The 72,089-nt window shown below is 38.8% G+C and overlaps 1 protein-coding gene and 1 long non-coding RNA gene across 2 annotated transcripts in view; one reads left to right on the top strand and one right to left on the bottom strand.

The window, feature by feature from the left end:
* Positions 1-882, bottom strand: part of LOC311288035 — a 3,812-nt gene extending 2,930 nt beyond the window's left edge. The window contains exons 1-2 of the long non-coding RNA XR_014626863.1: positions 817-882; positions 380-473 (exon numbers count right to left, since the gene is read on the bottom strand). This is a non-coding gene — a long non-coding RNA (uncharacterized lncRNA). The remainder of the gene's footprint in view (positions 1-379; positions 474-816) is intronic.
* A 62,320-nt stretch (positions 883-63,202) lies between these two features.
* LOC311287555 (uncharacterized protein) lies at positions 63,203-67,385 on the top strand. The gene is made up of 2 exons (XM_084404450.1): positions 63,203-63,376; positions 65,632-67,385. Exons 1-2 carry the CDS (start codon positions 63,366-63,368, stop codon positions 67,232-67,234), a joined length of 1,614 nt encoding a protein of 537 aa, XP_084260576.1. The 5' UTR covers positions 63,203-63,365; the 3' UTR covers positions 67,235-67,385.
* Positions 67,386-72,089: the final 4,704 nt, after the last annotated feature.

Raw genomic sequence — 72,089 nt, 5'->3', positions numbered from 1 at the left:
GAATGTCACATTCTTTGTTCTGTATTCCTGCAAGGATCTATGCATAAAATATTTTCACTGCTTGTACACTTGTGTCGATGACAACGCTATCTCACGACCAATTCGTACGAGTGTGTACGAGGCGGCTAATTCATACGATTGGACAACTCGTAACATATGTATGATTTAGCAAAAATCTTACAAATTCGTACGAGTGAGGTTGTATGAATTCGTACAATTATCCACCTCGTAAAAAATTCATACGATCAGGTCAACGACGTGACAATAAAGTAAAGGAAAACTCATCAATGTTAGAAAATTAAAGATTTTAATGTAATTAATCCATGATGCCAAGATAAAAGCCATAACTCATAAACTGCTAAATGAAATGGAGACTCACGCTGGACTGAAGGATGATGTCAAACACTGTGATCAGAGACACTGCTTGATAAGGTCACCAGTCTGTGTGTGTGTGTTCAGATCTGTCAAACACACTGAGAAAAACATCTACAATTCAAAAGTTATCAATCCTTATTTCACCTGTTGATTTAAAACCACACACTGACTGTACAGTTTCAAAATCATTAATCAGTTTTTGAAAAGATCAAATTAGTTTATCTTTTTTATTTAAAATGTTTATTTTGAACTAATCAATTAACTAAATGAAATCATGCACAAAATTTAGTCATATTTAGTCAGTTTTATTGAAGTCGCATAATTTCTAAAAACAACACTAGTGAAATAAATAAACAACTAAAAAATATATATCCATCTGTGTGTAATAGGAATATAATCATAATTTGCTATAAATAAAGAAGTATGAATATTCTTGCCCACCTGGAGTGAGTGAAGAGCGTCTGAAGAGGGATTCGCTCTGACTGAAATACTGCTCATATTTATATGCTTATGCTCCATTTATATTCCCAAGAGTTTCGTTTCAGTATGAGTTTACAAGGAACAAAAGACTTTCACATCTCTATAATGTTACTATTGCGAAACTATCAGGTTAATCTTGTGTTTACTTGTCTGGGTGATTTTCTGGAAACAGGATTTTTTTTTTCTCTTTCACAGTATGCCAAGTTTTCCCAGAAAAACTGCTTTTCCAGCAAACTCCTTCAGTGTGTCCTGAAATATCCTGGTAGTTTCTCTTATTGTATTGATGAATATCAGTGTGTCTGATCTGATCTGGTTTCGTTGTTGTTGCAGATCATTTTTCTTCAGTTGATCATTTTATTTATAATTTGGGTAACTTATTGTGATTTTAATGCAAAGCATTATAATATATTATAAACACTCAAGAAGCTGCATTCATTGCAGGCACATGGTCTAAATCTAAATGTTACGGGAAAAACATTGGAAAAACATGGACCAGACTTAGCATATCAAGCTGGCTAGTGATGGGACAAAAAAATATATATATTGAATAAATTAAATTATGTCAAGTAACCATATAGAATCCCTCGGAGAAGTAAATAACTTAATTTGATGAAGTTGTTATGGGAACAAATTTAGTTTGTGTTACTTTATTGATTCACATGGAACTGACGGATGATTAAATCATGTAAATCCAACACACCTTTTTTCAGTGAGTATCAGTGAGTAATGAACTTTTCAGATCCACAACTAAACATACGAAACTGTCAACTGATAAACAAAGGAAGACAGATATCGAGCACAATTTGGCGTTTGTGAAACCCGTTGAGAACTTCATCGAACCAAAGCGCACATGCATGTGTGTGTCATAGTTAGACATCTGTAACAGTGCATGAAGAAGGAGAAACTCAAAAGAGTTTTTGAAAGTAGATTTAAACAAGGAAACACATAGAAGATAACTTTAACATAAACGGTAAACCCTCACAGTCATGGCATTCACTGTAAAGAAAATCCCCTGCTCTCAGATGATGACCTAAAGTTGCCCTCTGTCCTTTAAGACTTCCAGGTTTCAAATCCTCTTGCACTTCTTTTAAAATGGGCATTCACTGACATCCAACTTTGTTTCGATCCGCACTTCACACCGTTCAACTCGCTCTTTTGTGCAGATTTAATGACCTGAGATGTTTTTGCTATGACAGACATGCAGTGGCCACTGGTCAGTGTGAGTTAAGGTAATATTAATAATAATAATAATAGTAACACTGTTTAGTGCAACAACTTGAAAGGGATGAAGATATTTATTATGGGGTGTAGAGTAGTTGTGTGCTTTCTGCTTACTTCCATCCCAGGATTTCCACTTGATATCTGACATGATTTGTTTGAAAGTGTTGCTTCTGTGGTCTTAAAAAAAACTTTAATTTCATCATCAACTGAAATGTTGCACATGTGTCAAATAACTCTCATTATAATATTAGTAGAGTATTAGTAGACTGTCTGTTTAAAGGGATACTTCAACTCTGGAAAGATGAATGTGTATTTAAAATGGGTCATTTATGTAGAAGAAATGTGAAATTATTTTTGAATTTGGAGCTTTCTAGACTGAGAAAATCCAGAAAATGTATTTTTAGCTTATGTGGATGAAAGACAACAACTCCCAGAATGCACTTGCTAGAAGGCCACTCCCAAGCCACGCCTACCGGTAAGAGCGCGCAGTTAAACAACAAGACTAGGCTACTAGTGAGTCATCGTGACGAGTGTGCCCGAGATTTCGAGATCGCCCAAAATGTCCAGAATTTGGCTTTTGCGTTCTACAGTTGCCATTATGTTTACTGTGGCGAGCAGGACGAGGCTGACGGAGGAGCGGGAATTTTCTTAGCAATGTTAAAACGCACATCAACCGATCACTTGTTTAGCGGCCATGTAAACACTACATTCAGATTCACCAATCGGAATGAATTCAGTTAGATTGAAACAAAAGGTGTGCATGTAAACAATGAATGGCGACTGTAGAAAGCAAAAGCCGAATCCCAGACATTTTCGACGGCCGGACATGTCCGGGAAAAAGAGGATGCTAACCCCTAGTACTCAGCTTTCTCCTACTACTCAGCCTTCTCCACAGAACAAGAGCCTGCTAAGCTTCCAAAGAAAGACGGCTGAACTATGTGTACGTTCTGTGAGTGAGATCCCACCCTCTATGGGCGGTTTGAAAACACGCGGATCAGCTCCTACTACCGGCTGTAGTCTTTAGCCTCTGGCCAAAAATTCCTCCGATGACACAAAATGACGATTTTTGCGTCATCTGAGGATTTTTTCCAGACAAAAAAATACATAAATCTCTCGTCTCAGGGGGATATGAGGGAGAAAAGCATGGTAATTCGAAAACACTATGGGTTTTTACTGATACAAAGCTTAATGCTAAATCCTGAAGTAACCCTTTAATATGTGATAACTCTTTATTTTGATGCTCCTCAAAAGACATTCACTGACTATAAGTAACTGCAACTACATGTCAACTTATTCTACTAACCCTAACAGTTTACTAATTCTCTACTAATACTCTACTAGTACTCTACTAGTACTCCTCTAATACTCTAATACTCTACTAGTACTCTACTAATACTCCAATACTATACTAATTCTCTACTAATACTCCTCTAATACTCTACTAGTGCTCTACTAATACTCCAATACTGTGCTAATACTCTACTGGTGCTCTACTAATACTCCAATACTGTGCTAATACTCTACTAATACTCTACTAATACTCTACTAGTACTCCTCTAATACTCTAATACTCTACTAGTACTCTACTAATACTCCAATACTATACTAATTCTCTACTAATACTCATCTAATACTCTACTAGTGCTCTACTAATACTCCAATACTGTGCTAATACTCTACTAATACTCTACTAGCACTCTACTAGTACTCCTCTAATACTCTACTAGTACTCTACTAATACTCCAATACTCTGCTAGTACTCTGCTAATACTCTGCTAGTACTCCGCTAATACTCTGCTAGTACTCTGCTAATACTCTGCTAGTACTCTGCTAGTACTCTGCTACTACTCTGCTAGTACTCTGCTAGTACTCCGCTAATACTCTACTAGTACTCTGCTGATACTCTACTAATACTCTACTAGCACTCTACTAGTACTCCTCTAATACTCTACTAGTACTCTACTAATACTCCAATACTCTGCTAGTACTCCGCTAATACTCTGCTAGTACTCCGCTAATACTCTGCTAGTACTCCGCTTATACTCTGCTAGTACTCTGCTGATACTCTGCTAGTACTCTGCTGATACTCTGCTAATACTTTACTAGTACTCTACTAGTACTCTACTAATACTCCAATACTCCTCTAATACTCTTCTAGTACTCTACTAATACTCCAATACTCTACTAGTACTCTACTGATAATCTACTAGTACTCCTCTAATACTCTACAAGAACTCTACTAATACTCTACTAATACTCCACTAATATTCTACTAATACTCCTCTAATACTCTACTAATACTCTGAGAGCTACTGTAGTAGACATATATTGTACATTTATCACGTTTCTGATATTCTGAATTGTATTGACCTTGTTAAAATAATCACCATTTTATAGATTCACCCGAGTCCCTGTGATTGAAATAAAATATTTTAATTTAGTTAACTTAGTTTTCTACCCAGTTATCTGCATTAGTGTGTTTTTTTAGTTGTATTTAATGTAAATGTATCTTAAAGCTGTTGATATCAGACTAATAAGCATGTTTCATCACAGCTGTTTAATGTCCACCAGATGAAGCTGGAGAGCAGGAGAGACGAACTCCACAGCTAACAGAACGCTTCCCAAACATTGTTCTGCTTATGGGAACATTACAATGTCCAGTTTTCTTAATGTTAGTGGAACGCTTTTTTTTAAGGTTAGAATGATATTCCTGAAACATTCTTAAAACTTATTTTTTTTATTAACAACTCAACATCAACTCAACAAACGTTACTGATTAATATCTCTAATATTTAATCTGTTTGATATGGTGAAGGTCTAATACAAGTCAGTTATTAAATCATGAATAAAAAAGACCAAAAGCATTTTCAGTAAACCATCCCGTACACCAAGAACAGTTACAAGATTGAATATTGTAAACAAAAATGTGCTAATTTTAGCTTAATTTATTTCAAAAACCTTCCCAGGCTCACTTATAAAAGATCACACAGTTTGGTGAATATGTTGGTGAGATCAGATGTACATTTATTTTGTAATAGATATTTTGGTCTTGACATCTACATCAACTGGGAAAGCATGATTATAGTTTTTATTGTACATTACATTACAAAACAGTAACATATACAACAAAAAGGGCAATTAAAATGAATGCCTGAATAATTTCACAAGAAATAAACAGAATCTAAACTCCAGAGTAAGTGGTTCATTAACAAAGACAAATAGAGTTTCTCCAAGGTCATACAGAACCAGAAAAATGACAATCAAACAGTTGCTCATCAAAAAATAAAATGAAATCTTTCAAAAACCTTTTATTGTTGGTAAAAATTTAATCACATATTACAAACGTAATGTAAAAAAAAAAGTACATTTGACCTCATTTTCGGCACTATTTTCTGATAAGAGAAAAGCTCTGCTGTAATGTGAGAGTTTCTAGCCCTGAAATCATCAGATCTACAGTAGACAATCCCAGAATATGTAAACTTCTACAATTCAGAATACAGAGTCAGAGTCTCCTCAAATTGATTCTTTGCTTTTTTCCATCTGAGGAATAATTTTTGATATGACTTCTTCTGCTTTTGAGATTTGTCCTGGGATTTTGTACTTATCAAGATCTAGTAATAGAGTATCGACTGTGACTTTTAGTTGCTTCATCTGCTTAAGATCTTTTATTCCGTTAAAAATTGTAATCATACGGTCAGTCTTTTCCTTGGTTGAATTCCAATCCGAACCCAGTGTGTCTGCAGTTCCTTTCACTGATCCTACCAATCTTCTCACTGTAGTTTCCTCTTTCACAGATTTAAGTTCATCCTTGATATTTTTCAGTTCCTTTATTTTATCAGTGAGAGTTTTATGATTTCTTTGAAATGTTGTGTTCAGTGCCTTAATGATTTGTTTCAATTCTTTTACAAGTTCCCTGAAATATATATAAAATAAAATAAAAATCATAAGCATACAGCACTGGATATTTGTTTTGTCTGTTTTATTGTTTAACAGCCAAATGGCACATATTATATTAAGCATTATGCACATTGTAATTGTCCTGCTGTACTTTTGCACTATAGCAAACTAACAACACTATAAAACTCCACAATAAAGGCTCCTTTGTTAACATTAGTTAATTCATTGGCTAATAGAGGCTGTGTTCTAGTTTGTATGTCCTTCTCTTGATAACTTCTCTCCGTCTCAGATGTACATCATTGCTAACGTTACACCAGTGTCCTTTACTGGCAGAACCTGCGCTAGTTCAACTCACTGAACTACAATAATTTGTTTTATGCATCGTTCATGCTTGGTGTGTTGAATAAAATATTATAAAAATGCACTGATAAAAGTTATGATAATAATAGCATGATCTATGTAAAAACAGCCGGCTTAAAGTATGTACAAGTATTATATTATTATCTCATAAGTTAATTCATATATAGAGTTGTGTGTGTGTAAATGAAATGTGAACACAATCATGTCCTGTTGTGGTTTAAGGAGCTGCTGAATACAGTATAAGTCATTTAAAAAATGTTGAAATTAACTAAGATGGATAAAATGCTGTAATAATAGATAATGTTAACAAATGAAACCTTGTTGTAAATGATGTACTCATATTAATAATAAAGTTAATAAATATAAAGTCAAAGCTTTGAACAAGAAATACTTACGGAGATATCTTTGGTGTACCTGTATCAGACAGTAAGCATTTTCACAGATTACTCTAATAATTCATAATTAACAATATATAGAAGTATTGTAGTATCCTGGAGTAACCACTAGGTGTCGTGTTTGTATTACAAGTGTTGTGTGTTCTGACCTGGAAACAACCATGTCCATGCAGATATCAATGGTCCCATAAAAAGTGCCATGTCTGTTGCTGTAACCGCTGCAAACAGAAATAAAGTGATAACTTTAACCCTTTCATGCATGAATTATGATATCCTCAGTCAGGATTTTTTTCCTATGTGTTTTTATTGCTCTTAGGGCATGAAAAACAAGAATTGATTTTTATTTTATTTTTTTACAAATTTTTCAAAGAGATCTTCAGATGTCCACTTGAGTGGACAGCATGCATTTGGTTTAAACTTAAGATATACTAGATTTAATATAAGACAATAATCAAACACATAAAGTATGTGAATTTAACGAACTAATCAATACAATTATATCAAATCATGTGAAAACTATAAAATATATACAAAAAATCTAAATGCAAAATATTGCAAAGGCTTCATACAACTTCATACAAGTTGCACTTGGCGTATCTTTGATATCAGAACATGAGGACATGATTCCATCAGATTTTTCTACAGTCTGTCAAGGTACAACTGTGGAAACCACTCAGATGCTCCTCCAGTGCACCAGAGTATGGAGATTTACCCTTATTAGCTGATAATTCTGATTATGTTCAAGATGGACATGCACATTTCTATCATAGCCCTCCTCTGAGAAAACCTAGCGATACGTTTTTTCAATCTCATCTGAAATGATCAGTGTTGGGGGTAACGCACTACAACTAACATGCATGACCCATTCAGATTACTTTTTTGATGTTACAAGTAAAGTAATGTGTTACAAGTAACATGCATTACCTAATCAGATTACTTTTTGATCTAACAGGTAATTAACTACAAGTAATGTGCATTACCTAATCAGATTACTTTTTTATGTAACAAGTAAAGAAACGCATTACAAGTAACATGCATTACATAATCAGATTACTTTGTGATGTTATGAGTAAAGAAATGCATTAAAATAATGCATATTACATAATCAGATTACTTTTTGATGTTATGAGTAAGGAAACGCATTACAAGGAAAATGCATTATGTAATCAGATTACTTTTTGATGTTATGAGTAAAGAAACACATTACAAGTAACATGCATTACAGATCAGATTACTTTTTGATGTTATGAGTAAAAAAACACATTACAATAACGTGCATTATGAAATCAGATTACTTTTTGATCTAACAAATAAAGTAATGCATTACAAGTGTCATACATATGTAATCACATGACTTTTTTCAATGTCAATGAAAATTACTTTCTAATAATACAAGTACATTTATTTACAGTAAAAAAAGTCACTGCAGATTAAGTTTTTAAGTTTTAAATTTCAAAAACAATATTCACATTATAATTATGAATTGTAGCTGAAATATAGCAGTTGATGCATGACGTCCACTACAGTGGACATGTGATTAATCAGAGTTTTCTCTCAATCTAAAATCAAAACTTGGAAAATTTTACTGTGATATGACTCATTAGATATTGCTTGATGCTGCAATATTTTTTTTACCTCCAAGAGTCTCCTAGATTCGAAGGAATGGGTGGATATTCTGGAGCAACTTGGCATGTCTGACTGACCCTTGGCCATCTTAGTTTGGAGGGGGGAAAAATCGAAACACAAAGGCTTGCCACTTGATTGCAATTTATAGGATGATGCACAAGGGTCCAATGAAGAGATTGATGTGCAACTTTGCCATAAAAACCCGTGCAAATTCAAGAAAATGCATTTTTAATAGCTGTCCACTGTAGTGACCACTATGCGTGAAAGGGTTAACTCAATGTATGTCATAGTCTGATTTATAGTGAAGATACTACAAGTATGTAATGATTTTGTGTATTTATTGAAGTTGAATGTCACATTCTTTGTTCTGTTTTCCTGCAAGGATCTATGCATAAAATATTTTCACTGCTTGTACACTTGTGTCGATGACAACGCTATCTCACGACCAGTTCATACGAGTGAGGTGTTTGTTCCTCTTCATGAAGAGTTTAGCTCCAACATCTGCCTGGAAGTGTTCATTGATTCTAATGACCTTGATTAGCTTGATTAGCTTGATTATCTGCTTCATGTGTTTAATTAGGGCTGGAGATAAAATCGGACCCCCCTGCCATAGTGCTTTTTATATTTTTTTTATATTGAAGCATTAATAGATTTTAGAAAAATAAATGAAATAAACATAATTTAATGATACTTTAATCATAGTTATAATAGTTTGTGTTCAGCAATTAAAAAAAAAAAAAAAAGTGAATCATATTGTGTTTAGTATATTAACATTCTTGAATGCGGCAACTGAATCGACTTGTTCTTGAGTAACATCATGCTTTCTTTTTCAGATTTCAGAGAAGCCAAAGGAAAAGAGGCAATAGTCTGATGTAGGACAGATTTATAAAAACCTGAACCGTTGGACCACCGGTAGTTATGACATCAGACTTCTGAAGCCAATTTTATTTTTAAAGGTTGAAATGCTTTTGTCCTATTTCTCCCCCTTTCTTTTTTAAAGAATTATCTTTTAATATATTTTTGCCATTGATTGAATGAAATAAATTGACTCAACTGCTGGAAAGGTGTCATTTATATTTGAAAAGGTTTTTGCCTAATTTTTAAATGGTCAGGAATTTGTTGACGCATCATTGAAGTGCAGTTGAAATATTAATGTTGTTTCAACACTAACTTGGTACATCAGACGGCAACATTGTTTGACATTCCTTCTCAGTGTTTCAACAAAATGTGTTTAGAATCAACATCACATCGTAACATTGATCAAACCATATTACCAAAGATTATTTCTGTTAATATCAGTTTTGATTCAGCATCGGTGATGTAGATTCAATCATAGTGTAATGTTGATTCAGTAGCATTACTATTGATTTTGTTTTCCACTAGTTTCAACATTAACTGAGGGTGCAAAAGTGATGGTGATTAAAATATCACTTTGCAATGCTGAATCAATACTATTACCGTTGATTTTTGGTTGAAATCTCAACATTGCTTCACCATTAACTGAGGGAGCAAAAGTGATGCAAAAACAACACTTTGTAATGTTGAAGCAATATTAACACCATTGATTTGTGGTTGAAATCGTACTCGGGTTACTAACGTAACCTCGGTTCTCTCTAGAGAGAGGAACGAGTACTGCGTAGAATACGCTAGGGGAAAATCCTTTTCCACGAGAATACTGAAGCCAAAAAATTATCCTTAATTTTGTATTAATGTAAAACGCGTTGCGGCAGCATACAGACATAGGCGAGGCAGCTCGCGCGCCTATTGGCTGATATGCTGGCAACTGCTTAAGCCTATCGAGCGAGACCTAGAGTGACGTCAGACCCAATGAGGGCGCTTCGCGCCCTCTGCGTCACGTCCCGCCGAAACGGGCGTGGCTTAGGTCTATAAATACCGCTCGCAGGCTTCATATCTCTGGTTTTTCATAGTCGAAGCAACTAGAGCGCGTGCATGCACGGCAGGATACGCAGTACTCGTTCCTCTCTCTAGAGAGAACCGAGGTTACGTTAGTAACCAAGTACGTTCTCTTACGAGAGATTCTCTCGTACTGCGTAGAATACGCTAGGGGAACCTACTGTAAAACGCTGTGCGTGCTGGGATCTGATACTATAGACTCAAGGGCGACAGCCCGGAGTTCATACAGTACACAATCACCCAGGGGACTCACAGGGAATCCTGGAAGAGGAGGGGTTTAGCCACTATCTTCCTTTATGGCAGCATAGAGCAAGGACTGCAATACTCAAATAGCTGCATAACTGACAGCGTCAGTTTATGAGATTTGGCCATACTAGACCGACAGTAGTCTGGCCTGTAGTGCGGGAACCTCTAGGTTGTAAAACCTTATAAATGTAGACGGAGAGGCCCAGCCTGCCGCCATACAAATATCTTGCAAGGCAATCCCACTTGACCAGGCCCACGATGAAGCCATGCTTCTCGTGGAATGCGCTTTGACACCCAGCGGGCACTGCATGCCCTTGATTGTGTAAGCTAGCGCTATTGCGTCCACTACCCATCTGGATAGGGTCTGTTTCGAAACGGCTAGTCCCTTAGAACGCCCGCTGAACGAAACAAAGAGCTGCTCCGTCTGTCAGAAAACAGACGAGCGAGACACATAAGCTCTTAACGCCCTGACTTTTTCTGGGTAGCCGTAAAAATGGCTTTTTTGTGCAGGCAAGCGGGCAATGGAACCGGCTTGTTGGCTGCTAAATACGCCGGACCAGTCACATTTCTTGGAACTGGACGAGCGGCAAGGTTTGGGTGCAGGCGAGGGGGTTGTACAACGCACTCGTTGGCTGCAAAATACACATCTGCAGTCGCCTCTTCAGGGAACTGACAGAGCGAGCATTGACGGCATAATTTTATTTGCCGGTAGACCCGGGATCGAACACAGGTCTCTCGTGCGGAAACCTGTGAATCTGCCACTGGCCCACAGGGGAAGACACATAGGATTTCAGTCAGCGCGAGTATTATCAGAGAGCGTCAACATGCTGGCGTCTGTTTGCAGGCGTGCGTGTAACAACAGGCTCGCTCACTGCAATAAAGACATTTCCAGTCGCCTGAATTTCAGAGGGGAATGAGAAATGTGTGAGAAATTGAGATCGGCCCGGCCGCAGCGGGACTAGAACACTCTTTTCTCCTTTCGCCAGTGACGCACGGGAACCATAGAAACGGTGTCTGGGTGCAGGCGAGCGGGTTGTACAACGCGCTCGTCGGCTGCAAAATGCACGTCTGCAGTCGCCTTCCAGGGAACTGACAGAACGAAGCATTGGCGGCATAATTTATCTGCCGTTAGACCGGGATTCGAACACCGGTCTCCCGTGCCCCGTGCGAAAAACCTAGGATTCCACCACTGAGCCACAGGGGGGAAACACAAAGGCTTTCAGATGCACGAGCATATAAAGAGCGTCAACATGTTTTCTTCGGCGTTTGCTTGCAGGCGTGCGTGTATTAAAAAACAGGCACGTTTGCTGCAGTATAGACATTTCCAGTCGCCTGGTCAGGGAACTGAGACATATACGACGAAAAGGGTACCCCTAAAACGTCCGTATGTGACTATTCGGGTTATGGGTAGGTTTAGGTATGCGTTAGGGTACCGCTAAGAGGCGCGGCTATGTGCTTATGTCTTCGTCTCATATGGACGTTTTAGGGGTACCCTTTTCGTCGTATATTGCCGTTTGGTCAAGACGCGTCAGTATGTGACGTTTTGGGGTGAGACCGGGCTGGCGAGCACACACAAGGCACAGTAGAAGAGAAAGGATATAACGCCGGATAGCGCAGCAGGAAGGCGATGAAGGCGGCGCGGCCAGCAGCTTCTCGACTCGTCCCGCTGAAGTGCTTCTTCAACAGCGCGGCTTCTTCTCGGATCCAGCGATGTGAGTTGCTTCGCTGAAGGATGAAAAATCAGAGATATAAGCCTGCGAGCGGTATTTATAGACCTAAGCCACGGCCGTTTCGGCGGGACGTGACGCAGAGGGCGCGAAGCTCATTGGGTCTGACGTCACTCTAGGTCTCGCTCGATAGGCTTAAGCAGTTGCCAGCAGACCAGCCAATAGGCGCGCGAGCTGCCTCGCCTATGTCTGTATGCTGCCGCAACGCGTTTTACATTAATACAAAATTAAGGATAATTTTTTGGCTTCAGTATTCTCGTGGAAAAGGATTTTCCCCTAGCGTATTCTACGCAGTTCGAGAGAATCTCTCGTAAGAGAACTGAACATTATTTCAATATTAACCAAAGGTGCAAGAGTGATGCTAAAGCAACATCACTTTCTAACGTCATTTCAATGTAATCAGCATTGACGCATCAACACTGACTCAACATTGTTTCAATGGTTACATGCTATCTGGGTTTAGCTTTAGAGTTTTAGGAAACAGCAATAGAAGTATGTTAAGGTAAGCAGAAAATGGAAACCTGGATGCTATTTTTTTTTCATGCTGCATGTCTGACACTCAAGTATGATGACCGTTATTTATTTTTAATTTACATTTACATTTATTCATTTAGCTGACGCTTTTATCCAAAGCGACTTACAATTGCTATATATGTCAGAGGTCGCACGCCTCTGGAGCAACTAGGGGTTAAGTGTCTTGCTCAGGGACACATTGGTGTCTCACAGTGGATTCGAACCCGGGTCTCTCACACCAAAGGCATGTGTCTTATCCATTGCGCCACCACCACCCCTAATGATTTTTTTAATGATTGACATTTTTAAAGACCCACTGAAGTGCCTTGAAACGCGCAGCATTGTTCAATGTGTTGTCAGGAAGACATGGCGGGGCATATCGAAAAGCCCCTCCCCTTTTTAAAAAATAATCAATAGTGTTTATATGACCTTTGAGATTTAATATGAAACTCTTAATCACTCCTGGTAACACTTCTCAGCGACCATGTGACTTTCTGTAAAGGGTGTAAAATGCAAAGTACTCACATAGGTTTACCTTCCTTTCTTTTCTTTTCTTTTTGTTTGCAAAACAAAAGCCAAGCCAGAAAGTGGAAAGGATGTTGATGGATCGTCACACAAAGCTTTTGCTTTCTTCTTAAATAAGTTTTGGTAAGAAACTTTCAGAATAATTCTTCAAGGAAGACTTAATACATTTCTAATGAACATGATTAATGTTGCATGTGTGCCCTCTGCAGTTTGAAAATTAAATCTGGCTTTTTAAAATCTGATTAATCATAAAAATAATCAACAAACAAATCAATTATCAAAATAATCATTGCTCATGCATTATAGAAATGAAGCAATAAAACAAAATGAAGTGTGCTATATATACAACACATTGCCTTGCCTTTAAAGGTGCTGTATGTAGGATCCAGCGGCCTCTAGCGGTGATGTTTCAGATTGCAACAACAGCGTTCGTGCTCGTGAAAAGCAATAAAGTTACAACTGTAGTCTTTCACATCAGATAACGTTAGCAACTGGTCGGCGTTAGCTGGCGAACTAATGATGTCTAACTTGAGTCAACTAAAGCACAAAATCACAATATATTTTACATGCTTTGAAGTATTGTTAGCTTACCTGTCCAAAAGATTCAAGCCAACTCAGGGTCTGTTTTTATACCTAAAACAAAGCGGAGGTCTCTCCATAATTCAAACGCTCTGCCAATGTTGATCCGTGTTTTCGTCCTGAGTCGATCCGATTGACGTTTGGCCTGACGAGCTTCAGCAGATACATTTTTTTTTTTTTTTTTTTTGGAGTTTGTGTTGGAGTCTGTGTTGTGCTGGAGGCAGGTCGTTTTTTGGTGTTATCAGACTCCATGTCGTTAGCTGCAGTGCCGTCGCAATAGACTGTAGCCGTTTCTCAATACCAAGTTCGCAGAGTCTGGACTTCTGTCCTTCCGAGTTTGGACTTGCCAAGTTCGACTCAGAAGAACGAACTCTCGAGGACGGGAGGACGCGAGTCCAGTCATTCTACAAATGGAACGTCATCGTACTTGACAGCGTCACTCAGCATGCAATAGACCTGCATGCTTTACTTGAATTAACTTTTTTTTTTTTATTAGATATATTAGTATTAAACTAATATGTACCTACTCTGACTATTTTCACTTTATATTTATAATTAAATTGAATATAATATTAAACAACTGCCTCTTTTTTTATTTGAAAAACTATTAAACATTAATATGTGGTTCAGGTAACATTACCTACTGTGATTATATTTACGTCGTTTAAAATAAAATAAAATATGTGGAAACAACTGCCTCGTTTCATTAAGAACAATCTAGCAATAAACCCACTCAGCTACAATTTAAATTAAAAAAAGCGGGAAAAACGGTTGAAAGGTGTAAATCAATTGTAAATCGATGTAAATCAAAATGGAACAGCTTAGGATTGCCATTGCAATTGCTATTCTTTATCAAGATGCTGAAGAGGAGGCTGCCGAACTGAGAAGACAAATCCGTCAAAGAAAAGCCGGGATGCAGCGGAGGATGGCGAAGAGACGTGCCATATTAGCATGTCTCTCCAGCTTTGTACGTTTCTTTCTTCATAAACTGCCCATATAATTATGTGGTCTTAGAAGTTAGGTATATCCAAATGAAAAGTAATAATACAAATGTATTATAATGTATCATATAGGCACCTTATATCAACAGACTACATAAAGTATTAACTCACAAAAAGTTATATGAAGTATTGAAGGGATGTCATGAGACTACATTAGATTTTTCAGTGTACCAAATAAACTGACAAGTACAATAGAGGTCTGACAGTTAATAACATTTAAATTAACTAGCTTACACTTCACACACCTTTTGTATTTGTGGTGCTCAAATAAGTTGATAAGTTTGTTTACCATCTTTATATAGTTATGTGCACATCATGTCACTGCATTAACACAAACCGGACATTTAATGTCTATAATAATCATATAGGCTACACCTTTTAGACTCTGGGAATAATGTTGTGCTAGTGCTTATCAATAAATGAATGAAACCGAAATTGAGTATAAACAAATACTTGAAGAAAAGAGCAAATGTTAGAGGGAAATTTAATTCTGGCAGATTTTTATTAATTTTAGACAATATCCTTAAAACAACTGAATAAAAAGCCTATAGTAATAAATACATTAAATATAGTAAAAACATTTTAAAAATCCAAAAATATAATAAATACATAATGCAACAACAGTATAGTAAAAACCTTTTTTTAAAGCAATACATATAACAAATACATAATACAACAAGTAAAAACATTCTTAATTTATATATTATCTATATATTTTAACAGGAACAAAGTCCCACTCGCAGGTATTCACAGATCAATGACCAGGTACCTATCCTGGTCAAGTTTTTTTCTGGAGAGGATTTAAAGCCAGCTTTCAGGCTCTCCAGGAACAGCATAAACATGCTGGTACAGATGCTGCCCCGTCAGAAAGCCCATGGATGGAGCCATGAAGTTGAAGTACTTGTTACGGTTTATTGGCTCGCCTGTGGAGCATCCTACAGGGTCACTTCTGATAACTTCAGCATGCCACTTTCAACAGTGTGTAGGACTGTTCACAATGTTGTGGAGGAGATGATGAGGTGGGGAGTGGCTTTGCTCGCCTTGCTGGCCATGAGGCATTCCGCTGTGCTGCTGGTGCCATCGACGGGTGCCACATCAGGATTGTTCCTCCTGCAATGCCACAAAAAAGATGCTACATAAATAGAAAGATCTTTCCTTCCATCATTCTACAGGGCACCTGTGATGCCAAAGGCACATTTATAGATGTGTATATTGGCAATCCAGGCTCTGTACACGATGCCCTTGTGCTGCGCAGATCACCAATGTACCAGCAGGCTCTGTATCCACCAGCTGGATACTGTCTTTTGGGAGATGGTGGATACCCTTGCCTGCAGCATCCTATTGCAATCATGACCCCGTACCGCCAGCCTGTCGCAAGTAAGAACACTTTATCTCACACACACACACACACACACACACGATAAACCAAATTGTTACTGTCATGAATTTGCAATACACCACACATTTTCTACATGATTTTTGATTAACAGGCCAAGTTGAAGCCCGATACAACAGGCATCATGCACAAGCACGGAACATCATCGAGCGCACCTTTGGGATGTTAAAAACTCGCTGGCGTGCAATTTTCTTGCGGGCCCTGGAGATCAGGCCACTGTTCGCCCCAAAGGTGATTGGTGCCTGTTGTATCCTCCACAACATCTGTGTGATGGGAGGTGATCTCTTGGAGGAGGAGGAAGCGGAGGAGGAGGAGAGCCAAGGACAAGAAGACAGCAGTGGGTGAGAGGGACCTATCAGGGAACCATCTCCGAGGACGTCTGGCTGCTCAGCTTTCTTCTCCCGAGGAACTGCCTGTGTGTCTAACTGAACATGACTACATCTAGACAGTAAACCTTTCCAGATGTTGTCATGTTCATTAAAAGAGGAACATAAACAGTTAAAACATTAACTATGACATTAATTAGAAAGATAGATATGAATAAATGTGCAAGTAGATGGATATAAAGATAGATAAATGTATACGTTTTCTTAATGTTGGTATGTTCTCCATGAGATTTAACTGCATGATTGTAAATAATTGTTTACAACTATAGACGTTGGATTTTATATTATTTTATTAGGGGTTCAAGCACGAAGTGCTGAAACCCTATTGTAATTGTACTGATTTTTAGGGGTTCAAGCACGAAGTGCTGAAACCCTATTGTTATTGTTAATTTTCCCATGATGCAACATTCAGACATAAAACTGATCGGGCAGACCAAACCGTAAGTCGTAGAGACTTGAAACTTTGGGGGCTGATAGTACTCACACCGCCTACAGCGTCACCAAGGCCCGCCCCGATCGGCCTGACGGGGGCGCTACAGCGGTCAAAAGTACGAAACGGCTCATAACTCATCAACCGTGAGGCGTAGGCTCAAGTGTCTTATATCGTTGGATTCCTTGGCTCGAGGCGGACCAGGTGCATGCCTCGGATTTGCTCGTCACCCTGGGAAAATTTTCGGGTATTTGGGGTTTTTCACAAAACCTACTTTCGCGAACTAGTCCTAGGTTTTTGGCCCGACCGGAACCAAACCAGTGCAGCAAGATTCTCTGGAGTCCGAATGTCAATAATTATCAAAAAAAAAGTGAAAATTTGGGCTCACGGTCCCTAAGGGCCGCCAAAACGTTTGAAGTGGGAGGAGCCCATTTTGCTTAATTGGCTATAACTCGTGAACGGAACGAGATTTTTGCACCAAACTCAGCACGCGTATGTACGAGCTCATTCTGTGGTCGCGTGAAAAAGGACGTGGCGACTGGCCACTTGGTGGCGCTATAACTGTTAAAAGGGTGTCAAAATGATGCATTTCTATGGCAAATCCCATGAAATGGCTGAAAGCGGCCATCTTGCTGTCTGATTTGCATACAACCTCACAAAATCGGGCATGCGCATGCGTCACGTGATCCTAAAGAAGCTTGGAAACTTTCACGGACGTCGGGCCATTGGTGGGGCGCTTTAACTGTCATAAAGGTGAGAAGGCCTCTGTATTATCCTATGCAAAATGACATTTAAATGACTGAAAAATGGGGGAAAAAAGAGCAGCACTTCACCAAATTAGCTGAGCACATGCGCCATATTATTCTAAAGAAGCGTGCAAACTTTTATGGAGATCGGGCCATCAGTGGAGGTGTCACAGTTTAAAAGGTAAAAAAAAAATTCACCACATTTCCATGATAAATGAGCTAAAAGGGCAAAAAACATACTTTTTCCTCTCCGAGGCACACGTTAAAAGGCTTGATAAAGTTTTTGGAACGCAGCAGCGCAAGCGGCAAGTGCCTAGACCCTATAGTTTTTTTTTTAGAGGCCTTTTTGTGGCCCTTTTTTAGCCACTTATTAGGGGTTCAAGCACGAAGTGCTGAAACCCTATTGTTATTGTTAATTTTCCCATGATGCAACATTCAGACATAAAACTGATCGGGCAGACCAAACCGTAAGTCGTAGAGACTTGAAACTTTGGGGGCTGATAGTACTCACACCGCCTACAGCGTCACCAAGGCCCGCCCCGATCGGCCTGACGGGGGCGCTACAGCGGTCAAAAGTACGAAACGGCTCATAACTCATCAACCGTGAGGCGTAGGCTCAAGTGTCTTATATCGTTGGATTCCTTGGCTCGAGGCGGACCAGGTGCATGCCTCGGATTTGCTCGCCACCCTGGGAAAATTTTCGGGTATTTGGGGTTTTTCACAAAACCTACTTTCGCGAACTAGTCCTAGGTTTTTGGCCCGACCGGAACCAAACCAGTGCAGCAAGATTCTCTGGAGTCCGAATGTCAATAATTATCAAAAAAAAGTGAAAATTTGGGCTCACGGTCCCTAAGGGCCGCCAAAACGTTTGAAGTGGGAGGAGCCCATTTTGCTTAATTGGCTATAACTCGTGAACGTAACGCGATTTTTGCACCAAACTCAGCACACGTATGTACGAGCTCATTCTGTGGTCGCGTGAAAAAGGACGTGGCGACTGGCCACTTGGTGGCGCTATAACTGTTAAAAGGGTGTCAAAATGATGCATTTCTATGGCAAATCCCATGAAATGGCTGAAAGCGGCCATCTTGCTGTCTGATTTGCATACAACCTCACAAAATCGGGCATGCGCATGCGTCACGTGATCCTAAAGAAGCTTGGAAACTTTCACGGACGTCGGGCCATTGGTGGGGCGCTTTAACTGTCATAAAGGTGAGAAGGCCTCTGTATTATCCTATGCAAAATGACATTTAAATGACTGAAAAATGGGGGAAAAAAGAGCAGCACTTCACCAAATTAGCTGAGCACATGCGCCATATTATTCTAAAGAAGCGTGCAAACTTTTATGGAGATCGGGCCATCAGTGGAGGTGTCACAGTTTAAAAGGTAAAAAAAAAATTCACCACATTTCCATGATAAATGAGCTAAAAGGGCAAAAAACATACTTTTTCCTCTCCGAGGCACACGTTAAAAGGCTTGATAAAGTTTTTGGAACGCAGCAGCGCAAGCGGCAAGTGCCTAGACCCTATAGTTTTTTTTTTAGAGGCCTTTTTGTGGCCCTTTTTTAGCCACTTATTAGGGGTTCAAGCACGAAGTGCTGAAACCCTATTGTTATTGTTAATTTTCCCATGATGCAACATTCAGACATAAAACTGATCGGGCAGACCAAACCGTAAGTCGTAGAGACTTGAAACTTTGGGGGCTGATAGTACTCACACCGCCTACAGCGTCACCAAGGCCCGCCCCGATCGGCCTGACGGGGGCGCTACAGCGGTCAAAAGTACGAAACGGCTCATAACTCATCAACCGTGAGGCGTAGGCTCAAGTGTCTTATATCGTTGGATTCCTTGGCTCGAGGCGGACCAGGTGCATGCCTCGGATTTGCTCGTCACCCTGGGAAAATTTTCGGGTATTTGGGGTTTTTCACAAAACCTACTTTCGCGAACTAGTCCTAGGTTTTTGGCCCGACCGGAACCAAACCAGTGCAGCAAGATTCTCTGGAGTCCGAATGTCAATAATTATCAAAAAAAAAGTGAAAATTTGGGCTCACGGTCCCTAAGGGCCGCCAAAACGTTTGAAGTGGGAGGAGCCCATTTTGCTTAATTGGCTATAACTCGTGAACGGAACGAGATTTTTGCACCAAACTCAGCACGCGTATGTACGAGCTCATTCTGTGGTCGCGTGAAAAAGGACGTGGCGACTGGCCACTTGGTGGCGCTATAACTGTTAAAAGGGTGTCAAAATGATGCATTTCTATGGCAAATCCCATGAAATGGCTGAAAGCGGCCATCTTGCTGTCTGATTTGCATACAACCTCACAAAATCGGGCATGCGCATGCGTCACGTGATCCTAAAGAAGCTTGGAAACTTTCACGGACGTCGGGCCATTGGTGGGGCGCTTTAACTGTCATAAAGGTGAGAAGGCCTCTGTATTATCCTATGCAAAATGACATTTAAATGACTGAAAAATGGGGGAAAAAAGAGCAGCACTTCACCAAATTAGCTGAGCACATGCGCCATATTATTCTAAAGAAGCGTGCAAACTTTTATGGAGATCGGGCCATCAGTGGAGGTGTCACAGTTTAAAAGGTAAAAAAAAAATTCACCACATTTCCATGATAAATGAGCTAAAAGGGCAAAAAACATACTTTTTCCTCTCCGAGGCACACGTTAAAAGGCTTGATAAAGTTTTTGGAACGCAGCAGCGCAAGCGGCAAGTGCCTAGACCCTATAGTTTTTTTTTTAGAGGCCTTTTTGTGGCCCTTTTTTAGCCACTTATTAGGGGTTCAAGCACGAAGTGCTGAAACCCTATTGTTATTGTTAATTTTCCCATGATGCAACATTCAGACATAAAACTGATCGGGCAGACCAAACCGTAAGTCGTAGAGACTTGAAACTTTGGGGGCTGATAGTACTCACACCGCCTACAGCGTCACCAAGGCCCGCCCCGATCGGCCTGACGGGGGCGCTACAGCGGTCAAAAGTACGAAACGGCTCATAACTCATCAACCGTGAGGCGTAGGCTCAAGTGTCTTATATCGTTGGATTCCTTGGCTCGAGGCGGACCAGGTGCATGCCTCGGATTTGCTCGCCACCCTGGGAAAATTTTCGGGTATTTGGGGTTTTTCACAAAACCTACTTTCGCGAACTAGTCCTAGGTTTTTGGCCCGACCGGAACCAAACCAGTGCAGCAAGATTCTCTGGAGTCCGAATGTCAATAATTATCAAAAAAAAGTGAAAATTTGGGCTCACGGTCCCTAAGGGCCGCCAAAACGTTTGAAGTGGGAGGAGCCCATTTTGCTTAATTGGCTATAACTCGTGAACGTAACGCGATTTTTGCACCAAACTCAGCACACGTATGTACGAGCTCATTCTGTGGTCGCGTGAAAAAGGACGTGGCGACTGGCCACTTGGTGGCGCTATAACTGTTAAAAGGGTGTCAAAATGATGCATTTCTATGGCAAATCCCATGAAATGGCTGAAAGCGGCCATCTTGCTGTCTGATTTGCATACAACCTCACAAAATCGGGCATGCGCATGCGTCACGTGATCCTAAAGAAGCTTGGAAACTTTCACGGACGTCGGGCCATTGGTGGGGCGCTTTAACTGTCATAAAGGTGAGAAGGCCTCTGTATTATCCTATGCAAAATGACATTTAAATGACTGAAAAATGGGGGAAAAAAGAGCAGCACTTCACCAAATTAGCTGAGCACATGCGCCATATTATTCTAAAGAAGCGTGCAAACTTTTATGGAGATCGGGCCATCAGTGGAGGTGTCACAGTTTAAAAGGTAAAAAAAAAATTCACCACATTTCCATGATAAATGAGCTAAAAGGGCAAAAAACATACTTTTTCCTCTCCGAGGCACACGTTAAAAGGCTTGATAAAGTTTTTGGAACGCAGCAGCGCAAGCGGCAAGTGCCTAGACCCTATAGTTTTTTTTTTAGAGGCCTTTTTGTGGCCCTTTTTTAGCCACTTATTAGGGGTTCAAGCACGAAGTGCTGAAACCCTATTGTTATTGTTAATTTTCCCATGATGCAACATTCAGACATAAAACTGATCGGGCAGACCAAACCGTAAGTCGTAGAGACTTGAAACTTTGGGGGCTGATAGTACTCACACCGCCTACAGCGTCACCAAGGCCCGCCCCGATCGGCCTGACGGGGGCGCTACAGCGGTCAAAAGTACGAAACGGCTCATAACTCATCAACCGTGAGGCGTAGGCTCAAGTGTCTTATATCGTTGGATTCCTTGGCTCGAGGCGGACCAGGTGCATGCCTCGGATTTGCTCGTCACCCTGGGAAAATTTTCGGGTATTTGGGGTTTTTCACAAAACCTACTTTCGCGAACTAGTCCTAGGTTTTTGGCCCGACCGGAACCAAACCAGTGCAGCAAGATTCTCTGGAGTCCGAATGTCAATAATTATCAAAAAAAAAGTGAAAATTTGGGCTCACGGTCCCTAAGGGCCGCCAAAACGTTTGAAGTGGGAGGAGCCCATTTTGCTTAATTGGCTATAACTCGTGAACGGAACGAGATTTTTGCACCAAACTCAGCACGCGTATGTACGAGCTCATTCTGTGGTCGCGTGAAAAAGGACGTGGCGACTGGCCACTTGGTGGCGCTATAACTGTTAAAAGGGTGTCAAAATGATGCATTTCTATGGCAAATCCCATGAAATGGCTGAAAGCGGCCATCTTGCTGTCTGATTTGCATACAACCTCACAAAATCGGGCATGCGCATGCGTCACGTGATCCTAAAGAAGCTTGGAAACTTTCACGGACGTCGGGCCATTGGTGGGGCGCTTTAACTGTCATAAAGGTGAGAAGGCCTCTCTATTATCCTATGCAAAATGACATTTAAATGACTGAAAAATGGGGGAAAAAAGAGCAGCACTTCACCAAATTAGCTGAGCACATGCGCCATATTATTCTAAAGAAGCGTGCAAACTTTTATGGAGATCGGGCCATCAGTGGAGGTGTCACAGTTTAAAAGGTAAAAAAAAAATTCACCACATTTCCATGATAAATGAGCTAAAAGGGCAAAAAACATACTTTTTCCTCTCCGAGGCACACGTTAAAAGGCTTGATAAAGTTTTTGGAACGCAGCAGCGCAAGCGGCAAGTGCCTAGACCCTATAGTTTTTTTTTTAGAGGCCTTTTTGTGGCCCTTTTTTAGCCACTTATTAGGGGTTCAAGCACGAAGTGCTGAAACCCTATTGTTATTGTTAATTTTCCCATGATGCAACATTCAGACATAAAACTGATCGGGCAGACCAAACCGTAAGTCGTAGAGACTTGAAACTTTGGGGGCTGATAGTACTCACACCGCCTACAGCGTCACCAAGGCCCGCCCCGATCGGCCTGACGGGGGCGCTACAGCGGTCAAAAGTACGAAACGGCTCATAACTCATCAACCGTGAGGCGTAGGCTCAAGTGTCTTATATCGTTGGATTCCTTGGCTCGAGGCGGACCAGGTGCATGCCTCGGATTTGCTCGTCACCCTGGGAAAATTTTCGGGTATTTGGGGTTTTTCACAAAACCTACTTTCGCGAACTAGTCCTAGGTTTTTGGCCCGACCGGAACCAAACCAGTGCAGCAAGATTCTCTGGAGTCCGAATGTCAATAATTATCAAAAAAAAAGTGAAAATTTGGGCTCACGGTCCCTAAGGGCCGCCAAAACGTTTGAAGTGGGAGGAGCCCATTTTGCTTAATTGGCTATAACTCGTGAACGGAACGAGATTTTTGCACCAAACTCAGCACGCGTATGTACGAGCTCATTCTGTGGTCGCGTGAAAAAGGACGTGGCGACTGGCCACTTGGTGGCGCTATAACTGTTAAAAGGGTGTCAAAATGATGCATTTCTATGGCAAATCCCATGAAATGGCTGAAAGCGGCCATCTTGCTGTCTGATTTGCATACAACCTCACAAAATCGGGCATGCGCATGCGTCACGTGATCCTAAAGAAGCTTGGAAACTTTCACGGACGTCGGGCCATTGGTGGGGCGCTTTAACTGTCATAAAGGTGAGAAGGCCTCTGTATTATCCTATGCAAAATGACATTTAAATGACTGAAAAATGGGGGAAAAAAGAGCAGCACTTCACCAAATTAGCTGAGCACATGCGCCATATTATTCTAAAGAAGCGTGCAAACTTTTATGGAGATCGGGCCATCAGTGGAGGTGTCACAGTTTAAAAGGTAAAAAAAAAATTCACCACATTTCCATGATAAATGAGCTAAAAGGGCAAAAAACATACTTTTTCCTCTCCGAGGCACACGTTAAAAGGCTTGATAAAGTTTTTGGAACGCAGCAGCGCAAGCGGCAAGTGCCTAGACCCTATAGTTTTTTTTTTAGAGGCCTTTTTGTGGCCCTTTTTTAGCCACTTATTAGGGGTTCAAGCACGAAGTGCTGAAACCCTATTGTTATTGTTAATTTTCCCATGATGCAACATTCAGACATAAAACTGATCGGGCAGACCAAACCGTAAGTCGTAGAGACTTGAAACTTTGGGGGCTGATAGTACTCACACCGCCTACAGCGTCACCAAGGCCCGCCCCGATCGGCCTGACGGGGGCGCTACAGCGGTCAAAAGTACGAAACGGCTCATAACTCATCAACCGTGAGGCGTAGGCTCAAGTGTCTTATATCGTTGGATTCCTTGGCTCGAGGCGGACCAGGTGCATGCCTCGGATTTGCTCGTCACCCGGGAAAATTTTCGGGTATTTGGGGTTTTTCACAAAACCTACTTTCGCGAACTAGTCCTAGGTTTTTGGCCCGACCGGAACCAAACCAGTGCAGCAAGATTCTCTGGAGTCCGAATGTCAATAATTATCAAAAAAAAAGTGAAAATTTGGGCTCACGGTCCCTAAGGGCCGCCAAAACGTTTGAAGTGGGAGGAGCCCATTTTGCTTAATTGGCTATAACTCGTGAACGGAACGAGATTTTTGCACCAAACTCAGCACGCGTATGTACGAGCTCATTCTGTGGTCGCGTGAAAAAGGACGTGGCGACTGGCCACTTGGTGGCGCTATAACTGTTAAAAGGGTGTCAAAATGATGCATTTCTATGGCAAATCCCATGAAATGGCTGAAAGCGGCCATCTTGCTGTCTGATTTGCATACAACCTCACAAAATCGGGCATGCGCATGCGTCACGTGATCCTAAAGAAGCTTGGAAACTTTCACGGACGTCGGGCCATTGGTGGGGCGCTTTAACTGTCATAAAGGTGAGAAGGCCTCTGTATTATCCTATGCAAAATGACATTTAAATGACTGAAAAATGGGGGAAAAAAGAGCAGCACTTCACCAAATTAGCTGAGCACATGCGCCATATTATTCTAAAGAAGCGTGCAAACTTTTATGGAGATCGGGCCATCAGTGGAGGTGTCACAGTTTAAAAGGTAAAAAAAAAATTCACCACATTTCCATGATAAATGAGCTAAAAGGGCAAAAAACATACTTTTTCCTCTCCGAGGCACACGTTAAAAGGCTTGATAAAGTTTTTGGAACGCAGCAGCGCAAGCGGCAAGTGCCTAGACCCTATAGTTTTTTTTTTAGAGGCCTTTTTGTGGCCCTTTTTTAGCCACTTATTAGGGGTTCAAGCACGAAGTGCTGAAACCCTATTGTTATTGTTAATTTTCCCATGATGCAACATTCAGACATAAAACTGATCGGGCAGACCAAACCGTAAGTCGTAGAGACTTGAAACTTTGGGGGCTGATAGTACTCACACCGCCTACAGCGTCACCAAGGCCCGCCCCGATCGGCCTGACGGGGGCGCTACAGCGGTCAAAAGTACGAAACGGCTCATAACTCATCAACCGTGAGGCGTAGGCTCAAGTGTCTTATATCGTTGGATTCCTTGGCTCGAGGCGGACCAGGTGCATGCCTCGGATTTGCTCGTCACCCTGGGAAAATTTTCGGGTATTTGGGGTTTTTCACAAAACCTACTTTCGCGAACTAGTCCTAGGTTTTTGGCCCGACCGGAACCAAACCAGTGCAGCAAGATTCTCTGGAGTCCGAATGTCAATAATTATCAAAAAAAAAGTGAAAATTTGGGCTCACGGTCCCTAAGGGCCGCCAAAACGTTTGAAGTGGGAGGAGCCCATTTTGCTTAATTGGCTATAACTCGTGAACGGAACGAGATTTTTGCACCAAACTCAGCACGCGTATGTACGAGCTCATTCTGTGGTCGCGTGAAAAAGGACGTGGCGACTGGCCACTTGGTGGCGCTATAACTGTTAAAAGGGTGTCAAAATGATGCATTTCTATGGCAAATCCCATGAAATGGCTGAAAGCGGCCATCTTGCTGTCTGATTTGCATACAACCTCACAAAATCGGGCATGCGCATGCGTCACGTGATCCTAAAGAAGCTTGGAAACTTTCACGGACGTCGGGCCATTGGTGGGGCGCTTTAACTGTCATAAAGGTGAGAAGGCCTCTGTATTATCCTATGCAAAATGACATTTAAATGACTGAAAAATGGGGGAAAAAAGAGCAGCACTTCACCAAATTAGCTGAGCACATGCGCCATATTATTCTAAAGAAGCGTGCAAACTTTTATGGAGATCGGGCCATCAGTGGAGGTGTCACAGTTTAAAAGGTAAAAAAAAAATTCACCACATTTCCATGATAAATGAGCTAAAAGGGCAAAAAACATACTTTTTCCTCTCCGAGGCACACGTTAAAAGGCTTGATAAAGTTTTTGGAACGCAGCAGCGCAAGCGGCAAGTGCCTAGACCCTATAGTTTTTTTTTTAGAGGCCTTTTTGTGGCCCTTTTTTAGCCACTTATTAGGGGTTCAAGCACGAAGTGCTGAAACCCTATTGTTATTGTTAATTTTCCCATGATGCAACATTCAGACATAAAACTGATCGGGCAGACCAAACCGTAAGTCGTAGAGACTTGAAACTTTGGGGGCTGATAGTACTCACACCGCCTACAGCGTCACCAAGGCCCGCCCCGATCGGCCTGACGGGGGCGCTACAGCGGTCAAAAGTACGAAACGGCTCATAACTCATCAACCGTGAGGCGTAGGCTCAAGTGTCTTATATCGTTGGATTCCTTGGCTCGAGGCGGACCAGGTGCATGCCTCGGATTTGCTCGTCACCCTGGGAAAATTTTCGGGTATTTGGGGTTTTTCACAAAACCTACTTTCGCGAACTAGTCCTAGGTTTTTGGCCCGACCGGAACCAAACCAGTGCAGCAAGATTCTCTGGAGTCCGAATGTCAATAATTATCAAAAAAAAAGTGAAAATTTGGGCTCACGGTCCCTAAGGGCCGCCAAAACGTTTGAAGTGGGAGGAGCCCATTTTGCTTAATTGGCTATAACTCGTGAACGGAACGAGATTTTTGCACCAAACTCAGCACGCGTATGTACGAGCTCATTCTGTGGTCGCGTGAAAAAGGACGTGGCGACTGGCCACTTGGTGGCGCTATAACTGTTAAAAGGGTGTCAAAATGATGCATTTCTATGGCAAATCCCATGAAATGGCTGAAAGCGGCCATCTTGCTGTCTGATTTGCATACAACCTCACAAAATCGGGCATGCGCATGCGTCACGTGATCCTAAAGAAGCTTGGAAACTTTCACGGACGTCGGGCCATTGGTGGGGCGCTTTAACTGTCATAAAGGTGAGAAGGCCTCTGTATTATCCTATGCAAAATGACATTTAAATGACTGAAAAATGGGGGAAAAAAGAGCAGCACTTCACCAAATTAGCTGAGCACATGCGCCATATTATTCTAAAGAAGCGTGCAAACTTTTATGGAGATCGGGCCATCAGTGGAGGTGTCACAGTTTAAAAGGTAAAAAAAAAATTCACCACATTTCCATGATAAATGAGCTAAAAGGGCAAAAAACATACTTTTTCCTCTCCGAGGCACACGTTAAAAGGCTTGATAAAGTTTTTGGAACGCAGCAGCGCAAGCGGCAAGTGCCTAGACCCTATAGTTTTTTTTTTAGAGGCCTTTTTGTGGCCCTTTTTTAGCCACTTATTAGGGGTTCAAGCACGAAGTGCTGAAACCCTATTGTTATTGTTAATTTTCCCATGATGCAACATTCAGACATAAAACTGATCGGGCAGACCAAACCGTAAGTCGTAGAGACTTGAAACTTTGGGGGCTGATAGTACTCACACCGCCTACAGCGTCACCAAGGCCCGCCCCGATCGGCCTGACGGGGGCGCTACAGCGGTCAAAAGTACGAAACGGCTCATAACTCATCAACCGTGAGGCGTAGGCTCAAGTGTCTTATATCGTTGGATTCCTTGGCTCGAGGCGGACCAGGTGCATGCCTCGGATTTGCTCGCCACCCTGGGAAAATTTTCGGGTATTTGGGGTTTTTCACAAAACCTACTTTCGCGAACTAGTCCTAGGTTTTTGGCCCGACCGGAACCAAACCAGTGCAGCAAGATTCTCTGGAGTCCGAATGTCAATAATTATCAAAAAAAAGTGAAAATTTGGGCTCACGGTCCCTAAGGGCCGCCAAAACGTTTGAAGTGGGAGGAGCCCATTTTGCTTAATTGGCTATAACTCGTGAACGTAACGCGATTTTTGCACCAAACTCAGCACACGTATGTACGAGCTCATTCTGTGGTCGCGTGAAAAAGGACGTGGCGACTGGCCACTTGGTGGCGCTATAACTGTTAAAAGGGTGTCAAAATGATGCATTTCTATGGCAAATCCCATGAAATGGCTGAAAGCGGCCATCTTGCTGTCTGATTTGCATACAACCTCACAAAATCGGGCATGCGCATGCGTCACGTGATCCTAAAGAAGCTTGGAAACTTTCACGGACGTCGGGCCATTGGTGGGGCGCTTTAACTGTCATAAAGGTGAGAAGGCCTCTGTATTATCCTATGCAAAATGACATTTAAATGACTGAAAAATGGGGGAAAAAAGAGCAGCACTTCACCAAATTAGCTGAGCACATGCGCCATATTATTCTAAAGAAGCGTGCAAACTTTTATGGAGATCGGGCCATCAGTGGAGGTGTCACAGTTTAAAAGGTAAAAAAAAAATTCACCACATTTCCATGATAAATGAGCTAAAAGGGCAAAAAACATACTTTTTCCTCTCCGAGGCACGCGTTAAAAGGCTTGATAAAGTTTTTGGAACGCAGCAGCGCAAGCGGCAAGTGCCTAGACCCTATAGTTTTTTTTTTAGAGGCCTTTTTGTGGCCCTTTTTTAGCCACTTATTAGGGGTTCAAGCACAAAGTGCTGAAACCCTATTGTTATTGTTAATTTTCCCATGATGCAACATTCAGACATAAAACTGATCGGGCAGACCAAACCGTAAGTCGTAGAGACTTGAAACTTTGGGGGCTGATAGTACTCACACCGCCTACAGCGTCACCAAGGCCCGCCCCGATCGGCCTGACGGGGGCGCTACAGCGGTCAAAAGTACGAAACGGCTCATAACTCATCAACCGTGAGGCGTAGGCTCAAGTGTCTTATATCGTTGGATTCCTTGGCTCGAGGCGGACCAGGTGCATGCCTCGGATTTGCTCGCCACCCTGGGAAAATTTTCGGGTATTTGGGGTTTTTCACAAAACCTACTTTCGCGAACTAGTCCTAGGTTTTTGGCCCGACCGGAACCAAACCAGTGCAGCAAGATTCTCTGGAGTCCGAATGTCAATAATTATCAAAAAAAAGTGAAAATTTGGGCTCACGGTCCCTAAGGGCCGCCAAAACGTTTGAAGTGGGAGGAGCCCATTTTGCTTAATTGGCTATAACTCGTGAACGTAACGCGATTTTTGCACCAAACTCAGCACACGTATGTACGAGCTCATTCTGTGGTCGCGTGAAAAAGGACGTGGCGACTGGCCACTTGGTGGCGCTATAACTGTTAAAAGGGTGTCAAAATGATGCATTTCTATGGCAAATCCCATGAAATGGCTGAAAGCGGCCATCTTGCTGTCTGATTTGCATACAACCTCACAAAATCGGGCATGCGCATGCGTCACGTGATCCTAAAGAAGCTTGGAAACTTTCACGGACGTCGGGCCATTGGTGGGGCGCTTTAACTGTCATAAAGGTGAGAAGGCCTCTGTATTATCCTATGCAAAATGACATTTAAATGACTGAAAAATGGGGGAAAAAAGAGCAGCACTTCACCAAATTAGCTGAGCACATGCGCCATATTATTCTAAAGAAGCGTGCAAACTTTTATGGAGATCGGGCCATCAGTGGAGGTGTCACAGTTTAAAAGGTAAAAAAAAAATTCACCACATTTCCATGATAAATGAGCTAAAAGGGCAAAAAACATACTTTTTCCTCTCCGAGGCACACGTTAAAAGGCTTGATAAAGTTTTTGGAACGCAGCAGCGCAAGCGGCAAGTGCCTAGACCCTATAGTTTTTTTTTTAGAGGCCTTTTTGTGGCCCTTTTTTAGCCACTTATTAGGGGTTCAAGCACGAAGTGCTGAAACCCTATTGTTATTGTTAATTTTCCCATGATGCAACATTCAGACATAAAACTGATCGGGCAGACCAAACCGTAAGTCGTAGAGACTTGAAACTTTGGGGGCTGATAGTACTCACACCGCCTACAGCGTCACCAAGGCCCGCCCCGATCGGCCTGACGGGGGCGCTACAGCGGTCAAAAGTACGAAACGGCTCATAACTCATCAACCGTGAGGCGTAGGCTCAAGTGTCTTATATCGTTGGATTCCTTGGCTCGAGGCGGACCAGGTGCATGCCTCGGATTTGCTCGTCACCCTGGGAAAATTTTCGGGTATTTGGGGTTTTTCACAAAACCTACTTTCGCGAACTAGTCCTAGGTTTTTGGCCCGACCGGAACCAAACCAGTGCAGCAAGATTCTCTGGAGTCCGAATGTCAATAATTATCAAAAAAAAGTGAAAATTTGGGCTCACGGTCCCTAAGGGCCGCCAAAACGTTTGAAGTGGGAGGAGCCCATTTTGCTTAATTGGCTATAACTCGTGAACGTAACGCGATTTTTGCACCAAACTCAGCACGCGTATGTACGAGCTCATTCTGTGGTCGCGTGAAAAAGGACGTGGCGACTGGCCACTTGGTGGCGCTATAACTGTTAAAAGGGTGTCAAAATGATGCATTTCTATGGCAAATCCCATGAAATGGCTGAAAGCGGCCATCTTGCTGTCTGATTTGCATACAACCTCACAAAATCGGGCATGCGCATGCGTCACGTGATCCTAAAGAAGCTTGGAAACTTTCACGGACGTCGGGCCATTGGTGGGGCGCTTTAACTGTCATAAAGGTGAGAAGGCCTCTGTATTATCCTATGCAAAATGACATTTAAATGACTGAAAAATGGGGGAAAAAAGAGCAGCACTTCACCAAATTAGCTGAGCACATGCGCCATATTATTCTAAAGAAGCGTGCAAACTTTTATGGAGATCGGGCCATCAGTGGAGGTGTCACAGTTTAAAAGGTAAAAAAAAAATTCACCACATTTCCATGATAAATGAGCTAAAAGGGCAAAAAACATACTTTTTCCTCTCCGAGGCACACGTTAAAAGGCTTGATAAAGTTTTTGGAACGCAGCAGCGCAAGCGGCAAGTGCCTAGACCCTATAGTTTTTTTTTTAGAGGCCTTTTTGTGGCCCTTTTTTAGCCACTTATTAGGGGTTCAAGCACGAAGTGCTGAAACCCTATTGTTATTGTTAATTTTCCCATGATGCAACATTCAGACATAAAACTGATCGGGCAGACCAAACCGTAAGTCGTAGAGACTTGAAACTTTGGGGGCTGATAGTACTCACACCGCCTACAGCGTCACCAAGGCCCGCCCCGATCGGCCTGACGGGGGCGCTACAGCGGTCAAAAGTACGAAACGGCTCATAACTCATCAACCGTGAGGCGTAGGCTCAAGTGTCTTATATCGTTGGATTCCTTGGCTCGAGGCGGACCAGGTGCATGCCTCGGATTTGCTCGTCACCCTGGGAAAATTTTCGGGTATTTGGGGTTTTTCACAAAACCTACTTTCGCGAACTAGTCCTAGGTTTTTGGCCCGACCGGAACCAAACCAGTGCAGCAAGATTCTTCAGGCGCCAATTTCGAGTAAATTGCATTTTTTTGAAAAACCTATTTTTGCGAACTTCTTCTAGGTTTTTGGTCCGATCAGAACCAAACCACTGCAAGAATATTCTCTGGAGTCTGACAATCAATAATCATCCAAAAAATTCAAAATTTCAATTAACAATCGATAAGGGGAACCAAAATATTTGATGGCACCAGGGCCACTTTTACTAAAACAGTTATAAATTGTGAACGGAAAGAGATTTTTTTGCTAAACTTGGGATACGTCTTCCTGAGCTCAGTCTGAGATCACTTGAAAAAAAATCGCAACCATTGGCCACTAGGTGGCACTATAAAACGGTTATAACTTGTGAACGGAAAGAGATATTTTCGCAAAACTTGGGACACATGTTCATGAGCTCATTCTGAGGTCACGTGAAAAAAAATCATGACAATTGGCCACTTGGTGGCGCTATAAAATGGTTATAACTTGTGAGCGGAAAGAGATATTTTCGCTAAACTTGGGACACATGTTCATAAGCTCAATCTGAGTTGACATGAAAAAAATCGTGACAATTGGCCACATGGTGGTGCTATAACAGTGAAAAAAATCATGAAAATAGCTATAAGCGCACCCAACCGTTAGTCTACTGAAAATTGGCACGCAGTGTCTTTGTCCAGGGTGCCATGATAGTCTATGAGAACATTGGTGTATCTCAAAACTCAGTATACGTCATTGGCACAATGCCTTGAAGGAGCCTTAGAAGTTTCAAGAAAGTGTTTTTTCACAGGAGTGACCTCCTAAGACTCCTGAATCCTTGCCGATTCCAACAATACCAAACATGCCAGGTTTCGCCTTATGGTTTTTGTAAGTGTCATTTAGAGCTTTAAAAAATTGTGGTTATCTTCAAAGCCGTTAGTCCGATCGAGACAACAACAAAAAAACTAAGGAAATTTGAAAACATTGGTAAATAGCTAAACAATAATGCCAAAATGTCAAAATTATGATAGGAACAAAAAAAACTAAAAAAAAAATCCAATCATTATCACCCATGGATCATTTTTATGCTCTCATAAATAGAAGTGTCTAAACTTCAATAAAAAAAATTATATTTACAACAAATTTGACAGACATTCCAAAACTCTGGAATAGTCTTCCTGATACTGTTCGTTGCTCAGACTCGCTCTCCCAGTTTAAAACTAGATTAAAGTCGCATCTCTTTGGCCAGGCATTCATATAATCCCACAGTTCAAACTACAATCCGGCCTCTAGCTCATAAATGCCAGAGGAGAACTGGCCCCCGACTGAGCCTGGGTTCTCCCAAGGTTTTTTTCTCCATTAGGTCACCTGATGGAGTTTTAGGATACCATTAGGTCACTTGATGGAGTTTTTCGGTTCCTTGCCACTGTTGCCTTTGGCTTGCTCAGTTGGGGATATTTTGGGGATGTTTGATTTGGTTTTATCAATCAGTGAATTCCTCTTGAAACAAGCTTTGTTGTATTGTTTTGATTTGATGCTGTGAAGCTGCTTTGATGCAATCTGTATTGTGAGAAGCGCTATACAAATAAACTTGACTTGACTTGACTTGACATGTATGGGCACCTTTCAAGGACACCTAATAAAAGTGGTGGAGATCAGGCAAGACGTGGTGGTGCTATAACTGTCAAAAAAACGTTCCTAAGTAAATTGCCTGTATTGGCTGTAAATGGTATTTTCCATCAATGATATAAGTTTATTAGTTTATTTGGATCCCCATTAGCCACTACCTAGGCAGTGTCTACTCTTCCTGGGGTCCCAACAAGTAAAAAATACAAAACTACATTTAATCAACAACAATAAAAAGTCAAGTCAATGAAACACACTAACCCAAAATTTATTCCAAATATCGAAATCAACAATTTACTATATATTGTGCCATTAAATGTTCCTTTAAATATTTTTTTAAAACTAATTTATCTTGTAAAAATGTTCCTTTAAATATTTTTTTTTAAACAAATTTTTCTTGTAAAAATGGGTGATATCAATGGTAGGCTAAATGATTCCATATTTTCATTCCTCTATACATTACAGTCCGTTCTTTTCCAGTGGTTTACGAAACAGAAAAAAAAAAAAAACATCCCTTTTATTCATGCCTGGTGTAAAAATTATGCCTAGTACTATTATACAAAAGTTGAGAGTACAGGACATTAGGAACTTTAGACACAGAGATATTTCTTATAAAATAAAGCAGAGAGACAATCCTTGAGAGACCAGTGCATTCTTAGTATATTATCTCTTCTATAACAGTTTAAATTGAGTCGTGTCGCTCTGTTCTGGACAAATTATATTTTTCAATCAGTTCTTTTTTTTTTCCTTTACTTGATGCACTCGATTACACCACTGGGCAATAACACACGATTCATCCAATCACTGATTGTGCTGCTGTGACTGACACCTCTGAGAGCCAACAGAAGCGGCATATTCATAAGGCCCGCCCACAGGTCGCGCAGGCGCTGCCACTGTCAGCATAAACAGAGAATCAGATGAGAACAGATCAAATGAGACACGGAGCATTTCTCCAGAAACTCCTTGCACTAAATGATAATCATAATCTATCGAGAACTGTGATTGTGTGCACTTGTAAACTTTGGATGCTTCAGCCTGGAGTGTTGTCGTCAGAGAGAGGTGAAGTGGAAATCGGAGTAAAGATTTAGTGGATCCCAGAGCGGTAATCTTTATTGAATAGTCTTTTTTTAATTGAATATGTGATGCAATCTCGTTTTGGTGAGTGACATTTTTTTATCATATGTTATCTTATGAAAGATATGTCAATTTCAGAAATGATTTGATATGAGCTGAGTGTAGGCCGCACAGCGCGAGCTGAACTAATTAGCCGTAGGCTAAAGCTATCACGTATAACAATGAGCATTGTGTCATGAGTTGAGACAATGGGTCTTATTCATGAAACACGAGCAGAACGAATTTTTGTGTAAATCGTGTGTAAAGTGGTTCTGACGTAAATTTTCGGATTCATTAAAATGTTCGTATTTTCCAAACGTTAGTTGGTACGAAAGAAATCTACACCTGCTCCCAGCCACGCGTAAATAGTGCGCTTAACATCCGAACGTTTTGCTCATTAATAAGGCTGCATTTTAATTCACCTTAATCGGGTACATATTTTACGGAAGAGGATTAGGGCCAGGCAATAATAAAAAAAATAAAACCATCTCGAGATTAAAGTCATTATAATGCGAGATTAAACTCGTTAACTTTCGAGAAAAAAAGTCGAAATACAATCTTGAGAATAAACTCATTAAATATTGAGAATAAAGTCGTTGTGTTTCGAGAAAAAACTCGTTAAATTTCGAGAAAAAAGTCGAAATACAATATTGAGAATAAACTCATTACATTTCGAGAATAAAGTCGTTGTGTTTCGAGAAAAAAACTCGTTAAATTTCGAGAAAAAACTCGTAATGAGTTTATTCTCAAGATTGTATTTCGAGTTTTTTCTCGAAACACAACGACTTTATTCTCGAAATGTAATGAGTTTATTCTCAAGATTGTATTTCATTTCGAGAATAAAGTCGTTGTGTTTCGAGAAAAAACTCGTTAAATTTCGAGAAAAAAGTCGAAATACAATCTTGAGAATAAACTCATTAAATTTCGAGAATAAAGTCGTTGTGTTTCGAGAAAAAAAGTCAAAATGAAATGTAGAGAATAACGCATTGGATCAGTGCTCATTATAGCCTACTGATAGAGGACATGGCAGAGTTGGATCACTTAGTCAAGCTATATTTTAGACTTTCTTTCAGTAACAAAGAATAGAACATTCTTAGGTCGGCTAGGTCTTTTTAGAAGAAAAAATCAGTCCAATTTGCGCGATGTACTCGCTTTTGTCCAACATGAAATTCAACGAGGTTTCGTGGTTTCCCAGGATACCATAAGACGCATTATTAAACTTGTTGATCCTCAAGGTGTGGAATTTCGACGAAGGAGAGTACACTTGCGCTGGCCCAAATGCACTCTGGCATATAGACAGCTATGATAAACTAAAACCGTACGGCATTGCCATTAATGGCTGTATAGATGGTTACAGTCGTTACATTCTGTGGATGGAGGCGTACACAACCAACAACGATTAATAATGCGTCTTATGGTATCCTGGGAAACCACAAAACCTCGATGAGGCTAGGCTATGCAATGAACACTGATCGAATGCGTTATTCTCTACATTTAATTTCGACTTTTTTTTCTCGAAACACAACGACTTTATTTTCGAAATTTAATGAGTTTATTCTCAAGATTGTATTTCGAGTTTTTTTCTCGAAATTTAACGATTTTTTTCTCGAAACACAACGACTTTATTCTCGATATTTAATGAGTTTATTCTCAAGATTGTATTTCGACTTTTTTTCTCGAAATTTAACGAGTTTAATCTTGAATTATAATGACTTTAATCTCGATATTTAATGACTTTATTCTCAGGATTGTATTTCGACTTTTTTTCTCGAAATTTAACGAGTTTAATCTCGAATTATAATGACTTTAATCTCGAGATGGTTTTATTTTTTTATTATTGCTTGGCCCTAATCCTCTTCCGTATATTTACACAGCATTTTGAAAAAATATTAGGTAACACTTTACAATACGGGTGCACTAATCTGCATTAATTCATATTTAACTAATGCACAGATAATCATGTGTTAATGTATGACTCATGTAGAACTAAACCATTAATTAATGATTACTGCATCAGCAACTAATAAAGATTCTAAATGATTAATAGATTAAGTAATATATGAATTGTTATTAATTAAATGTGTCTATGTATTAATTAATTAATAACTTATTTTATTAACTAAAAGTGTAAATGAATGCGTTAATTACCACAGTTGGTCAAAGCAATGTACTTCAACTTCCAGTTGTCTGCTTTAATTAATCATTAACTAATGATTTGCAAATGCATCATTATGTTATGACTTTACTTGTTGAGGCACATGACTATTAACTAATTGTTAAGTAATATGCCATTTATGGGTTTTGACAGTTTGCACATGCAGTGAATGTAATGTTGGTGAATGTGTGTGAAGGATGGGTAAGTTGGGCTACACACAAATATCAGCACACCAGAATCTGAACTCCTGAAGCTGTTACACTGTGTTTAAACTGGACGAGACCAGCTGTCTACACCTGGACATGACAGACCATCACAAGTCCATTTGTCCTTCATAACAGAACTAGCACAAGAGCTCAGAGTACGTCAGTAATAGAGTGTGGCATCGGTTTACTGACTGGGTTTTGTCGTGTAGTGTCTCGACGCATCCAGTGTAGTATCACTGACTATAATGGACGTTCTATTGTCTTTGTCCAGTCTAGACAGTGTTATGAAATAGCAGAGCTCAACCGCATGTGCTCAGTGTATGTTAACCTGACATAGTCCTGTGCCATGAACAACAAAGTTCATCGGACTCAGTGAAATCTTGGTTGTACATGGTTGGAAATTGAAATCCATGGCTTAGTGTGGATGTCCAAACCAAAATGGCATATTACTTAACAATTAGTTAATAGTCATGTGCCTCAACAAGTAAAGTCATAACATAATGATACATTTGCAAATCATTAGTTAATGATTAATTAAAGCAGACAACTGGAAGTTGAAGTACATTGCCTTGACCAATTGTGGTAATTAACGCATTGATTTAGACTTTTAGTTAATAAAATAAGTTATTAATGAATTAATACATTATGACACATTTAATTAATAACAATTCATATATTACTTTATATTAATCATTTAGAATCTTCATGATGCAGTAATCATTAATTAATGGTTTAGTTCTTCATGAGTCATACATTAACACATGATTATCTGTGCATTAGTTAAGCATGAATTAATGGTTATTAGTGCACCCGTATTGTAAAGTGTTACCAAATATTATATATAGTAATTACATACGGTTTTTCTTTTTACTTTTATTACGACAGCCAGTAATTACGAGAGCCATCTGCAAACGGAACAAAAGTCTGCAAGTTTTTTTTATTTTATTTTTTTATTCAAGCTGTTTATTCTTTTACAAGTCCGCAAGTCACAAATAATGCAGTCAAGCTTCATGTCAAACCATTTTCTTTTCACTTCTGGGACTGTTCGATTAGCCTAACAGATGAAACTCCATTAACTGCATCTATGCTGCCAAGCTTCCTTTTTTTTAGGCCTGATACGCCACTGTGTACGCTTGAAAACAAAATGTGGCGTTTTGAATGAACTTCTGATAATAAACTTCAATTTCTGCATCTGAGAAATTTCTCTTCTTAATTCGTTTTTGAGAAGACAAGTTGAAATCCTTCGTTTGGTGTCATAATATGATGCCCATATAGCCTATAGTTTTCAGTCGGTTTTAATGGGTGGGATTTATGGTAATTTAGAGAATGAGCGTGCACACGCGTCCCATTTACAACTGATTGGAATTCATTAACACACACACACACATTTCACTATCACATCTGACGTTTACGAAGTATTTCTGAATCAGGAGAAGAATTTTCGGGAATGTCGCCTTTACCACTTTAAATCACTCACATATTTACTTGTATATTTACGAATGTTTCATGAATGAGACCCATTGAGTGATTAATGAGTGTCTGTGTTAAATAACTGTCGAAAAGTTCGATTAATGTGTCATTTGAACTGCGCATGTATATGATTTGTTACTGAAATGTTGAATCAGAAATTAATTATTGTACGTTTGCCTTGTGTTTTCCAAGGCTGCGTTTTCTTGTTCTCTGTTTTTTTCCTATGTGAACGTGATCGGCAAGTGTATCCTGTTTTGTGCCATAAATAATCCTGTGGAGGTGAATCGCCTGCCTATTGAATACAATTAAATATGCACAAATGGCTAGCTGACCAGTGCCCATGGACCGGTTTCCACTTTGAACCATAATTTGAAACCATCAACTGGTAGGATAATTACAATTTTCTTTTGTTTTTCGGACTCACAGGACTTTTAATTTGTGAAATAAATTTTTTTTTTTTTACATCTGAAATGGAGAGACTTGAACTGATCGAGAGAAGTCTGAACAACTCTTTAAACTGAATCATTTGATTCACGAACTCTGGTCAGCTACGTCGTTATTCATGTTGTTGAACATACTATTTTACTATACAAAGATAAGGTGGTTAATTGGAAGGAATGATGAATCACATTGTCTTTTGAGTCAGATCCGATATCGGATTACTAGTATTTCTTTCGTCAACAAAAATTATAACTAAATATTGTCGTCAACGAACCACGTGACGAAAACGAGACGCAACGTAAATGCTGGTCATGTGACAATAACTATAATTAAATGTATAATGCAATATTGTTGACGAATAAAAACGAGACTAAATGTGGTTTACAAAATAAAAACTATGTTAAAATGTCTCTTCATTTTCGTTGACCAAAACGAGATGAAATGTTATGACGCTATTTCGTCTTGTTTAGTCACATTATTATTATTATTATTATTTTGCAGTATTTCTGTTTCCCGTGTCTCACTTCAGGGGCTGCATCAGGGCGCACTGCGCAGACGACGTCACTTCCTCAAGCCTCACTAGCGGCATTATTTAGAAGATGCAGCTGCGGTGAGTTAACGTAAACGACAACAAACAAAGTTAAGTCTGACGCCCGTTTCACACATAGGGCCCGATTTTAACGATCTGAAACGCAAGTATCAAGCGCGAAACGCAAGTAACTTTGTGGCCGGGTCTTGGGCGCTGTTGCTATTATACCGGCGGGATAAATGACTCTTGCGCTCAACGCAAATCTAAAATGGGTTGGTCTGAAGTAGCTTCATTATTCATAGGTGTGGTTTGGGCGTAACGTGAAATAAACCAATCAGAGCGTCATCTCACATTCCCTTTAAGAGCAGACACGCTTATTCTATAGCGGATTCCTATTATAACGGTGGATTTGCCAGACGCGCGCCAGGAGCGGTTCACAGCCGAGGAGACCGACGTTCTCGTCAGGGCCGTAAAACACAGAGAAGTGACATTGGGGATGGAGAAACACACCCAAATTAACTTCGGTTAAACAGGCGTATGATAATTTGGGTAAATGTGTAAACTAGAAGTATGCTTTTATAATTATCTATCTATCTATCTATCTATCTATCTATCTATCTATCTATCTATCTATCTATCTATCTATCGTAATGTATGATTTGCAAAAATGAAAACGGCTGCTTCTGTGTGAGAGAATCAAAGTGTATGCGCGTTGTGCACACGCTACATTGATTATGGCCAAGCATGCGCCCTTAAAATATCATAAGAATAACATGTGCAACGCGCCACTGACTTTAAACTAGATTTTTTCAGTTAGTGGCGGAATTGTTTTCTAAACGTGCAAAATAACATGAGGGAACGTTTGCGCCGGAACACGCCGCCTCTTTGCGCTGAACCGCCCCCGGGAGCGCAAGTGTATTTCTTAGTTAACCGACGTGCGTCTGTGGAGGGAAAAGTCCGCTGTGCGCGGGTGCAAAATAGGAATGATACATGCGTCGGTGTACAAAGTCAATTGCGCTGGGTGCAAGATAGGGCCCATACTCCGTGTGCAGTGCATATGCGGTGCAGGAGCAGCACTCGCTATAGTGCTTTCACATATGCTGCGTTTGCAGTGCGTAACTGATCCACGGCTGAACCACAAACACATACTCACTATTTTTATTTCAAATCCAGAAGTTATCAAATACTTTTATTTAAAAAAAGTTTTGTCAGCATTACGATTCTCTTTGTACACACATACTCTTTAATGGTCGTAATTCACATTTAAGCACAATTTAAACAATGTATTCAATGCACTACTTCTATCTAGATTTATTAGCAAGTGGTAAAATATTTAGCCATATAGTTATATTAAAATGACAAATATTTTAAATTAAAACTTAAAATTGACAAAAACAACTGACTCTCATGCCTTTTCTTTTGCATTTAAATTAATACAGTAAATCTTGGATGTCAGAAAGAACTTGTTTTTCAACCTCCACGAATGAGACGAGTGTTACTTTTCTGTTCACTATTTTAGCTATTTTTCCATAGTGATACACTATATTGACTGGGTTAAATAGAATAGCATTTCTAAAAAGAGACTAAAATACAATTTTCATTGACTAAAACTAGACTAAGGGCGCTTTCACACTTGGTTCGATTGCCTGTTCCTAACCCGAGTTCGATTGCTCCCCCCCTGCCCCCGATGGACTTTTGTTCACATATTATTTGTATCCGAACCGCAGTATGCTTGTGTCATCAAGTTGCAGCTGGTGCGTAATCGTGTTGCTTGGTAACCGCTATGAATGAAAAGGCGTCAAAATGGATAGAATTGCTCGCTTCACATTTGTTCTTTTTTTTTTTTTAACCTTTGGTTTTGTTTTCAAAGAAAAGATCCAGAAAGAGAAACACATTTGTGTTTGTCTGCCGCAAAAGTACTAAAATCGTTCCAAAGACAGCGGGCTGTCCGCCGAAGACAATTTTTGCGGAGGCAGCCAGAAATCATCTCTCTGCTTGCAGTGCGTCAATCCCGCTTTTCATCAAGTTAAGTGTATACATGACGAGAATAATTCCTGTTAGTGATCCAGAGCGCGATCCATTTGGACGCCGACAAACTTTATTGCTGCGGATAAAACAATAAACCTCCGCAGAAGCATTCCAGAGGTACTCCGCGAGGAACAAAACATGTTCCAAACATAAAACAGGCTATAACCACCTGACCGTTAGTCCAATTGACTTGAAAATTGGTATGCAGTGTCTTGGTCCAAGGTGCCATGTATGTCTATGAGGACGTTGGCGTATCTCGAAAAACATGGCCGCCATCGACCAATGAAATTTGAGCACCTATTAGACAAGATTAACGGAGGCCAATCGGAACGAAACTCGATGGGCATGTTCGACTCATGGCCCTAGAGGTCTGTAAGAGTTTTGAAAGAAATCAGCCACTAGTTGGCGCTAATGAGTTTTATGGCTCTGTAATAACGTGGTGTAAAACTTAACAACTTTTGATGCTTTTGTGCTTAAAGTCCTTAAAGGCCTTAACTGCTTGAACCCCGATAAATGCTGCTTGCAGCTTTAATTATTATTATTATTATTATTATTATTATTATTTTTCTTCTGCCGTAAAACTCATCGTGCAGCCCAAACCGTAAGAGCTGGAGCTTTGAAACTTTGCCAGATGGTAGTACAAAAATCGAGGAGAGGTTCAGAGAATATGACCCCAATTGGCCCATAGGTGGCGCTATAGCAACCAAAAGCGCGAAACTGCTCATAACTCCTAGACCGTATGACGTAGACTCAAGTGTCTTATATCATTGGAAAGCTGGAAACCTGAAGGTCAAAACGTATATCTCCGATTTCAATTCCTGTATGCAAATTGTCCGCCATTTTGAATTTAGTTAAAAACCTACTTTTGCGAACTAGTCCTAGGTTTTTTGTCCAATTGGATCCAAAACAGTGCAGAAATGTTCTCTGGAGTCTGAATATCAATAATTATCGAAAAAAAGTCGAAATTTCGATTCCTGATCGCCAGGGGGTGATAAATTAATGTTGTGGGAGGAGCCTATTTTACTAAAATGGCTATAACTCGAGAATGAAATTAGATATCTTCACCAAACTTGGTGCACATGTGTATGAGTTCAATCTGGGGTCACAGTAAAAAAATCGCGACGATTGATCACTAGGTGGCGCTATAACATGAAAAAAACATGAAAACGGCTATGACCACGTGACCGTTAGTCCGATTGACTTGAAAATTGGTATGCAGTGTCTTGGTCCAAGGTGCCATGTATGTCTATGAGGACATTGGCGTATCTCGAAAAACATGGCCGCCATCGACCAATGAAATTTGAGCACCTATTAGACAAGGTTAACGGAGGCCGATCGGAACGAAACTCGATGGGCATGTTCGACTCATGGCCCTAGAGGTCTGTAAGAGTTTTGAAAGAAATCGGCCACTAGTTGGCGCTAACGAGTTTTATGGCTCTGTAATCACGTGGTGTTACACTTATCGTCACAAAATGCATATCATCTGATAGATCTGCTCATGCTGAACAACTTTGCCTCAAGAACTAATGCTGTCAATTAAACCGTTTATTAAATATTCGTAATTATGTTAAAAACCTACTTTTGCAAACTAGTCCTAGGTTTTTCGCCCGATCGAAACCAGACCAGTCTAGGACAATTCTCTGGACACTCTAGATCAATAATTATCAAAAAAAAGTTGAACTTTTGCATGTAGATGGCTGTAATAGGGTCATTTAGAAAAGGGGCGTGGCAAAAAAACACTAAAAAGCCTATAAATCCTAAATGAAAACTCAGAACTTCACAAAAATTGGTGAGCATATGTGACATAACATCATTAACAAGCATGCCAATTTTTATGGAGATCGGACCATAGGTGGCGCTATAACTGCTAAAAAGCTTTAAAACCATATATTTCCTATGGTATTTCCTGTAAATGGTCTTTTCCATCTATTATGTCAGTAGTTACATGCTTGCTAAATAAAACTTAATCACTTTTGATGCTTTTGTGCTTAAAGGCCTTAACTGCTTGAACCCCGATAAATGCTGCTTGCAGCTTTAATATTATTTGTGTTTTTGTTGTAAATATAAAGAATACACTGTTGCTACAACAATGATTTGCCAGGGTTGAAATTGAAACATTAATTTTTTTTTATTCAAATCATTTATCATTAAATAAAACATTAAATTAGAATTTATTAACAAGTTTTTCAAACAGAGACAGGTATGTCTCTGCTCTGGCTGTTGCTGCCCTCTCTCTCTCCTCTTCTCTCGCCACTGCTTCTCTCTCCCTCTCCTCTTCCCTCTCTGCCTGTTGTTTTAGAAACTCAAGAAGAGTCTGGCTGTCCCGACGCCTCTTTCTTGACTGCTGGCTGCTCCTGGCTTCCAGAGAAGGGGTAGAAGCTGGTGTGCTGACTGAGCCACCTGTAGTGGCAGTCAGGTTTGATGCAACAACCACGGGCAGAGTGATTGAGTGCTGCCCCTGGAGTGCAGCATCCATTGCAGTGTACCACTGCCAGGTGGCAGCAGTCACACTACCGGCCTCTACCCCTTTTCCTGTGGGTGGGTCCCTAAGCTCCTGAAATAAAGCAAAATGCTGTCATGTTCTCACCTCACGTTGTTCCACACTTTTAGACATTTTTTATTTTTATTTTTTGCTCTACACAAAGGAAGATATTCTTAAAGAATTTTTGTAACTTAACAGTTTGAGGCACCAAAAATTTACACAAGTCAGTGGTGCCCCAGAACTGTTAGGTTACAAATATTCTTCGTTTGTGTAAAGCAAAAAATAAATAAATAAATAAATAAATAGTGTATACAGGTGTGAAACAAGTTAAAACAACTTAAATTTGTGGGTGAATGACAGAATGTTAACTATTCTTTTTACAGTCTCAGAGTAAACAATGTAGCAGCTAAACAGAGTAAACTACATTTTACAAGATAAAATGTAAGGGCCAATGCATCTATGTTAGGTTTCATATATAACCGGAAAGTCTTAACACACATCTTGGTAAGTCTCTTTCAGTAACAGAAAGTAGAGAAACAGGCAGATTACCTTGTATTTGTCTTTTAGGTTGCTCCATTTTTTTTTGGCCTGTTTGGCAGTTATGGCCAAACCATATGTGGAAACAAAATGACTATAGGCAAAACAAAACCATAAAGATTGACATGATTCCACTTCAATAACGTATTAATTTTTATGGATGAAGACTGTGCAAATCTAGCTCCAAACCTTCAGACATACAGGGAATTATACAAGCACTCAAAATCAATACTCACTCCCATCCACTTTTGGAGGAATTGCGCCTCCCGGTGAAAAGGCTTTCGTTGGCCGCCCGCCACTCTATCAAAGCCCGAGTTTCCTCAGCAGTCCCTTGATAAATAAATAATGCTTAATTTAATTTAATGAAAAATAATACAATTCTAAAATAATTTGTTAGAAAATTGAAATAAAGACAAGCAAACTATTTGGTTAAAACGACAAGAGCACTGCAGAATAAGGTTTGAGTTTGATAAGTAAGTTAGGCTAGTTAGGAAACTTTTCCCTCAAGCAAAACAATTGCCCATTAACGTTAGATATAGGCTACCCTTAAGCACAATAGATCAAAAAATGTTTATCCACTACAGAAACAACACAGGCAGCACCATATTTTACATAACGTTATACTTTTTAGGAGGACTTGCCGAGGGTTAACGTTACTTACACCAGCGCTGGATTGCCTGGATTTTTCAACTCGTAACAGTTAATGAAATCGTCTGAGCAAATTTTCAAATAGTTGCTAACCTTAAAATTCGACGGTAGCTTTTAAGTTTAAACAACATTCTGGCATCAAAACTCTTAGAACTACATTTCGTGATACAACAACAATAGTATTTTGAAATGTATTACTTACAGTTGTGAGTTTTCTCCTCCGCCATTGATGCGAACTTGGTTCGAACTGAATTCTGGGTTATGGGCCCGTATCAAGTCCGCACAAGTCACCTCTGGATGCATCCTCGGTAAAAGGGGCGGATCAAGAACACATCCGGGGATTTGAACTGAACTTGGCTAGATGTGAACTTTGAATTGGAACAGTACTAGGGCAGCGACTGATGACGTTTTACAAGTCCACAAGAACACAAGTACAGACAAGTACGCATATTGAGAAACGGCTTGTATATATAAAACGGAGAGGCTCGGGAGCGCGCATGCACGTCACATCCGGTGGATTTCGCAGAAAATCCGACCCGGAGACTTCACATAAAAATAGGAATACTGGCCTTCAGAGGTAATAGCAAAACGCGAAAAGTGGATCATTGTAATGTGTGATTACAACCCCTTCACAGACGGGCAATAAAAAAAGGATTCATTTTATAAAAAAAGTTACATACAGCACCTTTAAGATCTCCAAAGATGTTTTACATTTTTATTTTTATGTGTGTAGTCGGTTAACATGAGTTTGTCAAATAACAAGATCATAGATTAAAATAAGAAACTAAAATAGTTACATTTAAAATTGAAATAATACTTTATATATAAACCATAAAATGTAATAATTGTATGGTTTTAAGAGCTGAATGTTCTTTAGGGATCCTGCTCTTTTTAACCAATGAATCTACACTCGTGATTTAATGGATAAGGATGTTTACAACATTTTAGCACACAATTTCTAAGTGATAAAATATTTTAGAGATTGACATAACTATAATATAATATAGCATTTTAAGATTTCATTAATTCTTTTTTTCTTTTCTTTTTTTACGTTTTGAAATCACACTTTCAAAATTAGGCTTCCTCATAAATACAGTAGTTGACAACACGGTCTCACACCTATTCGTCACACACTGCCGTTTGGTCATTTCCCCCTGACACCCATAAGCCGACGTTGAGGGGACCAACTCTTCGTCGCTTGACACCAAAGAGGGTCATCCGATAGATTTAAATGCAAATCCCTCATCTTTGGATTTTGACGGAATTGGGTTAGCAACTGGGTCGCAATGGCGAACCCCCTTCCGTCAAAATCCAAAACCCCTGTGTGTCACACAGCTTGACTTTCAGCTTCCCATTATTACTTTTCTTTCATTTTATATGCATGAGCATTATCAAACGTTCATCTCTTTCTGTGTGTTTGTTCAGGATCACAGTGTGAGACACACACAGACCGGCCAAACTGACCGTCGACCCATGATGTGGGAAACTGGGAATGTACAGTAAGACGCTCACACTGACAGACAGTAATGTTTTATTTTTAACAGGAATAACACAACTTTGGTTTTGCTAAATCATAACACCACACATGCAGTTACACATTTGTATTTTTAAAGAATATAAAAGACAAAAAAAAAAAAAATTCTCAAAATTACACATGTGCATAGAAATTGTAATAATTTGAACTGAAAACAATAATAAACAGCAATAATTTCTTCAAACATGAAAACAGAGACTTCAGGAAACCCTTTTTAAAAAATGAAAAAAAAAATGGAAAAAAAAATTCACTGATCATTTTTCATTCACTGATTCACTAATGGACAGATTAGATGAAGCGTTCACAAAAATAAATGAGAATCTCAGACCTGAAAAGCAGATGTAGAAGTGATGTTAGATGATAGAAGTGAAGCTTATGAACATGTTTGCATTCGTCTTGGATAATGATGCTTAATATGCTAAACATCCCAAGTAAAATTTACTTGCAATCTTTCTTTTTCCAAATCATCCTCCACCTTTTGCTCCTGAGGGCCTCCGGATTGCAAATCAAAGATTCTAAATCCGTTTGATCGTTTATATCCGGTGGTGTGATAGTTTGTCTCTTATAGTGAACAGGCAAACACTCTTTGCCAACGACATCACAAGCTAGAACCAAATAGCGCACTTTATATTGTAGAGTCTCGACTACACACTGCTGCCGGTTATTTATTGAAGTGCTGTTAACAGTGACAATGTACACTGTGAACTTTCTAAGACTGATGCACAAGTTGGGTCCGTACATCATGCCTTCTGTATTGCAGATATTTTTAATTCTATCCTCGTTGCATTTGCTGAGGAAGAACTGGCGAGAAGGTCTGCCAGAGCCACAAAGCCCCTTCTCTGTTAGGTACACTGCCCAAGCATCTCGACTGGCTTTATCGAAAGAATATGAGAGAATATGTTTGTCTTTAAATTTATCATAAGTGTTGTTTTTCCGAGATCTCTCGCAGGGTAATCTGTAATCAGCGAACACCAGAGTGACGAGGAGAACCAGGAGAACGAGGAGAACGAGGAGAAGCGCAGATCTCATCCTGAGAACAAGAGAGTGACATACACTTAGAGCTTCACAATCAGTGGAAATCGGCCATTAATAAGAGAATGAACAACTTCTGCACGGCTGAATGGTTTTCTGAATATATCTCTATATGACTAAAGTATTTATAATAATAGTTTCTTAAATACTCTTATTTTGCAGCGAAATGTTGCCACATTAAAATTTCTTATTTTTTAAAATATTTTTATTTATTATAATAAATTACTATTATTTTTTATTATTATTATATTAAGCTTTTATTTTGGTGGATAACCCCAGCCACTCTTTTGATGACAACAGATTAAAGTAGATGCATTATTAAGATGATCTTCAGCATCTGAACTATGATTTACATGTGTACAGTATATATAGATTTACCTGTGTGCCGTTCTTGAGCTCGTGGAAATGAAAGAGTCTTGTTGAGTCTGAGCTGGAGTTCAGAAAGTGTTCGAGATGCTCATTTGACTGATTTTTATTGCGTGGAAAAGAGGGAGGAGTAGAGATGCGCCCGTTTCTTGGAAACTCATCACAAACACGATTCTTGCAAGTAAGCAAAACTTAGAGGATGTTTTTGCATCTTTGAGATTCTGCCTTCAGGAAATTCTGTAACACTTTGCAATAATGTTCCAGTTGTTGACATTGGTTAACTACATAGTGCACATGAACTAACAGTGCTAAATACTTCTAAATTAAGTTTGTTCATCTTTAATAAACTTAAAGTGCTTTCCTGTAGTTCAAACAGTAGAGCATCAGCGCTTGCAATGCTGAGGTCTTGGGTTCGATTCCCAGGGAAAGCAAGAACTGATAAGAATGTAAATGTGTATCTTGAAATGTAATGTAAGTCGCTTTGGTTAAAAGTGTCTGCCAAATGCATAAATGTAAATTCAACATTTACTAATATATTAAAATCAAAAGTTGGGGGTGTCAATATTGCAAATAATTGTGTAAATTATGTATCCTTTATTTTACCAGGAATAATCCCATTGAGATTTAAATCTCTTCTACCAGGGAGTCCTGACCAAAATGACAGCACAAAAAGTTTCACATAAACAGATTACAAACAAACTGTGTCTAATTGCTGTGTCTGTTTCATGAACTAGGTCATTTATATAAATTGAAAATAAAATAGATCCCAGAGTACCACCCAAATAATACAATGGTAATCATTCAGTGCCAAACACAGTATTTAGTCAAATACATTGGTATTGAGTCAAGTCAAATTGATTTGTATTGCACTTTACAGAAAGTCATAAAGTTTATAAAATCTTAATCCAAACTTTATTGTCAGCTGAACCCCTTTGACCTAAAATATTTATTTGAAGTTCCCCCTGAGATTTTTAGTTAACATTTCAACAATTTAACATAATGTGTTGATAATGGATTTAACAGGTTTTGTGCTCAAATATTAGTCCTCGAATGTGCATCTAACTGGACGTCTAATATTATCAGCAAAAGGGAAGTGCCACTGAAGGGAAGTGTCTCAACCAGAAGGGAAAGTGATGATGATGATGATGATGATGATGCCTTGAATTTCATAATGATCAAATCTCTTGTGAAATTTCAGTCTCAAATACATGCTGACATTAATGCTTTTACTGCTGTGCTGGACAATGTGCTTCTTTAAATAATTTGTAGGTATTGCAAAAGAGGGAAGATGATAACAATGCTTCAAAAACATTGAAAAACTTCCATTTTAATAATTTGATTACAACTACACAGTGCATGATTTAGACTCATTAACAACTGACATTTGCAGGTTTACTTGAGGTTTTTTTTTTATTTGTATTTTTTTGTACACATTAGCCACAGGCTGGAGTTTGGGGTTTTGCCACTGTCGCCGCTTTGGCTTGCTTAGTTGGGGACATTTAATATTCATCAATATTGATCTGCCTGTATTGACACCATTATATGACAACTGAACTGAGCTGGACGATGACATAGAGCGGCTGTATGTATAAATGAACTAAATTGATAACTTTTCTAAAACAGAAATGAAACATCACTGAACTTAGAGCCCTGCATTTAAGCCCGACGGGCCCCGACTTATTAAAGCCTCTGGGGCCGCAATTTTCACGTCATCGCTCACACGGGTCTGTTTTAGGCTTCTTCTTTTTATATTTTATATAAAAAATCAGTAAGTTGCAGATGCTCTAAACACAGTCATCTTCATTAGAAGTAGAGAGACTTTCCAGTGCTTACGCCACTCTTTCTCCTATTGCTGTCTTTGATCTTAAAATTAGCTGATGATAAATAAAATGCAGCTTGCCTCATATCTGTTGCTACCGTTGATGTGAACTCTTTGTTTTGCGGAGAAGTGTAAGGGAAGACAACCTGTGTTTTATTTGAGTTGTTTAGATGGTATAGCCTGTTTTGTGTGCGAGCGCCGTATAGCGAGCAGCAGCAGCTTGTCTCAGCGTGTTAATAAAGCCTTTTCACTGTGGTAATAACAGACTAAACATTGAAACTATCCTTGAAGTGTTTTATATCTATGGATTTTTTTGTAGGCAAGTCAAGTGATGATTTGAGAGGCTAAACTGATCAAACATGTGGTTAACTCACTGTCGGTCGCTAGCCACTTGGTCGTCCCTCTAAAAAACGAAAACTTTAATTTAACAAACAAAAAATGCTCCAGATATTATTTTCTAAATTATCTTAAAGGTAATTATTGCTTTAAGTGATGCTGGGTGACGTCACTACTTGATGACGTTTGAAGTATTGTCAAACAAAACGGAGGCTAGCTCGACCCTCCCTCCTCCTCATCCCGTCCCCTCCTCCTCCCTTCCGTGCTTCCTGAAACAGGCTTTTCCGATGTAAATTCAGGACTTCGCGCTTTCCTTCTCCTTTTCCCTCTTCTTTGCTATTTGTTCATCGGAACGCCGTCTCTTTGGTCGTGTGTCGGCCATATCAAAATTCAAGATAATATAATTCTAACGTTAGTCGTTGTTGTTGTCTAGGACATCTCTCCTCTAGCTAACCCCCCCCCCCCCCAACCCCCCCCCCCCCCCCCCAAATGGACAAATAGACAGTCCTAAGGTTGGATGCTTAAATTAAGTTTATTCGCATATGCAATGTTTTAAACTTCACATTGTAGGCAGAAAGCCTAATTACATTTACAAGTAACTATAAAAGTAATCAAACAGTCATTATGACCATAAAGCAAGACCGTTGAACTCCAGTCCAGAAGGTTTACGATGCATATATGATATCTTAGAAGAGATTCATGCACACTGCAGCTAAACACGGCTTCACTTCAACAAAGAGTTTGGTAATTTGTGCATTAGGAGTGACTCCAGTTGTCTGTACTCATGGCTTTACTCCTATGCCAATGACAGTTGCATAGACGTGAACCTAGAACTCATGTACTGTACACATCCCTCAAATGCAACAAGTTATGCTTTAAATACCTGAAACTATACAGTAAATACAGACTACAGAGTATCATTTTAAAGGCATTTTTATTCTCAGTTATCATGTGCATTGTTTATGATCACTAGAAATTCAGCTCATATCTGCATTCTTACATGTACACCAGGAAACTGTATTCATATTCAAACGTGCATTAAATATACAAACAAATAATGCTACAGCTCATATAATGTGAAACTATATGAAAAGAAAATCTCTTTCTTTGGTCACGAAAAATAATAACAAGCTTAGAATAAAGAATCAAACATTTCATGATTTCAAATAAAAGTTAAAATGAATCAGAATATAATTTTTTGGTTTACACGAAACAGTTTTTCACACCTGTTAATGTGGCTAATCATAAACACAACTGAAGATTTGGTTCTGATCAGGTCACCGAATACACACGAGTTCAAAATATTATTTTTTATTTTCTTCAGTTTGTGTTTTACTGAAAGCATTAGCAAAAAAATTGTGTATGTTCTCAACCACAACTGTTGCATTCTCGTAGTTCAGCTTTGCAGCTTTGGTCATTGTGTCATACACTGAATCCGCTTCTTCTGCAGCTTTCCATCCAGTGACTCCTCCACCAACGGCTCCTACAAGAGCTGCAGCTCCGACAGCACCGGCAGACACTGATGACCCTGCTCCTCCTGACACTAAAGCTCCTGCCACTGCTCCTCCTGCTTCAACTGTTGCTCCTCCTGCTTTTTCTCCTGTTTTCTCAGCTTCACCTCCAGGAACTGTTGCTTTTGTTTCTTCAAAAAGGATTTGCACCTGCCCTCACTGCCAAAATAACCAAAACCTGGTTCAGTGACTGTGTAAATTACTGTGTGATTTCATGTAATAATCACATTTTTTGAAATCCTGCTTTCGTGGGTTTTATGAGCTGGAAGCCCAAATTATGTACAAATAAACAACTAAATACTTGAAATCGTTTAAGTTGTGGGCCCTGAATCTATAATCTATGGAAGTTTAACGTTTTGAATGGAATTATGGAAATAAATCACCTTTTCCATGATATTCTAATTTTTTGGAAAGGGTCTGTATATATACTGATTGGCTTCATCATTCTGTCTCGTCTCCACCAGTAAGCTGGTGTGTGGTGGGCGTTCCAGGTGGATGCTGCACATTGATGGTGGTTGAGGAGATTCCCCCTTCCACGTAGGATCCTTCAGATGAGACGTTAAACCGAGGTCCTGACTCTCTGTGGTCATTAAAAATCCCATGGCACTCCTCGTAAAGAGTAGGGGTGTAACCCCGGTGTCATGGCCTCCTAATAATCCCCATCCACTGAATTGGCTCTATCACTCTCTCTTCTCTCCACCTGTAGTGGAGCGCACTGGCGCCGTTGTACTGTGGCTGCCATCGCATCATCCAAGTGGTGGTGTTGAGGAGAGATCCCCGGATATGATTGTAAAGCGATTTGGGTGTACAGTAGTACATATGAAAGCGCTATATAAATGCCTCATTCATTCATTCATAGCACTTTGAGAGCAGAGAAAACCACTATATAAATGTAATGAAATATTATTAAAGAATTAATACAATACAACAAATTACAAGAAGAAGATCCGACAAAGAAACAGGACAAACAATGAGTGTATTAACATGCACAAAAATATACTGAAAATTAATAAATATCTGCTCATTCATTATCCTCTTAACATGACATTCCACAGTGACAACACCAGATTAGATAGAGCAAACCCCACCCAGCAGGCACAAGATGTCGGTCGGATGTTGGATTTTGGTTGAAAATGATAATCGGGTTACTTCATATTGTAGAATTACATGCTTGCTATTATTAATATTTTTTTTTTTTACATTTGGTACAATGGTAACAAGTAGGAGACTTACACTGATCCCCTCTGGTGTTCCTTGTTTGGAAATCAACTTGTTATCTTCACGGTCATAAGTGACCAGACACCTGAAAATGAAACTTCCTCCACCCCAGAAAAACCAATGTAATATATTTTTGTTCAATAATATATTTTATTTTGTATTTGAGAGGATTTGATGGTACTTATTTATAGTTATGCAATAAGTATGGTTATTTTTTGCCATTGAAATATTTTTCAATTAATGCAGTATTTCAGATTAATTTAGAGACTAGGCCTTTTAAATCCAATTTTTGGAAACAGATTAGCGCCATCTGTTAAAATAAAACATGTAATTTCATGGTGTTACCACTAGATGCCTGTATAGCTCTCGATGGAGAGGCTTGTGAATTCTCTAGTAGTTTTTGAACAAAATTACTTACTTTTAAGATGTGGATTTGAATGTATTTTTTTGAAATTCTCAAATAATACTTTTTGTCAAGGTTAATAAAAAAAGAAAAAAAAAGAAATTTGATGTGAAGTGTACACGTTTTTGCATTGTTTTGTCAAACCTGAATACAGAGAAAGCATTTTGTTCCACGTAACATTAACATTCAATAAAAATAAATAAACAGGAATGCTTTATCACAGCCTAATCCATCTGGATCTGATCTCATGTCAACCTCTTATTTCAGTTGGGGGGATCCATATAGTTATCAAAGTCAGTCACACCTCGACTTTCTTCCAAATAACGCACATTTCATTCATAATATTATAAATACGGGCCTCTATATTTCCTGCACATTTTTGTTTTTCTGAATGGTCTGAATGGCTAATAAAAATAGGTAATACAAAACGATTACTTGGTCAAATAAGAGATGGACAAGAAAGGTCAAAGCCATCAGGTGCCCAATTTAGAAACGAGCGAAAGATAAAGGTATGCAACTATGTTTTCTCTGTATGATTACGGTATCCATGTCATGAATGAAGGGGCAATATTAATTGGTGGGTATAACTCTTATTTGTTAGCCTTTTTGCTATGATTCTTGCTATGCTTAACAATAATTCGGTTTTAACTCAAACACGAGATCTAATTTCACCATAATATTGTTCTTTGCAACAAAACTGTTACAAGGTCAGTTATTACACTGCCCAGGGTGTAATTCAATGTAGAACCGCCACTGAAAGAGAAATAACAACAATAAAATACAATAGAATAATCACATTCAGTTACTGTAAGCAGCTCTAAAAAGGTGTGTCTTTAAAGAATTCTTAAAACAATCCAATGTTGGAGAGTCTCTAATTTCCGGTGGTAGAGCATTCCATAGACGTGGCGCTGAGACCGAGAATGCTCGACCACCCATAGACTTTAATTTATATCGAGGCTGCTGGGGGATGCATGACCTGGAAGAGCGCAGAGAGCGAGTTGGAGTATGAGCGGTGACTAAACTGCAGAGATAAGCAGGGGCCGTCCCATGAATAGCTTTACACGTTAAAATCAAAGTTCTAAAATCAAAGTTCATCAAAAATCTAAATAATCAATTCTTCACAATAACTGATTACTGAAACATTGCTGGATGTCATGCTGTAGAATCACAGAGATACTATAATCATTAAAAGACTCCATGGCTGGGTTTCCCCAAACCTTCTTAATTCTACGTCGTTCTTAAGTTACACCTTAAGCTGTACCTTATCGTTAATACATGTTTCCCAAAAAGTTCTTAGTTAAGTACACCTTCTGTAGGCTAAGTCATACTTTCGGAAGCTGGACCACTCTTAGCTTTACCTTATCACTGTTGCAGGTCTATATGAATATAATTCAGATTTTTTAATACACCGAGACAGTGTTCAGTTAGGCTAATTCGAGTGTTTTCATGCAAAGAATAAAATTGTCATTACACTGATTGTTAATATAATTTTAATTATATTATTATATATAAATTTTATACATTTATTTTAATTAAAGAGCGCTTTTAAATGCCAGTGAAAGCATATAGGCTACTGTCAGTTAAGTACTATTCGGACGCTAATATTGTTTCTCATGGGCTCGTACAGTAAGTCGGTTATTTTAGTGCCGTCCATAATCCATAATATCAGTGTTTTTTCCTCACCCAACCTGTGTAAAAATCCCTGGCCAAATTAGTACCTTCTGTTTTTTGACAAACAGGTCGTGTGGTAATTTAATTTCCGTCTGAATCCACATCTTTGAGTTTACAAGAAGAGATTCAAAATCCACTGTTTAAATCCTTTTTGATCACTGCCGAGCACCGTACGTGACGTACACTTTTATTACTGAAATGCTGGAAAGTATTTACAAGAACAATATTTCATCACAGCTCCACCTCAGTGAACAAAAATGGGAAAGAGAAGAAAGCACATAAATAATTGAAATGGTTATTATGGCAACAATATATGATACAATTTTAAAATATGTAGGCAAGGCTATTATAGGCTATTACAGTTTGGGTTATTTTTTATAATATCCCGTGAGTCCTAATAAATGCAATTTCAACTATTTCTGAAGTGCTTCATTTATAAAGAACACCGCTTTCTCACATAAACAGCCCCTGCACGAGAGAATAATTGATTCTCGAGCCATCGATATCAAACAATTCAGCAGCATCGCCACGGACAGCACCTGGTAACGTCGCACGTAAGAAGGTATATCTCTAGCAGCTTCCTAAGGTATGGTTCGGGGAACACGCCTAGAAATGGTATACCTTCAGTTAAGTTATACCTTAAGAGTCTTCGTAGCGCGCTAAGAGACAACGTTATCGGGAAACTCAGCCCTGCTTGATATTTTGCGTATTATTTTCTGCTTTTTAACTGTATTTTGTGAATTTAGTTTTGAGATCCTCATTGTTTTAAACCAGATTAATACAGCTGTGAGCTGGACATGTTGCCAGCTAACTGGGAATCAGGGTCTCTGCACATCATAATCTCATCTGTTAATTCTGCTCTTTTTTTTTTTCTTTTGCTCTTGACTCCCCCTTTACTTTGTTCTTTATTTAATTCATTAGTAGTAGACATTGAGCCATTGTGCACAAGTAAATTTCTCATTTGTTTTCCTCACTTCAAATATCATCACATAAATGCATCAGTTCTTCCGGTTTCCTGCTTTCATTAAGGCACCGGGGGAAGTTGTGTATATGTTTTATTAGCACTAATACTCCAAAAAAACAAAAAATATTTTACATTGATTACTTGTCAGGAGCACATTGTATACAGTGTAAAAAACATATCAAAGAATGCAAGTATTATGTTAAAACTTCCTGTAAAACGAATTCACATCTTTTGTAATCATTCATAATCTTGCGCAATTTTGCTCCGACGTTGACTTGCCATTATTACAGAAACATTACACATCAGTAGCACACTTGAAAACTATTTGTCATCTACTGGCTTGTCTAAATTAAATGTATTTGTTAAATACTAAAAAACATTTCACCACCTACACTGTAAAATCTATTAGTTGGACTTACTTAAAGGTACCACTGTGTAGTTTTTACTAAAATAAATTATTTTATTGGTTAAAATCAATGTCTTTATTCATAAATATGTCCTCACTGGTGTAAAATTACCTCTGCCAATTATCTGACTTATCATCCTAAGCGAAGTATTTCTTATCTTTATGTACATGGGACGGGTATGTCCATGGATCCATAAAAATGTATTTAAAATATATATTCACTAGTATGAATTATCAGTGTTGTTTATTTATGAAGTAATCAAAATCTATCTAAAGTATTTAATATTGCAAAATATTTAGACATCTGGCAAGTAATAAGCAATTGTGACACTTACCACATGAATCCAGACAGAGGTTGTAGAGGTTTTATGAGGAGTGTAACAGGCTTTATGGTCCTGACTTTCACTTTCTCTATACTTATTTTGAGAAGCTCTACATTTATTTTCGTTCTCTTAGTTTTGCATGTTTTGTATAAATGGATTAGTGCTGCTGTTCCTTCAGGAACTAACTCTCTTCTAACTAACTAACTAACTCTAAAGAAGAGAACTAACTCTCTTCTTATTAGGGATACAGTATTAGGTATTGTGTCTTAAGTAAGGCACCCCAGGTTATTTCATGGGTTTAATTTAATAATGTAACAAATGGCTACTGAAAAAATACAACTAAAATGTAATTGTTTTACTACTTTACTTATTTCACCTGTACAATGAGCAAATAAACATTGTGTGTATTGGGGTGTAACGGTTCACAAAATTCACGGTTTGGTTCAATACAATACAGGGTTGACGCGGTTCGGTGCATTTTCGATTCAGCAAAAAGAAAGAAATGCCAGAGAAATTCCCTTGATTTTATTTTTTATTTTTATTTATTTATTAAAACTAGGATCATAAAGTATTATCTTTTTTGACTTTGAACAATGATGGAGCTACTGTATACTTGACCCATCTTCTGGGGTGTCTTCTTAGCAGCATATAAAACAAGCTCCTTAAAAAAATGAAATGTATTATTGTAAGGGAACGCGGGGCACAACGTAGCATGGGGCAAGTTGTAACACACTTGTTTTAAATACTTCCATACATGCTAGCATGACGAAAATTGGTACATTTACTAGTTGCCATATCAACACTATAGAGAAAAAAATTGGAAGATATCCAACCGCTAGCTTAGCTTAGCATAATGAATGGAATCCCTTGTTGCCAGCTAGCATATCGAGAGTAAAAGTGATCAAAACATAAAAAAAAATAAAAAAAACGAATTACTTATTGTGGCCTGCGTATTCACAACTAGTATAAATAGCAATGCAGATTAACACTAGGTGATTTCCTAGGCAGATATTGACTTGAAACTATATTGGGGTGAATCACAGGTGAAGCACTGCTACTTGGGCGCAGAGATATCACGCAACGGGGGGCCAGGGCTAGCCGGCCTCCCCTTACGAAAAAAAAGTATACTTCAAGTTAATTTTATGAAGTATACTTGAGTAATGTTCAAGTATATTTTTAAGTATTCTTTATGTAGTAAGTATTCTAATGTCAACATGTACTAGTAGTAAACTTGTAAGTGTACTATTTTAACCCTCTGATGGTCTTCGTTTAGCAGTCACACTGGGGGCCTTCCCGGTCATAAATGACCGGACACCTAAAAATGAAACTTCCTCCATCCCAGTAAAAACCAATGCAATTTATTTTTGTTCTATAATATTTATTCTTTTTAATTTAGAATTGTGAGACAATTTGATTGAACTTATTAATATTTATGCAATATTTATAGTCCATTTTTTGCCATTGAAAATAATGATAATTTCTTTTTTTTTTTTTTTTTAAATCTATGCAGTATTTTCGGGTAAAATAGAGACTAGGCTTTCAGAAAAAAAAATAAAAATAAAAAAAATTAATCAATTTATTAAACATAAAATTAAATAAAACATGTTATTGCATGGGTTTACCACTAGATGCCTGTATAGCTCTAAATGGAGATGTTTGTGAATTCTAGTTGTTTTTAGACCAAATTACTTACTTTTAAGATGTGGATTGAATGTATTTTTTTTAGAAATTCTCAAATAATACTTTTTGCCAAGGTTTATAACACTTTATTAATTATTATTTTAATAATTTTAATAATTATTATATTAATTATATATACATATATTAATTATAATTATTAATTATGTTATGTTTTTCACTCTTGATGTTTTAGAGCTTCACCCCTTCATTGCTGAGCACTTTTTTTCTGCATCGTAGCTGATTTGTAGAGAATTTTTGTGTTTTTGTCAATTTCCCATTCATTTCCTATGGGGGTAATTTTGACCGAAGACCAAAATCATGACTAATTTTTTTACGACCACTTAGCATGCTCGGATCATGAACTCAATTTTTTTGTATGTTCACATACCTAATGCCAGAAAAGTCACCAAGTTTCGTAATATTCCGATGAAGCCGTGATTTTTAAAAATTCAAAACAGATTTTTGTAGTCTGAATTTATTGGTGTGTATGTGTATAAAAGTGTGTTTGTATGTGTGTGTGTGTGGGTGGGTGTGAATTTTTTGTAGAGTGTCACCCCTTTACTGCGGTGTACTTTTTTTTAGAATCGTGGCCGATTTGTAGATTGTACAGTCAAAAGTTCAGAGAATTTTTGCGTTTTTGTAAATTTCCCATTCATTTCCTATGGGTCGGTCATTTTTGACCGAAGACCACGAAAGGGACTATTTTTTTTACGGCCACTTAGCATGCTCGGATCATGACCTCAATTTTTTTTTGTATTCACATACCTAATCCCAGAAAAGTCACCAAGTATCATAACCTTCCGATGAAGCTGTGATTTTTAAAAATTCAAAACAGAAAATTATTCGGTCAGAAGTGACCGAAGACCATCAGAGGGTTAATACCGCTTGGGACTAAATTGGCCCACTTGAAGTATATAAAAGTATATCTTTAAGTGTACTATAAGTGTAACAGTAGTAAACTTTAAGTGCACAACTAGTTCATAATTATGTTTCTCATTTGTACTGCAAGTGAACTTATGAGTATACTAGTAGTTTACTATTTTAATACTTGTAGCAACTTTGAGGTGTACTCTCAGTAAACTACTAGTTTAGTAGTTTTATACTACAAGTTTTCTTTAAGTGAACTTAACATCATACTTATAGTTTACCATTTATATATTATTTTTGCTCTTTTAATGTACTCTCAGTAAACTACTAGTTTAGTAGTTTTATACCACAAGTATATTAGAAAGTTTTCTTTTAGTGTACTCTCAGTAAACTACTAGTTTAGTAGTTTTATACTACAAGTTTTCTTTAAGTGAACTTAACATTATACTTATAGTTTACTATTTATATACAATTTTTGCACTTGCAGTAGGCCTATACTACTATGTTCAAATGTTGTTTTTTATACTTGAAAAATACCTTTAACTATACTTTAATTTTAAAAACCTTTTATTAGCTTCATGCATCCTTTTTTATCAACACTTGAATGTCGGTAAGTTTCATGAAGAAAGGCAACATTTTAAACAAAATTGTTGAGAAAATCACATTTTTGTCTAAGACTATGCCTTGATCAGATTCAGAACGATGATCAAACACAGATGGAGTAGATCGAGTCCAACACCCCCACAGCTTCAGTCGTTTTCTCTTAATGGGTTATGATTTCATTTGGAAACATTAAGCAGTTTTGATTTACAAGCTGTTTAATGTTTGATGATCACATTATTTTACATTTGAGTGAGCAATCTTCTATCACTTGTTTCAGCTTCTTCTTCTCCTGTGTTTTGATCCGGAGATTGTGTACTAGAAGATGTGTCATAGCGCCCCCTACCGTATACCAGTGAAAACATGGATAGCTGGAAAATTCAGTCAATGGTGGGGAAAAGTTGAATTAAAGTAAATTCCTATGTACACCTGTGGACTAGCCTACACAAAAATTCAGATATGCAGAATTAGAAACATATCTGTTTATATCAATATTTTAATCAATATTTTCAAACAAAGTTTCATAAGACTGTATATGAAAACCGATGTAAAAAAAAAGTATATTTAATAGGCTACTCGATCAAAAGAGTTAACACAACTACAAGCCAAGTATACTTTGAATAATTAAACTGTTAAGTATATCTCGATCAAAAGATTGAGTACAAGTATAGGCCAAATATACTTGGACTTTTCTTTCAGTATAAGCCAAGTACACTTAAGTGTAATTAAGTATATTTTTGAGAAGTATATAAAATGTAGACTGAAAGTATGCTTTCTTCTTTTTAGTTGAAAAGAAGTATACTAATAGAACACTTGAATAAACTTATTTCCCATGCTTATTTTATTTACTCTATAAACTATTCCACCCGAAAGTTTGTTACTATATAAAGCTGAACATGTTAGTTTATACGACAGTGTGTAATATTATGTTTTTAAAAAAGTATTTAATAAGCTACTCGATAAAAATAGTAAACACAAGTACAAGCCAAGAATACTTAGAATACTTAATTATACTTTAAAGTATATCTCGATCAACAAGTAGAGGCCAAATATACTTGGACTTTTCTGTCAGTATAAGTCAAGTATACTTAAGTGGAATTTGAAGTATATTTCTGAGAAGTACATAAAGTATATTTCTGAGAAGTATATAAAAAGTAGACTGAAAGTATACTTTCTTATTTTTAGTTTAAAAGAAGTATACTAATAGCACACTTGAATAAACTTCTTTTTCGTAAGGGTCTGGAGCTGGCTTATGGGCTGAAGAGGGCTCAGGGATCTGCGCGAGAATTCTCAGGCGCAGTGGTGGCCATCTTGGCCGAAGACTCTGGATCGGGCGTGGCGACGGCCATCTTGGCTGAGGGAGATGTGTGTGCAGCCCACACACACACAACATGGCCGTGGCCACAATAGTCAGTGCTTCATTCACCAGAGCTGACTCAAGGAAAAGAACAGTCTCTGGGGTTTCTCTCATGAGAATGGGCTCAGGCGTGGCGGTGGCCTTGATGGGACGAGGCTCTGAAATGGAGGTGGCCATCTTGGGATAAACCTCTGGAATGGCGGCGGCCATCTTCAGACGAGGCTCTGAAACGGCGGCCATCTTGGGACGAGGCTTTGGAATGGCGGCGGCCATCTTGGGATGAGGCTTTGGAATGGTGGCCGATGGTGAATGCAGAGTCGGTCCTTCTGCTCCAGACATAGCAGGGCAACAGCAGGTATTTCCATGGTGATGGTGGAAAAACAAACAAAAGAAAACACCGCAAAAAATAAACTGTTAAAGGTCTTGTATTCTGTCAAGGATATGGTGGCTATAATCAAGTGCAGATATATACAATAGTACAACCATATACCACATAGAACTCAAATAATACAACACACTGTTACTCTAATACTGGATATGTTTATTTTTAATTTTGGTAATTCTTCAGTCATTTAATTAGCTCAAATTTATTTAATTAACTCTCATTCGTGTCATTGATGACAACATAAAAGTGTGATGCATTTCAAATTGTTGGTGATGAAGCTCACGATTCACACCCATATATAGTGTTTTTTGTGGTATATAATGTGAACAATACAAATCTGTATTTCTTCCAAAGACTTTTCCAATTCATGCACTAACACAGTGGTTGAGAAATGTTTAATAAAATTGTTTCAACAGCACAAAAAAATATTATTTAAATTACATTTACACATTTTGCAGTTGTTATATCCAAGGTGGCTTACATTGCACTGAAGGAACACATTTCATCAGATCATGAACTGACCACACAGGCTTTGCATTTCTATCAGCATGATCTACTGTTTGAGTTACAGGAACGTCTTGTGGTGTAATCAAACTCTTTCGTGTGATGATCTTATGACCAGGATGTTGTCAGTGTAAACAGGGATCTTTTATTTCTGCAGTTGGATATATTTCAGTTGCGTTTTGTTTTGCTTTCATTATTCCATGTCTTCATCAGGAATATCATGTGTGTTTTTATGTGACACTATGTTTTTTTTCCAAAACACAATGATTTAAATGAGGCACTGGGTTTGTTTATCTTAAACTGAAACAACATTGTTGCATGTGCTTTTGCATTTTTTTTTTTTCTCCATGACATGACTTCAAGTAGAGTTCAAAAGCATTTACCATTGCATAAAATAATTTCAATACTTTTATTGCAATATCGTTATGTTATTGTATTAAAACACTTTATACCAGGCACTTACAGGTCAGGTAAAACTATGATTCAATACTGTAGCTGTTGTTTAGTTATCTAATGTTAATATAAAATAAGGGTCTGAATAGTTTGTGCTCAGTGTAAACAGGCTTTCTTCATTTATGCAGTTGGGTACTTATTGGTTGAGAGAACAAACATATATATATATACATTTATGTTGTTTCTTTATCTCTTTCATATTGCTTCCTATATATTTATCACATTTCATCTTATTTTCTGTTACTGTGTAATCTCTTCAGGTTACAATGTTTCTTTCTCTAATTTTCAGCATCACTGAACAGTGGTGTGAATCAGTCATTTATATCCAACATTTGTAGTGTATCCTCAAAACATCTCTTGGCATACAAGTTAGGTCAGGTCAGTTTTTCTGATTTATTTACAATAATAATAATAATAATAATAATTTAATAATCACAAAAAAATAAAAATAAATGCTTTAACTAATCATAACCAAGAGAAACTAACCCATAACCAAACCGCCTGTTAAAAACACTTAAATATAGATTTTTCTTCTTTGTGACAAATTAATACATTTAGTCCATTTACCACTATGAATAAATGACTAGATGAAGTACATCTATGACAACATACGCACATGAAAGATGTTGTTCCTGTCATTATATTCAGACTGATCAGATATTAAATTACATTGAAGGCACATTTTGTTGGGAGGGACTTCAGCCAGTTAGGCTTGTTAAATAAACCGGCATTTCCTCAAAGCTTTTTACTTAACCAGACACTTGACACAGACGTTGGTGTGTACTAAATATAGTAATAGTTTAAAAAATATACAGTGTTTTACAAATAATTTATTGTTTTGCTGTAAGCCGACTGAAGAGTGACAGTGAAGGTCTTCTGTGAGGTCGACACATTCATTCAGCCGATTATCATGAATTTCGGGTGAGTAGTGCTTTCTGTCTGAAACTTTAGTCCGCTTTAAATCTGACACAGATGTAGTGCGGTAAGATTACATTTCTTGACGTTCTTGTTGATTACATTTCTTGACCTGTTAGAATTATAAAATGAATTTGAATGAATTGGAGAAAGCGAGAGATGTGCTCCTGAATGTGTGCATATACTCAGTGGCAGACCCAGGATATTTTCTCTTCAACTCTTCAGCAATCGTCAGTTAGACTGTAAGGTCTGTTTCAAAAACTTGCTGAATTCAGTAAACACTGAATGTTAAAACATTTTTTGGTTGTCAAATTAAATAAATCACAACAGTTCTATCATTCTTAAATTGAACTTGTTACAAATAAAAATGTAGAAATGTTCTCGGTTGAATCTCCATGTGCAAGAATGAATATAGTGAGGGCGAAAGCAGACAGAAGCTCCTTTGGCACCTTTACATTTTCTGCGCTCGTTTTACATGAGGCGCTGAGGCAATGTTGGCGTGCACACCTGAAACGTCTCTGGTGTGTTGTGGTCATAAAGATGTGGTTTTACATCAATAAAAAAGACACAGAAACAGCAATTGTGAATGGGGAAACCAAGCTTTTATGATATTGCTGATTTGCAGAAGGAGCACCACAGTAGGGCCAAAGCACATTATATCAACATCCATTAAAAAAATATATTTTCACCAATGCTAGAACATATCGGTCAGGTCCACAGGTTTCTAAATTTAAATACATAAAAAACAATCGACCATACCATTAATTGCAAAACAAAATAAAAATTCACACACACACCATGCAATATATAATCAAAACAGTCCAAATTAATATAACTCACATTGCACCACAGTTCCATATGAGAATTCCAGAGCAGTAAAGACAAAAGAAAAAGCAGACTGCTGCTATAAACCACTACTCTACTGAAGCAACCCTTCTTAAAGGCCACTAACTGGAGTCACAACAGGCTGCAGCGGTTAACAGCCGGCAGAGCTTCTATGCAGAAATCCCTTTCTCCAAAAATACTGAAGCCTGATTGAATCACATCGTTGCAACTGCACAGAGTAATTGCATCTGCTGTAAAGCCAAAACAATCTCTGTTACTTCAATTTCCTCTTATCACTGTAAAGCTGCACTTTGAAACAATCTATATTGTTAAAAGTGCTATATAAATGAAGGTGACTTGATTTGACTTGACTATTACCGCATCATGTCTTGAGTTTTGGCTGAATTACTGTAAGGTCATCCTTAAGCCAAGGCACAGTTATATGCTCTTCTCTCCCTCTCCACTTCCTGCCAGTAACAAAGCAAAAACTGTCCTGTTGCAGAGTGGATGTGATTGGGCCTGGTGTCCTTGGGCCAGGCTCGAAATGCCTTCTTTGCCCCCTTTAAGCTGGGTCAATCATGTGCTAATAACACGCCATTGTAGGATTGCAGTCCCCGATGCAATGTTGAGAGACCGTTTACTCTGGGTTCGGGCCATATATCCGAGCTCAGAGCCCTCTCCCTGGACAGCACACCAAATATGCATACCATTTATTCTATCTAACTTATTTGTAAGTGTGAACTCGTGAAATGGTACTCAGTGTCAGCTTGCATAGGCAAATTGGCCTGCCCAGTTGGGTGCGCTGAGACGCCATTAGTCTGTGCAGTTGCAAAGGCATAATTCAATCAGGCTTTATTATTTTCGGAGAAAGTGATTTCCCAATAGCATCAGCTAAACTCAACGCAATCCTGTCTATCTATCCGAGGTTGTATGAGGAGTATGTATTTGTACTCTTCTGCACTAGCGTTGTGCTTATCTCTGAACCATCTGAAGCCAAAAGTATACTTCCCGAACTTACATGCCATTTTTGCATATACTCACTTTCGCATCATAACAGAAGTAGGTTTTGGGCTTAACTGATATAAAAACTCTAGCATCCAACAATTTAAAAATGGTAACATGACAGCATGCCATGAAAAGACCACAGACCTTTTTTATTATTATTATTTAAATATCATCTGAATAAATTATGGATAAAAAAAAATCCTAAATATTCTTTTTTTTACTAAATATTCCTAAACTATTGTTGTTACATTAATATGTTCATATTAACATATGTAACATAATACATCTGTGTATTTATTGCTACTTCTAGTTATTGCTACTACTAGTGCTACTACTTGCTACTACTACTATTGCTACTAATATATCTGTGTATTTATTTTTTAATTTTTTTTGCTACATAAATGAGAAACATTTACCTCCTTGTTTTACAGAAAGCCGAGACTTCCACCACGCAGACCAACTCTTATTCATGGAGGTCCTCCAAAACGATACCGTCTGCATACAGAGAGAAAAGTGCTTGATGATCATGGAAAAGTCCGAAAATGGACTTATGGGAACAAAGATACAAGTAAAAGAAACAAAATTGTTCTGCTGGTTGGAGAGACCGGCGCTGGAAAGACGACCATCATCAACACCATGGTCAACTACTTACTGGGAGTGAAGTTTGAGGAAGAAATATGGTATGAAATCACAGAAGAAGAAGCCAGAGACCAATCAGAATCACAAACCTCTGAAATCACCATGTATGAGGTCTTTTCTGTAGAGAGCCCCATATCTCTCACCATCATTGATACTCCAGGATACGGAGACACTAGAGGACTGGAAAAAGATCTGGAAGTTGCTGAGAATTTATCCACACTGTTTCAGAGTAATGATGGAGTTCGTGAGGTAGATGCTGTGTGTTTTGTGATTCAAGCATCTAAGAATCGTCTCTCGGACAGACAGAATTACATTATCAGTTCAGTTCTGTCTTTATTTGGAAAAGACATTGTGAACAATATTGTGTTTCTAATCACACACTCTGATGGTCTGCCACCCAAAAACGTCCTCAGTGCCATTGATAAAGCTAGAATCCCCTGCAGACGAAACCGCAATAACCAACCTGTTCATTTCTTATTCAACAACCGGCAGGCTGACGCCCGTCACAGTGAGAGACGTTACCTTCGTGCTCAAAGAGACGCCTGGGAAGACAGCATGGACGGCATGAAGGACTTCATTCAGTCATTGGATGAAAAGAACAGAAAAAGTTTAGAGTTGACTTCAAATGTCCTGACAGAGCGCATTCAATTTGAAGCATTTATCTGCAACTTACATCTGCGAATTCAAGAGAAAGAATCAAAGAAGTCTGAAAAACTGCAGATCCAGCAGGCAATGAGACAAAACAAGGAAAAGATTGACAGGCGGACAAACTTTACCATTAGAGTAAAAAAGACTGTCAAAGAGAAGGTTCCCATTGAAAGCGCTTCATGGAAGAGCAGGAAGGCAACGACCTGCACCGTCTGTGAGGAAAACTGCCATGAGTTTGACTGCTGGTGGGTTTCGAATCCCAGTAAATGTGAAGTCATGAAAAACGGCTACTGTACCGTGTGCACAGGGAAGTGTCACCACAGCAAACACGTCAAAGAAAACAAGAAATACATCATCAGCACCTCAAACATTGTGATGGAATTTGACGAATTTAATAAAAAATATGAAAAAGTTCAAGAACAAACTAAAAGGTTTTCAGTTATAATGGATCATCTTGACAAAGATCTGAAAGATATTGAGGACCAAAAGTCAATTCTGCTGTTCAATGCTTACAAGAACATCAAGCATCTGTCTCAGATCGCATTAAAGCCAGACTCGGCCTTCACTCTTCAGCATCTGGACTTCTTCATCCCCAGAGTGAGGGAGGCTGGGAAAAAAGACTGGGTCCGAGAGCTGGAGGAAATGAGGAGAACCGCTGAAGCTGAAGAAGCGACTAAAGACGCTCTGAGTTATCTGAAAGCTGGTCTGGCTAAACTGAAACTGGAACGTGTCTTTGGTGGGCAGTGAACAAATGCAGAGAAGACAAGAGATGAATCAATGAAAATGACTTTTTGTAAATCTGCAAAAATTAACTTCATATAATCATAGTATCAAGCTGTTTTAGCATTTATGTAAAAGGCAAGCCCTTCCTGTCCAATCTGTAAGTTCTATACTGCTCAAAAAAATTAAAGGAACACTTTGAAAACACATCAGATCTCAATGGGGAAAAATATCATGCTGGATATCTATACTAATATGGACTGGGTAATGTGTTATGAACGAAAGGATGCCACATCGTTTGATGGAAATGAAAATAATCAACCTACAAAGGATTGAATTCAAAGACACCCCGGAAATCTAAGTGAAAAAATGATGCAGCAGGCTTGTCAATTTTGCTGAAATTTCATTGCAGCAACTCAAAATGGTTCTCAGTAGTTTGTATGGCCCCCACGTGCTTGTATGCATGCCTGACAACGTCGGGACATGCTCCTACTGAGACGACGGATGGTGTCCTGGGGTATTTCCTCCCAGATCTGGACCAGCGCATCACTGAGCTCCTGGACAGTCTGAGGTGCAACCAGGTGATGTCAGATGGACCGAAACACAATGTCCCAGAGGTGTTCTATTGGATGTAGGTCAGGTGAGCGTGGTGGCCCTTCAATGGTATCATTCCTTCATCCTCCAGGAACTGCCTGCATGCTCTCGCCACATGAGGCCGGGCATTGTTGTGCACCAGGAGGAACCCAGGACCCACTGCACCAGCATAGGGTCTGACAATGGATCCAAGGATTTCATCCCGATACCTAATGGCAGTCAGGTGCCATTGTCTAGCCTGCAGAGGTCTGTGCGTCCCTCCATGGATATGCCTCCCCAGACCCTCACTGACCCACCACCAAACCGGTCATGCTGAACGATGTTACAGGCAGCATAACATTCTCCACGGCTTCTCCAGACCCTTTCCTGTCTGTCACGTGCTCAGGGTGAAGTTGCTCTCATTTGTGAAAACCACAGGGCACCAGTGGCGGACCTGCCAATTCTGGTGTTCAATGGGAAATGCCAATCGAGCTCCCTGGTGCTGGGCAGTGAGCACAGGGCCCACTAGAAGACGTCGGGCCCTCAGGCCATCCTCATGAAGTCTGTTTCTGATTGTTTGGTCAGAGACATTCACACTAGTGGCCTGATGGAGGTCATTTTGTAGGGCTCTGGCAGTGCTCATCATGTTCCTCCTCGCACAAAGGAGCAGATACCGGTCCTGCTGATGGGTTAAGGACCTTCTACGGCCCTGTCCAGCTCTCCTAGAGTAGCTGTCTGTCTTCCTGGAATCTCCTCCATGCTCTTGAGACTGTGCTGGGAGACACAGCAAACCTTCTGGCAATGGCATGTATTGATGAGCCATCCTGAAGGAGCTGGACTGCCTGCGCAACCTCTGTAGGGTCCAGGTATCGCCTCATGCTACCAGTAGTGACACTGACCCTAGCCAAATGCAAAACCGTTGAAAAACAGTCCGAAAAGATGAGTAGGGAAAAAATGTCAGTGGCCTCCACCTGTAAAACCATTCCTGTTTTGGGGGTTGTCTCACTGTTGCCCATCTAGTGCACCTGCTGTTAATTTCATTAACACTAAAGCAGCAGAAACTGATTACCAACCCCCTCTGTTACTTAACTGACCAGATCAATATCCCAGGAGTTTAACTTACTTGATGCTATTCTCTGATTAAAAAGTGTTCCCTTTATTTTTTTGAGCAGTGTATAATGATAAATGAATATCTCTAATATTTTGGGGTACTTGATGTTGGTTTTAACAGAAAATATTGCATCCATGAACATTGATGCATTTACTCGTGTTAATCCTGGTTGAATTCTTCCTTATTTTATCTCCATCATTTGCAGGAGTCTTTCATTTTTTATTTATGTTGCCTTTATCATTCCATTAAGATCGAAACTCTTGTTAAATAAAATACCTAAAATAAAAAATAAAAATTCATAACCATTGTATTTTCTTGACCAAGCAATAAGACCTCATCTTTTTCAGGTTAGTAACAAATAATTAGTGAACGGGTGTGTCATGTAGTGAATTGCCAAGAGGCCTGGGAGAAGTTAGGAAGGCTCAGTACAAGGGAGTGATTTTCAAAATGTCAGTTGTGATTTATTTCTGAAGCTGCATTGTACAAGAAGCAGTCCTCAAAGTGCAAAAAGAACACATATCTTTCACAGGATGCAACAACCCCCCCCTCAACCTGCTCAATCCATTGTTTAAATATACAGTTTTCCCGCCCAAACTCTAGTGGGACAAACCATTATCACGGGGTAGGACCTTTGCCCATAACACTCATCACAAACTTCCACTTAACATTAAAGGAGAAGTTCACTTTAAAATTAAAATTCTGTCATCATTTACTCACCCTCATGTTGTTTCAAACCTGTATGAATTTCTTTCTTCTGCTGAACAGAAAGGAAGATATTTAGAAGAATATCAGTAACCAGACAGTTTTTGGGTCCCATTGACTTCCATAGTAGGAAAAAATATATACTATGGAAGTCAATGGGACCCAAAAACTGTCTGGTTACTGATATTCTTCTAAATATCTTCCTTTCTGTTCAGCAGAAGAAAGAAATTCATACAGGTTTGAAACAACATGAGGGTGAGTAAATGACGACAGAATTTAAATTTTAAAGTGAACTTCTCCTTTAATACATAAATAACATAACTACTGTTCATGAACTCATTTCTGACATATGGTAACCACAATACAAACATGCATAACATAACACCACAAAAAAAACTTACATTAAACATTAACACCTCATAGCACTCATGTTTCCCTCCATTTTGTAAAATGGTACATTCCGGATATGCGCACTACCCGAACCCACCTCCAAAACATTGGATCAAACAGGTAAGATCTAACATGTGCTATAAAATGTAAACTCACACAATAAAGTGTAAATAATTTCCAATAAATAATTTAAAGCAAACAATGACTCTCTATTATCTTTCAACACTAACACATTGCACACTTGATGTTGGTACTGTCCCTCCTCATATACATTGTCAACACACAAGGTGTAAAACACAGGGTGTAAAAAAAGATGAAGGAATGCTAAAATCTAAGTATGTTCTCATATGATTATACAACACTTTGTTTAATTCACTGTAATTTAGTTAACTGACTCACTGTTCACAATTGAAGGAGGTTGTTCAATTTGGTTTGAAGCATCACTGAAAGAACTGTTAGAACAACATTGATTTTAGATTTGGGCTTAGAACAAAATTCAGAAGTACTGTAGGGCAAAACATCTTCAGATGTCTATTTTACTTACAGTTCCAAGCATTATATTCATATGATCCGTATGAAACAACAGAAACACATTGAAGAGTATAGAACACAGAAGGTGAATTTCCACTTCAGGAGCCTCATTTATGTTGTTATAAACATAAAACATTTAGCGGAAGTACTGCAGGTATTTGGAAATCTAAGCAGCAATAATAATCATTGAAAAAAAAAAAATCCTGGTAGTGTAACGCCTCCTTCAGATCACCAGGACACCATGGCCTAATGGACACCAAGGTAAGTCATGTAAGAGGGTACGTGGACCAGTACTCTAGATTCGTAGGGAGCAGCAGTGAGAGATTAAATGAACAGACAGACAACAAAGGTAAGTTAGAACAATGTTGCAAGATTTATATTAAAAGGAAGTTAATTAAATTGTCTCTCTTTCAGGAAAGACAGAAATGGCAGAAAAGGAAAATGGTCAGTTGACTAACAATGAAACCACAGATTGTCAATAAATGCAGGAAAAATAAAACAATTAAATAAAACGGTTTCTGAGTTTTCTCTTTTTCCTGGTTATAATTATTAGTTATTTATTCCCTTTTTAATATCTTTCTTTTTTTTTTTAAATAGGAGTTAGCCTATTTATTTCCTTTTAATCTCTTTTTGAAAGCTAATTTATTGCAAATTTCCTCTAACTCTTATTTCAATGTTCTCTTTTTACATATTTATCTTTTAATTTTATAGTTCCTTATTTGAACTAATTTTAGGTTTTAAGTTTCTTAATTGAAATCCACAATGGATTAGTTTCCCCTTTTTTTCTAGTTCAACTCAGAAATAAAAATAAAATAAAAAACAATTATATCTCAATTATTTCACACAATAAACACTTCTCTTTAAAGTAAAAAAAAAAACAAGCAATGAACAATGAACAAACGATAAAGACCAATTCAACTGTCAATATAGATATAACAGTTCAAATATCTGTAGATTCAGTAGTGTTTTTTCCAAATACCAGTCTCTGAATTCAAAAGAGAAAAAATATCGTCCATACCACAGTGAACGTTAGATGCAACAGTTCAGACCTCGGTAAAGTTGGTTTCATATTCGCACATTCGGACTTTGTTTTTCAATAGATTTCCAAAAGTAGATGCGAAAGTGTAAACGTAAGTTCAATAATATTATTGGCATGTTTGACCATTAGCTCCAACTAATTTCATGAAGAAAAATATACTATTAATGAGCTGATCTCATATTTTCTATGAATATCCACCGAATATATTTCTCGGTGCGCTGGCGAATTAAGGGACTGTCTAAAAAGTTGCTTTTTTTTTTTCATTGTGTGCAAACAGACAACTCAAATTTAGCAAAATACAAATGTACCAGCAAATATCTCTCACATTATTTGTTCAAATTCTATTGATTGTACTTTAGCAACAATAAAAAGTGCATTGATTGAAACCTGCCTCACTGTACATAATATACATAAATATTGTTAAAGAAAATTACATTAATTCACCAAAGGGATTTTGTTTTACTATCCGAAGGTTGTAGCATGTTCCTAGTGACCAGTCTGACTTACCACAGGTGAGATTTTGACAAAAACTCCTT

This window comes from Rutilus rutilus (genome assembly GCF_951802725.1).
Source record: "Rutilus rutilus genome assembly, chromosome: 3".
Lineage (NCBI taxonomy): Eukaryota > Metazoa > Chordata > Actinopteri > Cypriniformes > Leuciscidae > Rutilus > Rutilus rutilus.
This window is presented reverse-complemented; position numbering and strand designations above follow the sequence as displayed.